The sequence below is a fragment of the Lactuca serriola genome, chromosome 5 (assembly GCF_051521515.1).
Source record: "Lactuca serriola cultivar US96UC23 chromosome 5, Lser_US96UC23_V15, whole genome shotgun sequence".
Classification (NCBI taxonomy): Eukaryota; Viridiplantae; Streptophyta; class Magnoliopsida; order Asterales; family Asteraceae; genus Lactuca; species Lactuca serriola.
This window is the reverse complement of record NC_136412.1, coordinates 224,002,420-224,074,508: the sequence shown is the minus strand read 5'-3', so window position 1 is coordinate 224,074,508 and position 72,089 is coordinate 224,002,420. Positions and strand designations below refer to the sequence as shown.

Below are 72,089 nucleotides of genomic sequence, written 5' to 3'. Positions count from 1 at the left end.
ATGATTGGTAATTTTTGGATTTATTATGAAAGGATTTTTGGAGGCAGGGACTAAAAGGTAAATTCTAGACTTAAGTTGGAAAATCTTTATGGTGGAGGGACCAAAAGTGTAAACTATGATTTAAAGTTTGATAGAAGAACATGGGACTTAAACCTGTGCCTTCCTTTCCCGTTTGAGGAGGTATCATCGAGAAACCCTAACCCTAACATATTCTCTACACCCGCCGCTAACTTGGAAGCCTTCTCATCGCCGCCATCCATAACCCCGCTGCCGGACGTCGCTGGCAGCCAGAAGAGCGCCGAGACCGAAGCCTTGAGCTATGATCGGTGATTTGTAGGACATGAGCAACCAAGAAATTTCCGGTAAGCCTAACTGTCACCTCTCTCTTCACTCCGTCGTCCCTCACGGTGTTTGACATCGTACAATCCATTGCTTTCGACGGTGGCATTTGGGTTGTTGTGGTAGTCAATTTTGGCAACCTCAGCCATCTAGGAGGTGGTTGGGTGAATGTACGTTCGAAGGTATATGTTGTTTGTCGGTGGTTGTATTGTTGTATGAGCCATATTTGGTCGGAAAACCCACCACCACCTCCGTGAGGTGGTGGCTGCCACTGCTTCGCCACCACCAGCCGCCATATGGTGGTGGATGTATGTGTACGTTATGGTGTGATGAGTGTGCTTAGTAGAATGGGACTTGTTTAAGCATTTTTGGCGGAAGTATTGAAAGAGAAAACACCACCGCCACCATGAGGTGGTAGTTGCCACCGTCGACCACCACCGCCCAAGGTGGCAGTGGGTGGTGCTCAATCTAACAAAACCCTAATTGACCTAAAAACCTAATCATTGGACTAAGTGACTCGTGTTTGGGTGGAAACCCTAATTAGGGTTTAAAAAACCCTAATTTTAGAGATGTTAGTTTTGGATTTATCGGGACCCGCATTTTGGACCATTAGATTGAAGTTATGACTTAAGCCCGATTACATTGTATGTTGGCCTAGTGGAGTAGTGGACTTAATGGATTAAGTCCTTAATGGGTTATGTAAGAACACTTAACCCTAATCGTCATTTTATGTGAAAACCCTAATTTTGCTTGGGCCTTGAGTTGGGCCTTTCTGTTGGGCTTTGGTGATTGGGCTATTGATGGGCCATCCAAGAACAACTATATGAACCATAATATTTGGATGGGCTTTGGGGTAAGGCCCATGTGAGGGGTTTGGGCCCAATTTGGAAAATTAGGCCATAATTGGGCATTGGTTGTTTATTTGGTTGTTGGGCCTTCAGAGTATGAGTTTGGGTCTTGGTCTTGGACCAAGATAGGTTAGGGGTAAAATGGTCATTTTACTCCAAGTGTGGGTTTATGGTTATGCATTGAAACCCAAATGGTTAATTGGGCTTTGTTTTGATGTTGATAGTTTGGGGACCTGTCAGCCAGCAACCAGATATTTATTCGCGGGACTTCAGCAGTGTGAGGTGAGTTTCCTCCTGTATGAACGGGTCGAAGGCACCAATTTCGGCCCGTATATGTATGCTAGTATGTTCTGGTCCAAGGTCTGATGTCGGCCAATGCCCGATGTAGGTTTATATGTTTCCAGGTTTCGATCCGATGTCGGGCGGTGCCCGAGGAATGTTTGTATGCTTGATGTCTTCGTGATTTTTGCATGTGTCTATTTTGTATGTTTTCGGATCATGTTACAATGTCGGGAAATGCTCGAGGAATGTTTGTATGCTACCGGATTTCGGTTCGATGTCGGTCGGGGCCCGAGGAATGTTTATATGTTTATGTTATGTGATTATTTATGTGTATTTGGTGATATGTTTATATGTATACAGAGTTTTGCTCGATGACGGGTGTGGCCTGAGGAATGTTTATATGTTTATGTTATGTGATTATTTATGTGGATTTTTTGATATGTTTATATGTATACCGAGCTTTGCTCGATGTCGAGCGGGACCCAATGCCGGATTTCGGTCTGATGTCAGGCGGGGCCCGAGGAATGTTTCTATGTTTATGTTAGGTGATTGTTTATGTGTATTTTTTTGATATGTTTATATGTATACCGAGCTTTGCTCGATGCCGGGCGGGGCCCGATGCTGGATTTTTGTCCGATGTCGGGCAGGGCCCGATGTCGGACATTGTCCGATGTCGGGCGGGACCCGATGAAGCGGGCGGGGCCCATAATATGTTATTATGTGATTATGTGATTATGTGTATGGTATGTTGTAGTTTGGGGAGACTCACTAAGCTTCGTGCTTATAGTTTTCAATTTTGTTTTCAAGTACTTCTGGTAGTAAGGGAAGAGCTTGGGATGACTATAGTGCACACACCATTATGTTAGCCTGGGATGTTTTTACTCTGATATATTGATATGAGATTTTGCTATGATGTTTGAGATACTATGTATACATTTTGATGAGAAGATTTTGATAACTATGATTTTATTTAATAAATTAAAATGAAATTTTTGGTCTTGATTATTGGGATGTTACAAGTTGGTATCAGAGCCTTGGTATGAGGGATTCGGGCACACTCTCGGGTGTGTCTGAACTCAAACCGAGGACTTGGTATGAAAATTTTCAAAAGAAAATCATTTCTATAAAAGGGATTTCAAAAAGAGAAAAGGGTGTGGTGCATGCAATCATCCCAACTCAAGTAAGTTCTCCCAAATTAACCATACACGTTTGTTATGATATGATATGATTATGAGAACTGCATGCTAGATTTGGGCTAAGGATCTAGGAATGATGTCTTGAATGCCCATTGTACGAGCTTATTGAACTGCATGCTAGTACTGATTAGTTAGTGATATGATGGCATGATTAAGATATGATGGGTTTGGGTTACTCAATGCTCGGATACTGCTTGCTTTGTACTTTTAGGAGTTCTAGATATCTTTAACTAACTAGTAAACGAATATGATAAGTTACATATTATGAGGACTAAATAATTTCAGAAGGTTAGGTTTAGCCCTATTTGGTAACTCTCGTTTGAGTCTAACCGTTGTAGGTAGAGACCTCTCATTCAAAGAATTATTTGGTCTTAGTAATATGTAATGGTATTCGCGAGCTAGTTAGGGAAAGGTATCAAGGACTTTTTACGCAGCTGATGGTGGAGAGTGGGACGAAGATTACCCTAAGGAAAGCCTATGATGAGATTAGCGCGGAAAGCAGTAGTAGTGAAAGGGACTTGGTGGAGTCAAGGCAGTTCTTGAGGAAATTACGGATAGATGTGGAAGGTAGTATAGGCCCATACTACTGAAAGCAGAGGATCCATACCCGAATCAAGGAAGGTTGAGATAAACCCATAGAACTTGTAGTGCGTGAGATCCATTGAGTTATGATGAGTATTTTGATGGTTGTTGTGGTATATTTCTGAGTATGGTGACGCTACGTGGTAGACCATATGGTAGTTCTGGTGCCGGCGAGGGATCAGGCTCGGACTCTAGAGCCGGGCAGCCTAATGGTTAGCAGGTTAGATGAGGGAATCCACCTCATCTGAGATTACGCACAATATCATTGACAAGAATCCTGTGATCTTCGATACAGTCAAGGAGGGCATTTTGGAGATTTGTGATGAGAGGTTGGGTGCATTATGCACCGAAATGGTGACCATGATGGGGAGGTCTATGTTGACGTTTCAGGAGTTCAGAGCTTGTGGAGCTCCAGATTATCATGGGGCTAAGGACCCCATTGCTAGTAGCAGATGGTTAGCAAATGTTGCCAACGCTTTTTGTACCAGTCGTAGTCCCGAAGGGGACAAGGTCCAACTTGCTTCCTGCCTCCTGAAGGACAGGGCAAGTGATTGGTGGGAAGAGGTTGGTAGTGAGTTGGGTGATGAAGAAGTTAATGCTATGTCATGGGATGACTTTCCGACCAGATTTCGGGCGAAGTTGCCCCTGCGAGTGAGGCGCAAGAGTTGTTGGATCTCCGTCAAACTACTGAGGCTGTGGCAGAGATTAATGCCAAGCCTCAAGAGAGAGCTTATTTGGTATCGCGGTATGTAGCAAATGAGGAAATGAAGAAGGTAATGTATTATGATATACAACGGAATGATGTCAGGGAGATCGCGAGTATCTCGGGGTGCGAGACCCTAAATGATATGATTTCTAGAGCCCGAGAGTGAGAGATTGATTTGGAGAAGATTGGGAAGAGGAGACTAGATCAAGTGCATATTTGGAAGGTCCCGGGAAGAGATCCAAGATTTCAGATCAACTTTTGAGAGGCCAGTAGGGCCGGATTTAGTGCAACACTTGCGGGAAACTACACGATGGAGTTTTTCGTTCCAAGGGATGGGTAAGTGTATCCCTGGGTTTGTTTCTCTACTTGTGTTTGGGTTATGTATTCAAGTGATGTCATATGCCATTTGCATGCCGTGAATTATTAGTGGTTAGAGAAAGGTTATTTCCCTATTTGCGGGTTGGGAGTGTTCAGTATTATCTTAGTGTATGGTCGAGATCGGTTCAGGGGTATTATGTGGAAGGTCTATGATCAGGGTTCCGCGGGATGGTTATTCAACATCGTTTGAATTCGTTGGTTTTAGTAACTGTTATTGATTATCTAATAGAAGTGCCAAGGGAAGTGGCTCGTTGCGGAGGTATTGGTTGGAGCATCTGTCTTTTGGTCTTCAAGATTCCAGTGTGGTATCATTTCAAGCATCAAGGGCTATCAGTTTCGCTGGGATTTGGGAAGTGTTCATCTAGTATTCAGAAGTTGTGTGGTCTTTTAGGGATTTGCTAGTAATGGAGCACTAGTTGGTAAGACCTGGTTATCATCGGATCGATCGTTGGAAAGTGAGAAGGATTTGGAAATTTTCAATTTTCACGTATTGTGAAGACTTAGTTAAATCTACATGGGGGAGAATCGTCCAAGGATTTAGAAGCATAAGCAATTTTGAAACTGGGATAAGTTTCACATCCTTGTCAAGAAGGAAGACAGCCCAATCGGCTATATGGATTAAGGATACTATGAGTTGGAAGTTCGGAAAACTTGCCAATAATGAGATCACGCTCTCAGAATGTTTGATACTAGGCTTTAGGGAATCAGGTTAGGGATTCCAGTCAGGACATGAGTTCAGTTTAGGATGTTAGATCGTGTGTGTGCTCGATGTTGGATGTGTTCGGATTGGTATTACGATCAGCGATTGAGACAGCGTGGAAAATGTTGTAAGATTGTGGGATAGCCGTGGCATTCACTAGCAGCCAGATAGTGTGGGAAGTGATGTAAGACTGCAGGATAGTCGTAGCATTCTTCATGTGGTCAGATAGTGTGAGAAAGTGTTGTTAGACTACGGAATAAGCCGTAAGAATTCATATGTTCATTCAGATAAGTTAGGCTCAGGTAGGTCAGTTCGTAGGATCATGGAAGAGCCCAGCACCCAGATATGCTCGATAGTATCCAGTTGAAATAGACCGAAGGGGAGGCCAGCACCCAGATATGCTCGACAGTATCCAGTTGAAATAGACTGAAGGGCAGGCCAACACCCATATATGCTTGGCAGTATCCAGTTGAAATAGACCGAAAGGGAAGGCCACCACCCAGATATGCTTGGCAGTATTGGTTTTTAGGATTTCAGGTATGGATGGGTAACTGATTGCTTGGGTAATGCTAAGTCACTCACAGCGGGATTGAATAATCTCATAGTAATTGATTTCACCCTGTTGTACAGCTCTCGTCTGAGTCTAACCGTTGCAGGGATGAGTCTCCTACTCAAAGGATTATCTGAGCCTACTGTCAAGTATAAGTGTTCTGCAAGGATTCAACAATAATGATTATATATGTGCGGTCTGTCAGGGATTCGTCCAAGGATTCTTCAATTTTCACGTATTGTGAAGACTTAGTCGAATCTAAGTGGGGGAGAATCGTCCAGGGATTCAAAAGTAGGAGCAGTTTTGAAACTGGGATAAATTTCGCATCCTTGTTAGGAAGGAAGACAGCCCAAGTGGCTGTATGGATTGAGGATAGTGTGAGTTGGAATTTCGGAAAACTTGCCAATAATGAGATCAGTGTTCTGTAGGGATTCAACAATAATGACTATATATGGGCGATCTGTCAGGGAGTCAGACCATATCGAGACTTTGGATTTCAAATTGGGTAAATGTGATCATGATGCAAGGAATTAATTCATATTCGGGTTTTAGAACCCTGTAAAGGTTGGTTTCGGTCACTTTGTGAAGGCTGTGGTATGCTCGGGATTGTGGCCATGTCGCTCAAGTTGTTTGGCGTGACAGGAATGGTAAGGAATGATTTCAAGGGCGAAATCTAATTTAAGTGGGGGAGAATTGTAACATTTTTTTATTAAATAAATAAAATTAATACATGAATAGTAGCCCTAAATTCAGAACAATTTAGCAAGACGTTGGTTTCAGGGGTTAAATGATATAATTTGGACTTTGGGGGTTAACAGAGTAATTTTCGAACTAGTCTGTAAAGAATTTTAAAGGTTGAGGGCGGTTTGGTAAATTATGGATTTAATTTGAAAAGGATTTTAGAAGTCAGGGCATGATTGGTAATTTTTGGACTTATTATGAAAGGATTTTTGGAAGCAGGGACTAAAGGGTAAATTCTAGACTTAAGTTGGAAAATCTTTATGGTGGAGGGACCAAAAGTGTAAAATATGAGTTAAAGTTTGATAGAAGAACATAGGACTTAAACTCGTTCCTTCCCTTCCCGTTTGAAGAGGTATCATCGAGAAACCCTAACCCTAGCGTATTCTCTACACCCGTCACCACCTTGGAAGCCTTCTCAGCGCCGCCTACAAGCCGAGTCCGAGCACCACCATGTTTGCTGCTACCTCGTCGTCGAGCGCTGCCATCCATAACCCCGCTGCCGGACGTCACTGGCAGTCGGAAGAGCACCAAGACCGAAGCCTTGAGCTATGATCGGCAAGTTGTAGGACATGAGCAACCAAGAAATTTTCAGTAAGCCTAACCGCCACCTCTCTCTTCTCTCTGTCGTCCCTCTCGGTGTTTGACGTCTTGTATGCCATTGCTGGCGCCGGTGGCATTTGGGTTGTTGTGGTAGTCAATTCTGGCGACCTCAACCTTCTACGAGGTGGCTGGGTGAATGTACATTCGAATGTATATGTTGCTATCAGTGGTTGTGTTGTTGTATGAGCCATATTTGGCCGGAAAACCCACCACCACCGTCGTGAGGTGGTGGCTGCCACCACTTCGTCACCACCAGTCGTCGTATGGTGGTGGTTGTGTATGTTATGGTGTTGTGAGTGTGTTTAGTAGAATGGGACTTGTTTAAGAATTTTTGGTGGAAGGATTGAAGGAAAAACCAACACCGCCGCCGTGAGGTGGTGGCTGCCGCCGTGTTCCGCCGTCGACCACCACCACCCGAGGTGGCAGTGGGTGGTGCTCGACCTAATGAAACCCTAATGGACCTAAAAACCTAATCATTGGACTAATTGACTTGTGTTTGGGTGGAAACCCTAATTAGGGTTTAGAAAACCCTAATTTTGGAGATGTTAGTTTTGGATTTGTCAGGACCCGTGTTTTGGACCATTGGATTGAAGTTATGAATTAAGCCTGATTACATTGTATGTTGGCCTAGTAGAGTAATGGACTTAATGGATTAATTCCTTAATGGTTAAGTAAGAACACTTAACCCAAATCGTCATTTTATGTGAAAACCCTAATTTTGCTTGGGCCTTTCTGTTGGGCTTTGGTGATTGGGTTATTGATGGGCCATCCAAGAACAAGTATATGGACTAGAATATTTGGATGGGCTTTGGGGTAAGGCCCATGTGAGGGGTTTGGGCCTAATTTGGAAAATTGGGCCATAATTGGGCCTTGGTTGTTTATTTGGTTGTTGGGCCTTCAGAGTATGAGGTTGGGCCTTGGTCTTGGACCAAGCTAGGTTAGGGGTAAAATGATCCTTTTACCTCAAGTGTGGGTCTATGGTTATGCATTGAAACCCAAATGGTTAATTGGGTATTGTTTTGATGTTGACAGTTAGGGGATCTGTCAGCCAGCAACCAGATATTTATTCGCGGGACTTCAACAGTGTGAGGAGAGTTTCCTCCTATATAACGGGCCGAAGGCACCAATTTCGGCCCGTATATGTATGCTAGTATGTTCCGGGCTAAGGTCCGATGTCGGGCAATGTCCGATGTAGGTTTATATGTTTCCGGTAGGGATGTTAACGGGGACAAACAGGACGGGGAGTGCAATCCCCGCCCCCGAATCCCCTTTATTACCCCCGCCCCCTATTGATTTTAGGCTTCCTTTTTTTGGGCTAAAAGAAATTTTTATTTAGGCTAAAAGAAGCTATTTTTTAGGTAACGAATAATTATTTATAGCAAAATTTTACATGTTAAAAATAAAAAAGTTATGACATCTTAGAATCAATATACTAACAACTTAAAAACATGTTTTTTTGATGAATTTTGGAAGCTCAAAATCATGTTATTGTTTATTATATTTATATAATTAATATATGTAAATATATATGTGTAATTTATTAACGGGGTCCCCATGGGGGTTTCGGGACGGGATTGCCTACCCCCGCTCCCGCCCCCGAAATTAAAATGGGGGTTAACCTTGCCTCCGACCCCATCTCCGCCCTTAATTTTTTTAAAAAATTCCCCCAAACAGGACGGGGGTCCCACGGGACTTTTTGACATCCCTGGTTTCTAGGTTTCGATCCGACGTCAGGCGGTGCCCGAGGAATGTTTGTATGCTTGATTTCTTCGTGATTCTTGCATGTGTCTATTTTGTATGTTTCCGGATCACGGTCCGATGTTGGGCAATGCCCAAGGAATGTTTGTATGCTTCCGGATTTCGGTTCGATGTCGGGCAGGGTCCGAGGAATGTTTATATGTTTATGTTATGTGATTATTTATGTGTATTTGTTGATATGTTTATATGTATACCGAGCTTTGCTCGGTGCCGGGCGGGGCACGATTAATGTTTATATGTTTATGTTAGGTGATTATTTATGTGTATTTGTTAATATGTTTATATGTATACCGAGCTTTTCTTGATGCCGGGCGGGGCTCGATGAAGCGGTTGGGGCTTATGATATGTTATTATGTGATTATGTGTGTGGTATGTGGTAGTTTGGGGAGACTCACTAAGCTTCGTGCTTACAGTTTTGAGTTTTGGTTTCAGGTACTTCCGGTAGCAAAGAGAAGAGTTCGGGATAACTATAGTGCAGACACCATTATGTTAGACTGAGATGTTTTTACTCTGATATATTGATATGAGTTTTTGATATGATGTTTGAGATACTATGATATACATTTTGATGAGAAGATTTTGATAACTATGGTTCTATTTAATAAATTAAAATGAAAATTTTGGTCTTGATCATTGGGATTTTACAAGCCGCGATGATTATTCTTCACCAATCATTTCGACAAGTGCACAAACGTCAAACTCATTTACTTGGTCGTGATGTGTTTGCACGCAACGCATGTCCATGGAACGTAATACGACTTTGAGGGAATAATCACGTGCGGCGAACGTCTATGGAACATCATTTAAATAAGTTTTATTATTTATTTTCGTTTTTTTGGTTTTTATTTATTTATTTATTTTAGTTTAGTTTTAATTTTTCGATATTTTTTTTCAAAAAGACAAACATATATATGCTCGGTTTTAAAGTTTTTATTTTTTTTCGTTTTTTTTTAACCTTTTTTGTTTTTTTAAGTAAATTTTTTTATTTTTTAATATCTTTAGTTAAATATACTAGTGTTTTTCTTTCTTTCTTTCTTTTTTTTCCATTTTTTGCTTTTATTATTTTTTTGATTTTCAATTTTTTTTAAAAGCTTTTTTTGATCCATATATACTCGGTTTTTCAGTTTTCTATTTTTTGTTTCTTTTTTTCTTTTTTTTTTTCTTTTACTTTTTATTTTTTAGTTTCTTTTTATTTTTTGAATTAAATATCGGTTGGATTTTGTGATCTTTAACCATTATAAAAAGTTTCAAATCTTAATGATATTATGCATCATATATTTTTGGATCATATTAATTTAATTTGTACCATATCATTTGGAATCATAGAATTTTAGATCATATCATTTTGAATCATAGTAATTTAGATCATATCATTTTGAATCATAGTAATTTAGATCATATCATTTATGAATGAATGATATGACTTTGGGTCACAATATATTGAATTAAATAAAAAATTTGTTCAATACAACATTTGGATCATTATTATTTGTGAATTACTTAATTTAGAATCATAAAAAAATATAATAATTAATGACCATTAAATATTTGAATATACATATTTTTAGATTATAGCAAGGTAAGGATCACAAACGTATTGAATCATAATATTTTTGAATCATAAATATTTTGGATCATCTTTATTTTAATCATATTATGTTCAATATTTTTTTAAAAAACTTTTAATCTTTTAAAATAAAGTTTGGTATCGAAAACACCTTATTTTTAAATTTTTTTTATAAAGTCATTTGAATTATTGGTAGAAGTATTCCTTAAATTTGTATAATTTTTGAAGATTTTTTTTCTGAGTTTTTTATAAATATAAAAAATTAAAAAAGTATTTTTTTTTTTCAAATTTTCATGATTATGTTTATTTTATAAAGAAATAAAATTTAAGAACTTTTTCAAAGAAAAAAATTATTGACAAAAACCAAAATAAAAAAAAAAAAAAAACCAGTTGTTTGCCACATGTGTCTTGCAGTTGGGAAGGTTTAGACGCGATGATTCTCCTGAGGATAACATTCCAATTTAATTCAAGTTACCATATTGCCCTTCAGCTTTTATCCAATAGCCCTCAAACTTTTTATTACTTACATAAATAACCCTCATATTTATAAAGATTAATCAATTTTTTCACATTGGATCTAAACCATCCAAGTAAATTAACAAAATCCTAGATGAACCAATATATATATATATATATATATATATATATATATATATATATATATATATATATATATATATATATTAGACAATCATTTTTGTAAGACATGTGGACACAATCATAACTATTCATTTTGGAGATCAAAAAATATTTTTAAATTGCAAAATAAATGAAAATTTTCATTTTTTTAATAATATTTTTTTCATTTAGATTATCCAAAAAAAAAATACTATTTTTTAAGTATATGTGAAATATTTTAATAAAATATTTCACTGTAAATATTCAAATCGAATTTTACAATGTTAGAATATTCTACTAGAATAATAAACTATAAATATTCAAACAATTTTAATAGAATAGTATACTATTATAACAAATCTAGGTATTCTAATAGAATATTAGAATATTTTAACATATCTAACAATTTTAGTAGAATAATAGAATGTTCTAACATTTTAAAATTTTGATTCGAATACTGACAGTGTGATATATCATTAGAATATTTCACATATATTTTGAAAAAAACAATATTTTTTTTAAAAAAAAATTGTATAAATTAAATGACGAAAATAATATTTAAAAAAGAATTTTCGGATTTTCCTTTTATTTTGCATTAATTTTTTTATTTTTTGATATTCGAGATGAGTGATTATGATTGCGTCCCATGTTTTTACAAAATTAGCATGGTCTCAAATGACCTTATATATATATATATATATATATATATATATATATATATATATATATATATATATATATATATATATATATATATATATATATAGGGAGAGGATCAAATGAGAGCGCTTAAAAGGTTGAGAACGCGAGAACAGTTCTGGACTAGTCATTTTATAAGGGTATATTAGTAACTTTATATAAATATTAATTAATGATTTCCTAAAATCTAGGGCTAATGATTTTAATTACCTAACAAAATTAATATTTCTTTTTAGTTAATGAAATATATATAAATATTTTTGTATGATTTTTCCCAAAAGTTATTTATGACCGTTTCAAAAAAATTATCTAAAAAAATTAATATTTCCTTTTATTTTAAATCTGAAAAGAAAATCTTAAAAAATATTATTTTCTACTATTTCACGTTTTTGTTTTTCAAAAAAAAAAATGAATAGAAATTCAATCCCAAATCAATACACTTCCAATCATAAATGAAAACACATCAAATTACAAATAATTCAATGCATTTTTCATAAACTAGAAATAAAAAATAGTGTAAAAATTATCATTTTTTCATAAAATGAATACCTCTAATCATAAATGTATACACCCATTCACATGGATACACTACTATTCATAAATAAATACAATCATTCACATACGAATACATTGCAATTCACAAATGAATACACTGTTATTTATAAATTAATACACATTCTATCATAAATGAATACACATGCTATTCATAAACGAATACAATCATTCACACATAACTGCAATGTTATTCATAAATGAATACACGTGCTATTCATAAATAAATACAACCATTCACGCACCCCCTTCAAGAAATTATTACCAAAAATTTCGAAAATTAGGATTGTGTTTCTTTCTTTGCCTCTGTTCTTTAGAAAATTTTCCAGTTGGTCCTCTCATTGCAACCATTCTACCTCCTGAACACTCAGGCAAAGATTAACACTCAAGCAAATCAACACTCCACGGTAAAATCAAAATATGTATAATTATAAAATCTTTTTGTGAGATATGGATGATCAAGAAACAAAAACCCACTGGTTCGCTGTAAAACATCAACACCCAAATATTCATACCTTCATCAGTTTCTATCAAAACAAACAAAGAAAAAGGAATTTCTGTTGTTCTTCTTTTCATCTCTATCAATTTATGTCAAACAACCAAACCCAAACACCCATCTAAACCTATTTATTAAACTTCATTGATTTACAGTCAAAATAACAAGAAAAGAGAAGAGAATCATTACCGATCGAAGCAACTGCCCCATCGAGACCCCTTCCCTCATTCCAGTCGAGTCAGAAGAAGCGCCCTCCAGCCGCCATTGTTGTTTTCATTTTCTCCTATGCGAAACAATGAAGCACCGGAGGTGCTTCTGCCACCCAATGATTGATCGCCTCCCCTTCTTGTGGCTGCGTGGCCACCGAACAGCCCATCTGCCCATCTTTTATCGACTGGAGCAAAGCACCCACCAAGACCGACGACTCACTCCTCACAGCCGGAAGAGATGAGCAAAACTTTGCTGCTTCTTCGCGCCCAGCGGTGGCTGGAATGAGAGGAAGGCCTAAGGTTGTGAAAAATGCAGAAGCAAGGATATAGAGGGAGAGATACGAGAGAGAGAGAGAGAGAGAGAGATTGTAGGAATTGCTAAACATAGGTAAACAATCAATTACCATTTTACCCTTATGACAGTTTTAAAGTTACACTTTAATTCCTGTAATTTTATGAATTTACATAAATGGCCCATTCGATAATAGCCTTAGATTTAGTTTTTTAAATGGTTCAGATGTGTTCTCGCGTTTTCAACCTTTTAGGTGTTCTCATTTGAATATATATATATATATATATATATATATATATATATATATATATATATATATATATATATATATATCCAACTGATTTAGATAAGGGTTGAAATGATTTAAATAAGTAGTTAAAATGATCTTTTTCAATAAATAAAAATAATAATAATAACAATAATAATAATATTAACACTACCTCAATATACATTTTTTTCTAAAAGTTTATTATTTATTTTATTTAACCTGAAGAGCGTTAAAAATAAACCTAGCGAAAAATGCAAAGACATAAAGTTTTATAACAAAAGTGGTTTTTTTTATTAGAATACAGATAGATCCTTAAAAGAAATGACTTAACAAGTGAAAGAGATGAGCAAAACCTTTGTTTCGTTGGAAACAATGTCATTGCATCAATCAGTTTGGGTTGTGGTGACCTGGTAAAGCATCGAAAGATATATTAGATAAGATATTGATCCATGTTAAAATCTTGACACTACTCAGCTCCTGTGGCCATAAGGTTTGTCTGTAGTGACTCTAAAGCATGAGACATAACCTCATGTTTGCAGCGGAGATTAATCAGTGTGCGAAAACTGGTCCAAAACGGTATTCTAACTAGAACTGAACTAGCTAAAACGGACTTAGGCACTGTATCTAGTTAGAATATATAATAGTAAAATAAGTCAGGTGTCGATCACAAGGAACAATATTCCAACTAGAAAGTAACTACTATTAATTAAACCAAAGAAAAACAATTAATATCACAATTTAGTAAAAAATGAGATTTTTTATAAATTTTAAATCATTTTGTTTTTAATTAATTTATTTATTTTTCATAGTATGGAAATATAGCCACAGCCCACAAATCTGCAACATGGACACGTCAAGAATTTGGCCCAATAGTCTACTGGAACCTCATAAATACTTATTAAATTAGGGGTTTTCTGGAGCACCTTAGCAGATATCAAAAACCGATCGATAGGAATTGCGAACGCGAAGGGTTTTGAGGCACAAGTTTAAGGTTAGTAATCTTTATTAAGCATCAAATTACAGCGTAATTGGTCAATATGTATGACTTATGATCACTCTCGCAGTGTAGTTTGACACGTCGCAAACACTTGAACTATTTAGCGATCATTTAGGGTTTGGGGTGTTTTGTATGCTCTTCTAGGTTCTTACCCCTTCGAATTTTTTTATATTTGTGTTTATTGATGCACATTTGTATGTATCATTGTGTGCACCTGTGTATTGATTGGTAGAATGCTTATGTTATTTTTTTCGTTTAAATTCAATGAAATTTTGTTAGTTTGGAAGTAAGAGAGTGTCGTCAGTGAGGTTTGAGGTTTGAACTGTGGAAACTGACTCATAGATTAAAGCCCTAATTATGGCGAATTTAAGGTTCTAATGAAAGTCTGATGGATAAAGAGGCTTATACTGGTTGAAGAATCAGAAATGGAGTAAAATTTTGGTGTTCTTTTTTTTGCTTGGTTTGACTTGAGGCTGGAAGGCTCAAGAAACATTTATTATGTATGTATATGTGTCTGTATGCGTTTTAGAAATATGTGATAAAGACTTAGTACACTCTGTGTATGTGTTTCAAGTCTTTCATAAAAGTTTAGGCATATGGTTAAAAATGGAAAGGTAGCAAAGTATGGGTGGAAAAGAGAGCTTAATGTTATATAGGTTATTAACTTCAAATATGTGATCAAGCCTTAATACCACATTATGATGCTACTTTCTGCCTAAAAACGTGAAAAGAGACCTAGGGCCTCATCTATAAAGTATAAACACACTCCTTATTTGCATCGGAATGCATCATGCTTTTTAAAACCATGTTTCTAACTTACATTTACATCTTAATCCTTTACATGACATCTTATGTATAGTCATACTCATACATACATATTATGCCAGATTGTATATCCCAATTCCCAACATATGTAGTCATCATAATGACCTATTTCATACTTTACATAACATCTTATCTGACCTTGCTTTACATAGATATGTAGGCATATCATGTGTACGCATGCATGTATATAATATGTAGGCATATCATGTATACACATACATGTTCTTAACAATCTAACTTCATTTGATCATCACCCCAATTACATGAACACTGAACATCAATTTTAAGAGAAAAATGATATTATATACCTCTTATTTGTAGTGGAAATCTCTTCAAATGTTGTTAGAATTGTTGGATAACAGCTTTAGTCACTAAAAGATTGCCAATTACTTACCATCATAATCCATTTAACCAATGTGCTTTCACTTATGTATTTTCTTTGTATTCTAACACTTTTCTTATTCATAATGCCATGTCATTTATAAGAAGTTTTTGATCATTAACATCTTCTTACATTTAGAATCATGAATCAATGAATGACAATGTTGATTTATTTACGTTTACAATGTTTTTGTGAAATATCAAAATTGGCTTGGTTGTGTGTATATGGTGTATAACTTAAAACATGTGTAATTAGTTTTTTACTGATTACTTTTTTCTATATATTTCTGCAGGCTCTTTGTGGTGGAGTTAGCTATACACACCTTATTGTCACAAAACTACAGTAAACATCTTACCACTAGTGGCATTTTGTGAGGAAAAAAACAAAGAAGCAAACTTTCAAAATCTTAACCTTTTGTAACAACGAATCAAGAGAGGGATTATAATAGAGGAACTAATTCAACTTGATGACTAACAGAAGTTCTTGAGAAATTGGTATGCCTTTCAACTAATTCTTTTCAAAAGAGAATTTATTTAGAAAATTTGGCTTCTTTTATTAACATCTGTTTTCTAAGTAATTAGGGGGTGTTTGAGTATGATTTTTTTTGGGCTTAAGCTTATGAGCTTAAGAGCTTATAAGATAAAAAAGTGTTTGGATTAGCTTATGACTTATTAGCTAATAAGCTCTTTTAAAAATAGCGTGTGGATTATTAGCTTTTTTTTGTAAAATAACTAAAAAGGAGAATCATGTAGTGTTGTGAAAAGAAGAATTATTTAGGGTTGAGGGTAAATAGATAGGTAAATATGATATTTGGCTTATTTTTAGATAAAATAAGCTCATAAGCTTAAGCTAGTAAAGCTAACTCAGACACTATTTTATCATAAGCCCAAAAAATAATGTTATAAGCTAAAAAGCCTGAAAAATAAGCGAAAACAAACACCCCCTTAGTCTGGTTTATAAAACTTTGTAGGAATATATTTCTTTTCTTTAGGCCTCATTTGCTTGAATCACTCACTCTACCTTTTCACATAGGACAAATTACAGCAAATAGCAACATACTTTACCCTCTTTTACCCATAATAGCAACCAAGTTACATATTTTTACCAATATAGGTAATATGTATCTTGAAACCTATAAAAAATAAGCTGGCTTATATTTCAACTTATTGCAGTCTAGTGTTTGGTGGGACCACCAAGGTAATTGAGATAAGCTAATGGGCCTTTTTACACAAGTTTTCCAAATATACCCTTGTTATTATTGGCTTTATGAGTTTTGGATTTCAGGCTGGAAAAATGGTGTTGTGGGCGGATTTGGTCTGCATAAGAAAGTAAAAAAGATATAATTATAACAATGAATTAAATTTTAAAACTAAATGATATTACCAACATGACAATCATGGGGCAGCTGAGCCAATAATAACATGCCACATCAGCATTTCCGGACATAGAAACTAGTAAGTGTAGCAAAGTACATTGCTACAATAAGCTGTGCTACAACCTGACAACCTTGGACTTGGAAGTATATTCAGCATAAACCATCTTATTTACAAAAATTCCAACAATTATAATTTCTTACAATTTTTGACATCTGAAAAGTCCTTGTTTATCACTATACATCTGCATAGGTAGTGGTAGGTGATAGATTCCCTAGGTGTTTATCGATATTATTTAGGTGTATCTACAGTATGCATCCAATTGGCATAAGTTTTAAGCATCTGAATCATAGAAAGCAAGTGATTTACACAATTAAAATGAATAAAATAATGAACTGTGACACCACACATTCAACAGAAAGCATTTGCAAGACAGGAAAGAAGGAAGAAATGCACATCAATGAAAAAAATAAATAAATTCTATTTTAGATTGATCGAGGTCTATGGAAAAGATGCTGATGTGGCAAATAATCATTTTAAACATGGTTAATCACTCCAAGTTCATAGTTCAACGTTGGGTTCATCTGAATTCTGATCTACATGTACTGAATTTTATATGGGTTCATAAGGAAGAGCAACAATTACTTGGAAATAGATGCCAATTAAATTCTAACCATATGATATAGTTCATGGTTTTGAATCAGATCACTAGATTTATTGCTAATCATTTCATAAAAATGAAAATTGAGTCAATCTCATCAATATGCTTAGTGAAACAAACGGATCCATTGCATAAAATATGAAAATTTCATTAACTTTTCATAAAGCAAAAGCCAAAGAATACAATGGAAGGAAGGAAAATGAGTAATTATCACCTCAATTAGTTGTTTGGTATGATTCTTTGTTTTTAAAAGATGAGTAAATTGCAAAATTGGTCTCCATGGTATTCCAAAAATTGCAGTTTGAGTTTATTTATTTTTTCATTCGCGTGGTCAGCTCCAAAATTGAAAATTTCTTGTAGATTTGGTACCTGTCATATCCCAAAAAGTGCAAATTTGGTCCCTATGATATCTAAAAAGTGCAGTTTGATTTCTGCTTATTAAGCCAGTTAACACGAAGTACCAAATCTACATAAAAATTTCAATTTTAGACCGATCATGTAAATGAAAAACATGGATTCAAACAACATTTTTTGGGATACAATATTGACCAATTTTGCAATTTACTCTTAAAAGATTTCAAATTACAAATGAAAAAAAAAATGAAAAATAACAGAAGGGAGAATGTTGAGGGGGTGTAATTTTTCAAGGATAGAGGAACCTAAAATAAGTCATTTAGCTGAAAAGGACTTTACATCTCCTAGTCATCTTCAATCAAGGAAAAAACCCAAAATGCTAAAAATGTACTAATTTTAAAATTTTAGTAAATCAGTTTGTGTCTGTGTGTTCAAGCTCAAGCACTAAGGTCTATGGAAAACTCATCTTATGAAAAAGTTTCAAATTAATGAAATGGAAATGTCTTTAAATAGTAACCAAGTTTGACTTGTTACCTGTTGGAGTGGTGACATGGACATGGCAACATATTTGGATTTCAATCAATCAAATAGTAAAACTTGTCATATTTAATAAAATTAATAAAATTTTATTATATTTGTCATCATTAAAAAATAATAGGAAAATGGGTAGGAGGAAAAAATAGGAGGATATTTGATTTATCTTTGTTCTAATGTTTTGAAAATGGTGATCCATTTATTAGAGGGTTTACACCATTCATTTCTTGTGTATGTACCAAAACGCATGTTTAGTCCCTATTTTTAAAAATTAATTTGGATCGTTTCTCATTTGTTTAAAATTTGCACATTTCATCCCTCCGAACGTAAAAAAGACTATTTTACCCTTAACAATTTCTTTTTTAATTTTCTTTTATTTTTTTATCATTTTTAAATTATAAAAAAAAAATAAAAAGAAAATATATCCGGCTACCCACCCTCCCCATTCCATTTCCCAATGTCCTTTCCTCTCAATAATCAATAGAAAGCTCCACATCTCCGATCAAAATCCTCAGGCAAATCATCACCGATGACTTTTCCACCTCCACTTCATTTTGTTTCCAAACTCGTCTCATCACCTCCGATTCTCCACCTCTTGACTCAACTAAAAACAAATCTCACAAAGACCATGTACAACCTCTTGAAACGACCAGTCAAACTCCAACTTTGGTGGCAACACATGACAAAAGAAGAGATTACCGGTGGTGGTGATGGTGATGGTGATGCTCGATCTGAAGCCCTTAAAGTGAAATCCGTCATGAACACCCGAAAGTCCTCGATCTAAAACCACACATTCCTTATATATGAATCTGAAACCCTAGGTGGTGGTTTTGAAACCCTCGGCGACGACATGACTCTTATTCTCCATCTCTGATGGCGTCGATGATGCACATGTGAACAAGGAGATCATCAATCTCTAAACCCTAGCTGATGGTGTTCGTCTAGGTTTTAAATAACGTAAAGCGTCTCAAAGCGTTTTGGGCTTTGGGAGTAAAAGTGCTAAGCGCTAAGCGAAAGCGCCCGCTTAGAGCACACGAAGCGCCCTTTATTAAAAAAAATAAATATAGAAATTATATATAAATACTTAAAAAAACATATCCTGCATATTGCATAAGGCATCAATTTCACAAGTCAAAAGTTAAAAGTAGCATCAGACATGGTGATAAAAAAAAGGCTCCACAATCACTTCCAATATCCTCTTCCACCTCTTCAGAGGAGAGAGGAGGGCAGGAGGCCGAAGATGAATATGGAGAAGAAGAAACGTTTTCCCGCCTACTGAAGTTGTCTTTGTGTTGCGACGTACGAATTCTCATTTTAATAATCCTACATCCTACGTATCTAATTAAAAAATACACTAAACCTGGCCCAGCTAATTAAATAAGCCCAGCATACCAAAAGCACTATTAAGCGCCGCTTTACCAAATCGGAAAAAGCGGCAAAAGCGCCGACTTAAGCGGTGAGTAAAGGAATCTGAGCGCATTACTAATTCAAAAGCGATTTTTATTTTCATATGAGCGCCTAGCGCTTTAAGCGGTCCAAAGCACCGCTTTTTAAAACCAAGGTGTTCGTGAAACCCTAAGCGGCGATTTGAAACCTTGTGGCCTGTGTTGTTGGTCGTTGAAGGTGGTCGACAGGACAAGAGCTGTGCTCAATGGTTGAAGGTGGCTCACGGTGAAGATGATGACCGATGGAGGAGATTACAAGATGGTGATTAGAGAAGAAGGGGTATCCGATCGAAAAATGAGGAGGAAAGAGAGGCTGTGGTGGCGGGTAGTTCTTCGGCGATGGTGGTTCGCCGGTGGTTGAAAGGCAACGGTTGTGTTTGTGATTTTTTTTTGTGAGGGTGAGGTTGGTTGTTCATAATGAGAGACTAATGAATAAGGGGATGGACCTTTTTTTTCCTAAATATAATTAATAACAATAAATAAATAAAAAATAAATAAAAAAAAAGGGACTAATGAATAAGGGGATGGTCATTTTCTGAACTAAATTCGCAATAAAACCACATACATGGACGAAGTGTGTAAGTTTTAAACAAACAAGGGACGGTCCGAGTTAATTTTTAAAAATAAAGACTGAATGTGCATTTTAGCACCTACATGAATCAACTAACCTATTGGTCATTTGTGGACTTTACTGTGAATTTCCACCCAATTGAGTAATTCCCATGTGAAAAACATTGCAAAATGTAAGTTAAAAGAGTTTGAGTTACCTTAATGGAACAATTGTGAAAATTTGGTTACTATTTAAATATTTAATAAAATTAGTAACACTTGATTACGAAATGTGGACTTTTTAAATTATATATCACTGGACACTGCTCCTAACTAAATGCACTATTCACTTAATAGAGAAAGAAAATCAGGGATCATATTCTCAAATACTTTTTCAACCGCTTATCCATAGACAACATTCAGAAAAAAGAGAAACAGAGCCTAAGACATAAATTCAATGAAAATCAAAACTCACGTAATCTGTAATCACCTAGTTTGACGGGAACTGGTTATCTTACATAATATGAATACAATAAAATAATCTTCCTGCTTTAAAACCTTGTTTTCTACTTATATTTATACTTTCTTGAATTGATCAAAGTTTCATTCTCTATTTCAGTTTGTGGGTGAAATTAGAAATCAATTATCTTAGGGTTATGTTGAAAGATAATTGGGAAGAGAAACATGGTACTCATGTGGGCAATATGAATATGATGCTTCAATCTCTTGAAGGATTTTCTGATAACCAACCATCTTCTATAATAGAAGCAGTGAGCTTCAAGCATCACCAGAATCATAATGTATCAGAAACCCGACCAGTAGTAGATAATGGTTTTAGCCAAAGTGAAGCTCATAAATCTTTGCCCCCCATGGAAGCTTCTAAAACAGATGCAGAAAAATCTGTACTTGGTTCTACTTCTAATATGCAAGAATTGATAAAGTTTCTATCTACCAATTATGGACCTTTGAAAACGCCTCTTGAGATGGGAACTCCTGAATATTTGAGACTTGTTGAGATCTTGCAACAGAGTGATTCTTATTCAAAAGTTGGAGGACTTGATAATAATAATAATAATAATGCTACAAGCGTAGTAGGGATGTCAGAGCAAAATGAAATACTAAGCATAAATAATGATGATGAAGAGAAAGTAGTTGGGTATGACAAGAAAAATGATTCAAAGAAGCTGTGGGAGGGATCTCTTCAACTAAGTTCTTCTGTCACTTTATCCGCAGCTGCCTTCTTTAGAAGGTCTTTTCATGTTTTACCTTTAACCTATCATGTGCAAACTACAAATATTAATTAGTTCAAATGGGATTTAACTTTTTCCTTGAATCTAAGATCTTGTAAACATCAAGAAATGATTACATATGGAGTTTGTGAAGATATTATTTAGTGTTAGGGTTTGATCGTATCTTATGTGTGATTGTTTGTTTGTATTATGTAGTGGTGAGAAATTGGTTTGTGACAAGTGGCCTGAATCCATACAAGTGAAAGGAAAAGTAAGATTAGAGGCTTTTGAGAAATATGTTAAAGATCTTCCTCGCTCACGCAACCGTGGATTAATGGTAACATGTCATCTTGCTTTCATTTTTTAGTCTACTTACTTATGATCATCACAACAACACATATATTCCATAATGTATTACTTCTCTCTTAAAGTTTTGATATAATGATGTGTAGGTTATCTCAGTATGCTGGAAGGAAGGATCTTCCAACACTGGGCTAACAGGCATGAAAGAGGTAAGTTTCACTTTCATATATATGGACCACAAATTTCTCCCAAAATAACCATATATTCATGACTTATAATTTTTTTAGGTAGCGAAAGGATACAAGAAAAGTTCAAGGGTTGGATTTGCGCAAGTTTTATCAGGAATAGATCTTTACATATGTCCACGCAGCGACCCCATCATCACAATTCTAGCCAAATACGGTTTCTTCAAAGGCATGTCGGTCCTTGATGACAAGCAACAGGATTCCATGATCGGTTGTGTTGTATGGCGTAAAAACCGTCCTCTAAATCCTGTAAATACCAAAAATGCCCCTGATTCAAATCATCCAATACAACCTCCAAATTCCCCACCCTCTTTACCTGAAGAACCTCCTCTGACTTCCAACACTGAAACTGCTACTGATGTTGACCATAATTCAGCCTCTAATTCTACTCCTGATACTTGTAATTTGGTCGTTCAAAAAAGGGCGTTTCAGGATGATGTTGATGATCTTCCTGAGTTTGACTTTGGTTCAAGACTGGCGGCGGCAGTGGTGGTGGTCAACTGTCAAAAGATGGATAATTCTGTAGAGCAGTTGTCGAAAAAGACTAAACTTTTTGATGATAATGATGATGACATGCCTGAATGGTGCCCACCCATGCCGCCATCCAACTTCCACAATTTACCATTATGCCCTCCACGACCGCCACCCCTTCCTATCCTGCCACCGCCACCGCCACGACCCGACACCCGTCCGTCATTCTCTTATCAACCGTTTCGACCTTCCATTACTTCTCCACCACCAACTTTCATGGCAGCTCCACTTCCACCACCGCCGCCACTGCCACTGCCGCCACCACCACCACCACTAGGCAGGTTCAATTCTAATCAAGGTATGTGGCATAGGCCGGGTTTGTCTAATGGTAATCCTTTGTTTAACAGAAGACCTCCACAGCAGTGAAATGAAGAAGGATCTGTAATAACAGGATTGGTAGGAAGTTTGTACATATGTTGTTGGTTTTTTTTTAATGAAATAGGTAGAAGGTGTTTTGCATGGGTTTCATGTTGTAGTCTATGTTCATCTTTTTGAATACCTGGAAACACATGTTAAATCTTTTCTTTGTTTTTTGTTCAAAAAATCGTGTTAAATAGCAACTAACTGTGTTTTATTGTTTTTAACAGATTAGTTTTTTTTTACCCACAATAACAACCAACTTGTATTTTTAGAGATTTAAAAGCTGGAGTATATTATAAACTAAAACTTGTAAAATCATGATGTGGCACCCGTTAATGTCTACATCATCCATGTCTTAGAAAAAATGACATGGAATTTTCTTAATTTAAATTTGGTTTTTATCTCAACAGAATATAGAACATGAAATAAGTAGCTAGTCTGAATCACAAAATGGCCTTATTCACAAAACCGATACTTTTTGCCTAGCAATTTGTGAAACATGAGCTCTTACATTCTGCTGGCCACCCTAATGATCAACAAGTATCGATTGACAAAAAACAACCATCAAATTTAGGAATACAACCCGTTACTCTATTATTCAAAGCTTTTTATACTTAAATATTTTTGTTGTCAGTTTTTATTTAATATTATGGCACTTATATTGGAAAGAAAAACATTTTGCTCCACAAATTAAGTTTATTAAAATAAACATGTATAATACTTTGTTACAAATATGGGGTATTTCGATTGCTTGGATTCACTGAAAGTCATGATTGCATTATCAAGTTGAAGTATTTCGATGATACTCTCGAAATCTCAATTAGATAAATTTCAGTGATGTTTCAAAACAGAGAATGTAAGAAGTTATTATCTTGATGTACCAAATTAATGACTAAAATCGGGTATAACACCATTGTCTGAAAACTAAAATCGGGTATATTCATCAAGATTGTATTGGTCAACAAATTAATCCTCTTACACTTAAATAATATTAGTCATACAAATCACGAATAAATTTAGTCTTCAAAAAAAAAAAAAATATAAATAATTACAACACTCAATCCCAAACACCAATACAAAATAAAACAAAAGTGTAAATATAGAAGAATAAAGATTAATGGAGAGATAAGTAAATTGATCACATGAATTCATAGTAGTTCACCTCAAGGCTAAATGATCCTTTTTTATACAACATGAAAAAACACGATGATGAAAAGAATCGTGATTACTCACTACATTACCACCCACTATCTAATGCAATAATGCACAAACACACATAACAATAAAAAAAATTTACAACCTTATACACTATGTATGTTAGTATTTTGCTCCTTCATTTATAATTATATTTGACGAAAAAAATTGAGCTAGAATCATCAAGTATATCAAGACTTTCCCTTTTCCTTCCATTCGGTTTAAGATTATAAGACTTAGGCTGTGTTTGGCGCGCCACAGCTAGCTGATAAGCTAGCTTATTTTTCGAGCTTTTTATGTTGTCGTATTTGGTAAACCAAAAAATAGCTTATAAGCTAGCTTTTTGAAAAACTACTTACACTAGCTTTTTAGGAGTTTTTTTAAAAATTTCCAGATACACCCCTTAATTAATTATAGAAACACATACTTTCACATATCCTTTTATGTAATTTTATATATTTCAGCTAGCTTTTCAGCTAGTTTTACCAAATGCCATTTTTTATTAGCTAGCTTTTCAGCTATCAGCTAGCTTTTTAGCTAACAGCTAGCTTTTCAGCTAGTACGCCAAACATAGCGTTAACAATTCTGCTACATGTTACAAACGTTCACACGCACACACTCTTGAGTAAAACATGTGACCTTGTTAGCATCAACAACAACGTTTTATTTACACACAAATACATTAATTAACCTACCGAATTATCAGATTCCATAAAACCAATCAACATTTACAATGTAGACACCCCTTTAGAAAAACATGTAATTCCCCAAAATGGAAAGAAACAATTAGGTAAGATTTAAGGAAGATAAAAGTGTTGTTCTAAAGATCAACATCCCCTACAGCTTGCCAATCACTTGATTCTTCACTTTCTGAATAATGCCTTGACTGGTTTGTTTTTCTTTCATTAAGACGAACCCAATCACTTGCTTCACTAGCTGAAGAAACCCTGCTACTTTCTCTTTGTCTAATACCAGATAATCTACCAGAAAGATCATTATCTTCATCCTCTAGATCACTGAAAGAAACATCATCTTCATGGTGTTCACTCTTAGTACTCTTGTTGGCTTGTTCACTGCTATTTACCTCACTACCCTTTTCAGATAAACTTGTATTTCCTTTGGTATCCTCTGATAACTCCATGGATGTATTATTCTTGCTTCTCAGTTTTTGCAGAAGCACCTCGCGTATTTCCACAATCTATATGGAAAACAACACTTGAGATATGTTTTTATCTCATTGTTGTGATAATTAATACGAAGTTATGGACTTATGGTTACCTCTGGGGTTGATAGAAGCATATAATCATCCTCTTTCAATCTTGGAAGCAACAGAATGAAATAAATCATCCAAAAGTGTTGTTCACTCATGTGATTGTGAATTTTATGCCTCAAAGTGGTCAAACGTGGTACTAGTTGTTGTATGACAGATGTGTGGTCTTTCTGAATGTCGGATAGATCAAAATCTGTTTTTTTGATGGAATTACGTTAAATTTTCCATAGTATTAGCTATTAACATGACTACACAAGATTAGAATAATCTTTTAATCCCTTTTTGACATCTTAAATCAGCATCTAGCTATCTCAATTTAACTTACGATCATAATACAAACATACAAATTTAATTTAATCCAATAAGTTTTGACATTCATTAATTAGTTATAAGAACTTTTATATCAGTCAGCATCTACAATCAACATTCAACAAAATGCTAAATCAAAGAAAAGGGAGGTACGCCCAAAAAAGAACTCCATGTATTTTGGTACCTAATTATCTTGTTAGGTTTTCATAAACCAATTCATAATGATCATACCCGGTTATTAAATTGCCAAAAAAGGGGGAAGAAATCACACCTTGGTTTTGTAGAGATAAAGGGAAATCGATCCAACATTCAGGGCGAATAGAGATTTCTTGAACGAAATTGATAACATCATCGGTAACCCCAACAGGGTCAATCTCTTCAAGATCATGATCATCCCCTTGATCAAACTGAAGTAAATTGGAAGCGAATTTAGAAATTTCACTCACTGCTTTATTGGATGAGAGCAGAGAGAGGCCTGTTTTGAAGCTACCACCAATTTCAGCAAGATCGTTCTTTATGCCTGTGTAAGAGGAAGTAGACGACGGTGAAGCCTCGCCAGAATCATCGGACTGCAGTGGCGGGGTTGAAGAAGAAGGTTGTTGTGGTGGTGGAGCAAGAAAGGAAGCAACGTTGTGAAGTTGACGACCGATGGTTTGTGTGATGATGGAAAAGCCTGGTTTGGCGGTGGCGGTGGCGGTGGGGGACTGGGGAGGAGATTTTTCTTCGTCGGAGTTGAAGGGGTTGGGAAGAGGAAGAGAAAACCACGACGAGGACATAGTTTTGTGGTTAGGCTTCTTGGAATTTAGGAGAAAGATGAGAGGGACGCGGACGCCATTAAAGGAGGAGGTGTGAGTTTGGGGATGACGACAAAGACGATGATGGATGCTTTATCTGCGCGCCGTCAGCTTTGTATTATGTAATGTCTCCAGAAAAGGCTTGCAAATATATTAAAATATAAAGTAGTAAGTTAGTATCTTTACGGGATCGATCTTACATACGAAAGTGTATCCAATAATGTAAAGCTGTTTACAATTATGTTTTGTCATTTCAAAAAAAAAAAACCTAACAAACCTAATCTCTTGTCTAAAAAATTCAACTAATTTATATTTTTGTTCGATTCTCATTAGGGTTGAAAGTCAACAAATGACATGGCTTATGACGTAGAATTAAATATCGAGAAAATGACTTGTAAGACCAACGGAGTTTCAAACCGTTCAAAAAACATCAATCATGTTTTGTCTCTTCCAAACTCAATAAACTTAACCTTTTGTCTAAAAAACCCAACGAACTTACATTTTCGTTTAATTCTCATTAGAGTCAACCATATTTATTAGGTATAAAATTAGTTGCAAATGACATGACTAATATCTAATGACATGGAATAAACATATTAGAATTGCCCTTTATATATCGATTTAAGGCTTGAAGAAAAGAAAAACGAATGACGTCTGTGTTCGATCTCTTGTAATGATTATTTCTTTTTCTTCCTCTCAGCCGTTGATGTTTAACTCAAGATCTACAAAAGAAGATATTTGATGATATAAATCCTTGTGGATGTGGATGTCCTTCTCGATTTTGGACATCTAGAACGGAGAATCATCCAAAGTAAAAGTTTAGGGCTTGTCCGAACAGATAGGTAAATGTCATTGAAAGCTTTATCATGTCTATCTTCTATCGATTTGGTTGATTACCTCAATAACTTTTTGTTTTTGAAGGAACCAAACAAATAGTTCTTATTTTTTAAGGAATATATAGGATGTCTCCTTGTGGCGATTTTAGTATGATCCCTAGGCCAGTTCCCCTTTGGTTTGATGCTCCATCTGTGAAGAGAGTCCATTTTCCTTGATCTTCTACTTCTAGAAGTTGTCGGGTCTCTAGTTCTACTTCTGGCTATAGATCATCACTAAAGTAAGCCACAAAGTCTGCTAATGCTTATGACTTTATCGCCGATCTTGGTTCATACTTGATGTCATATGTTCTTAGCTTCATAGACCATTTTGCCATCTTTCCTGACATTTCTAGTTTTCTCATAACATTCTTAAGAGGATAATTAGTTCTTACATGTATAGGATGCGTTTCGAAATAATGTCTTAATTTTGTGGAAGTTGTTTAATGCGAGTATTAGTTTTTCGAGGTGATAATACCTAGTCTCAGGATGCAAGAGACTTTTACTTACATAGTAGATAAGATGTTGTTCACTGTCAAGATCCTTGGCCAGAACAATACTTACATCATTCGAAGATACTAAAAGATATAGGATAAATGGTTCCCTATTCGAAGATCCTTAGACAAGACTCGCTTCTATTCCCCTCTTGGTAACCATGTAACCAAGGAATTTTCCTGCCTTCATTCCCAAGTGACATTTGGACAGGTTCAACTTCATGTTGCATTCATCTAATATATCGAAAGCTTCTTCAAGATCCCCGAGGTGATCTTCAGCTCTGACCACCATGTCATCAATGTAGACATCCATGGTTCCCCCAGTTTGTCTTTAAACATTCAATTTACCAATCTTTGATACGTTGCACCTGTATTTTTTAGACTGAAGGGCACAACAATATAACTATATATACATGTGGGGGTTATGAAGGCAGTATCTTCTTGATCAGATGGTTCTATTTGTATTTGTTGGAATCCAATTGAGGCATTCATGAATGTTAGTAATTTATGGCTTGCTTTGGCATCTATCATAGAGTCAATGTGTGGCAAACGCAAAGTATCCTTAGGGAAATCCTTATTAAGATCTATGTAGTCCACACTTACTCTCCCTTTTTTGTTCTTCTTTTGTACCACCACTACGTTGGCTAACCACCTTGGAAACTTTACCTCTTTAACAATTCCTGTCTTAAGAAAATTTTCAACTTCCTCTTGGATGATTTGGTTTCTCTTGGGTGCAAACTTCATATAGGCCTCAAAAAAGGATTTATTGAGTTTGTGATTTATAATTTTTTTATCTATACCTGTCATATCTTCGTGTTTCCATGCGACAGTCATTATTCTATATTTTAGGAACTTTATTAGGTCATGCTCGATTTACTTTGGTATTGAAGATCCTATGAGTAATTTAGTGTCAAGATCCTCAAGTTTTAATGACACTTCTTTTGGATCTTGTTCTTCAGCTTCTATTACGTCGTGTGCTCTTTGCTTTAGCTGTTATGCTTTTCTTGGTATTGTGGAAGGCTTCATCAAGGTCTTGTAGCATTCTTTGGATTCTTATTGATCTCTGATGATCTTCACTGTCCCCCAAGGGGTAGGCATCTTGACGCATTAATGGTACATCGATGGAACTGTTTCCATGTCATTACAATTTAATATGAGAAATTCTATATGTACCCCCTAAAATGTTTTTTTTGTACCCCTTGTAAGTAGAATAATGTCTGCATATCCCCCATAATTTAACAATTTATGTGAGTGAGAGAGTATATATAACAAGATCCTTTAATATCTATATAATATGATTTCTTTTGGATTTGTAATTCTATAAAAATTAAAGGTGATTTTTTATTTAAGAAAATGACCATAATAGCAATTTTTTCATCAAAATGAAAAATACAAAAATAACCATAATTTTCATAGGCGGACCACATGCAAATATGTAGATTTTTGTAGTTGTTTGCGTTTTATTTTATTTATTTATTTATATATTGCAAATTTCAAACCTAATAACTCTATAATATGAACTACATTTAAGTTGATTTGTTTTTACATTTAAGTTGATTTGTCTTTGAACATTCGATTTACCAATCTTTGATACGTTGCACCTGTATTTTATTAGACTGAAGGGCATAACAATATAACAGTATATACCTGTGGGGGTTATGAAGGTAGTATCTTGATCAGATGGTTCTATTTGTATTTTTTGGAATCCAGTTAAGGCATCCATGAATGTTAGTAATTTATGGCCTGCTTTGGCATCTATCATAGAGTCAATGTGTGACATCCCCAAAATCACGGCCAGAAAAGACCGATTTTCATTTATGCTTTTAAAATAATTTCAGAGTAAATCCTTTTGATTTGAAAGAGTTGCGGAATTTGTTCCCAAAACAAAACATGATAAAATAATATTTATCAAAGCATTTCATCAAGAGATGCATTTTCATTATATAATCAAAACTCGGGATGTCATGTTCCGATACAGACCATAAAGCATAAACGATAACATTACAAGTCATTTAACAAATATATACATATACATACTTGTAAACAAAACAACTCGATGATTCATCCATCTTATGCCCTTGCGCCACTTCCTGTAATACAAATAAAACTGAGTGGGTCAGGCTTGGGAGCCTGGTGAGCATATAGGGTTTTCAACCCACAATAAATAAATTATATTTAATTTCTCCAACCAATCACTATCCCGATTACCCATTCCCGTTATCCTCACTTTACGTCCCTAAAACAACATCTATCTCAAGGGACCTAATCTAGGATTTTCATCGGGACGGACATTACTGCTATGGGGTTTCCTCAACAATAGATGTCCTAAAGGCAACCATGAGGGGGGATAGAGTACACCGGTGAACACATCATTCACAACACCTACAGGTTATGAACCTGCTAGCGTTCCACTGGACTGTCTAGAAAGAGTCCGTGGTCGTTATCCATACTCCGCTGAATAACTAGATCAACAACAACAACATCGAGGCCTCTCATCTGTTTATTACACACCAACTATCTACCCATGTTCTACCCAACATATTAGTAGATAAAAATATATATTTTTATACATAGTTTAAAACTTGTATAGCATGTTCAATCAATATATATATTCCACATAACAGATGAGGCACACCCACATAACATATATTTCATAGAAAGTAATTCAGATATATGAGATAGAAGAGAGTGAATATACATTCACACACATAACAACAAAATTATACACATAACACGTATTTCGTATAAAATACTTCATAATTATGCGTTAGAAGAAAGTAACTACACACTCACTTGATCAGAAGATGATCGGACAGCACTACGGCTTGCAGAAGTAGTAATCCTCAGCAGATATGGAAGATCTCCACAAAAATCGAACTTCTCGCTGGCAGAGCTTCGGCTCGGGAATCGCACTTCTCGGGATCTTCAGGGCTTCGAAACTTGCTTCGGGGCTCGGGAATAATACCGGGGCTTTGGGGTACTTCTGGCACGCAAAACGATGCAAAACGGGAGAGAGAAGAGTGAAAAAGAGCAAATGAGCCGGCTGCCCTCGCATCCTATTTATAGGAGGCTGGAGCCTCGGAGTACGCTGGGCGTACAGCAGTACGCGGGGCGTACGCGTCCGAATCGTCATGACATGCGTCATCCGAAGAACTCGAGTGCGAGGGACGTCACGCTTCGCTAGGGGTGCAAACGAGCCGAGCCGAGCTCGAGCCTGGTTAGGCTCGGCTCGAGCTCGTTTAAGTTATACGAGGCTCGAGCTCGAGCTCGTAAATAATTCTACAAGCTCGACTTGGGCTCGGGCTCAGCTCGTTTTTTGTCGGACTTGCCTAAATAAGCTTAAGTTCGGCTCGAGCTCGTTAAGAAGCTCGTTTACTAATATCCTAAATCCCTAATCCCCAAATATGTTTTTATTTTAATATATAAATATAATAATAAATTATTTTATATAAAGGCTCGTTTAGGCTCGTGAGCCTAATCAAGCTTAGTGACATAGGCTCGAGCTCGAGCTCGTTTAATAAACGAGCTTAATATTAAGCTCGAGCTCGGCTCGGGCTCGTTTAAAATCGGTTTCGATTCGAGCTTTTAACGATCCGATCTCGAGTAGCTCGCGAGTAGCTTGACTCGTTTGCACCCCTACGCTTCGTTGTACGCTGGGCGTACTTCGGATGAGTCCGATGACTCCCCTTCGGATAATACCGGACTTTATAATTAATTTTAAATATTAATTATTTAATAAACTTTGAAAATTCATATTTTCTTCATACGAACTCCGTTTTTGACGTTCTTTATATCCACCCGTAGGTGAGACTATGTTCTACAACTTTCGTTTAGACTCCGTCGGCTAATTTTGACTTTATTTTTATTAATTATCTTTAGTAGGCCGGCACAGAAAAACTTCGTTATAAATTCATAACTTCTTCGTTTGACGTCCGTTCTCGCCTAACTTTTCATCGTTTCGATACCAACAACGAGATCTTCGATTCTCGTTTAGATTGATTTGGCTAAAAACCGCTTGATCTCAAATCGAGTATTTCGGGCTGCATACCGCTAAGTCGAAACTTCAATAAATCATAACTTCCTCATACGAAGTCAGATTTGGGCGTTCTATATATATTCGGAAACCTCGTTTCAACTACTACAACATTATCCAAAGATAACGAGTTTATTTTACACTTAAATTTTGACGCTTATTTTTATTTTTAATTAATCAAACCACATAATTAAGCAATTAAGCACAAAACACATAATACTCAAATAATACACTTTTATTATTTCAAAACGGGTTACAAAGGTTAACCTAGACCATTATATCAATATTAATGACAGGCCCAGAAACACAGGCGTTACACAATGTGTGGCAAACGCAAAGGATCCTTAGGGAAATCCTTATTAAGATCTATGTAGTCCACACTCACTCTCCATTTTTTGTTCTTCTTTTGTACCACCACTACATTAGCTAACTACCTTGGAAACTTTACCTCTTTAACAATTCCTGTCTTAAGAAGGTTTTCAACTTCCTTTGGATGATTTGGTTTCTCTCGGGTGCAAACTCCATTCTTTTTTGATTTATAGGCCTTAAAAAAGGATTTATATTGAGTTTGTGAGTTATAATTTTTTTTATCTATACCTGTTATATCTTTGTGTTTCCATACGACAATCTTTTTTCTATACTTTAGGAACTTTATTAGGTCATGCTCGATTTCCTTTGGTATTGAAGATCCTATGAGTACTTTAGCGTCAAGATCCTCAAGTTTTAATGACACTTCTTTTAGATTTTGTTCTTCAACTTCTATTATGTCTTGTGCTCTTTGCTTTAGTTGTTATGCTTTTCTTGGTATTGTGGAAGGCTTCATCAAGGCCTTGTAGTATTCTTTGGATTCTTATTGATTTCCGATGATCTTCACTGTCCCCCAAGGGGTAGACATCTTGACGCATTAATGGTACGTCGATGGAACTGTTTCCATGTCATTGCAATTTAATATGAGAAATATAAGAAATTCTATATGTACCCCCTAAAATGTTTTTTTGTACCCCTTGTAAGTAGAATAATGTCTGCATATCCCCCATAATTTGACAATTTATGTGAGTGGGAGAGTACATATAACAAAATCCTTTAATATTTATATAATATGATTTCTTTTGGATTTGTAATCCTATAAAAATTAAAGGTGATTTTTTATTTAAGAAAATGACCATAATAGTAATTTTTCATCAAAATGAAAAATACAAAAATAACCATAATTTTCGCAGGCGGACCACATGCAAATCTGTAGATTTTTGTAGTTGTTTGCGGTTTATTTTATTTATTTTTTTTTTGCAAATTTCAAACCTAATAACTCTATAATATGAACTACATTTAAGTTGATTTGTTTTTACAATGTGTTCTTTGTAAGAAGGGTTTTCCATTAATATATTACACTCCAAATTTGAATGTCAGAAAATCATAATTTTTAGCTCCAAAGTAGGTCAGTCGGTGAAAAATATGAAAAACAACTCAACTTTGATCCTTTATAAATTCCGAATACGAATTCTTTTTGAGCTGTTTTTTTTCAATATGTTCTTTGTAACAATGAATTTCTGTAGACTAATTAAACTTTCAATTTGGATGTCGGAAAATCATACTTTTTTAGCTTCAAAGTAAGCTATTCAGTGAAAATTATGAAGAAAAAAACTTCATAGCTACACGAATTTCATAACAATCATCATACCATTTATGTTCTCCAATCACAAAGGTGAAATTCAAAAATTTGAAGAAAAAAAACTTTTTTCGAAGGCCATCTAGATTTTCGCAAATGGTTGACTGCGACAATAATGGTTATTTGGTTGTTTTTCAATTGTTTCTTTATTTTTTGGTAGAAAGTTTACAAAATTGGTTATTATGGTCATTTTTTTAATTAAAGAATTTATTTATGTTGGCTACAACAACCTTACATAATCTAATTTATCTATATAAAATGAGAAATTAAATAGTCTTCTACTTTTTGTTCCTAATATCCTCCTACCTATTTTAAATGGTGACAAGTGTCAATAAATTTAATTTAAATTTGATTGAAATTTTGAATTTGTACAATTGTCATCATCTTAAATAGATAGGAACAAAAGTAGAAACAAAAGGTAAGATGATATTTAATTTCTCATATAAAATGTATATTTTAATGATTTGTTATTAGCCGGAAATACATTATATCTTATGTGGATAAATTAACTTCAATTTATGAACTTGATTAATCCATATAAAATTGATTAATCCATATAAAATATATGTTTCTATTAAGTTGTTATTAGCTATAAAAAATTGGTTAATCTAAATATAAGATATAATGCCTTTACAAATAAATAAAATATATATTTGATGTTGATAAATCAAAATGAAGGAATTACTTCCCATAAAAATATGATGTTTTCAAATTGATGTACGATTTTGATGTATTAGATGTCGGCAACCTTCGGTTCACATTTACATATCATCGAAAACTATGTATTTTTTGAAATACTTGACCTAAAGTAGTGAAATGAAACAAGAAAGAATGTTTTATCAAATTTAATAGCAAAGGACATTGTAAGCGGATAAAAAATATAAAAGAAAAATAAAATATACCCCTTTCGTTTTTTTTTTTCTTTTTCTTCGAGAGGTCGATTAAATTAACCATTTAAAAAAATATCGATTAAATTAATCAACTATTTATCAATGTTGTTTAAAATGTAGCATTCATTTATTTCTTGACGTAAAGGTTTGGCAGTTTATTAATGGTGGTGATTTTGATTGGCAGTTTATTAGTGGTCGTGATTTTAGAAGATAAAAATGGTAGTCGGTGTCCAGTTTAAATGATGGTAATCAATGTTTTTTGTGTTATTTTATTTTTATTAAAATTTAAAAAATATTAATATAATATAGATGATCGACATATTAAAAAGGCTAAGTACTTATTTGTACACATTTAGTTGATTAGTTTTTTTTTCTATATTTTTCCATTGAATTTGTTTGAATTGTTCAAAAATAATCTTTATGATCTGCTATCGAATGTTTAACTGGTTTCCTACGCATTTGACAACTCCAGCGAGACTCCGATCATCTTCTCCGGTGATTATGATTTTTCCGGTGATTGTTCGTAGAGAAAATGGGTAAGAAATAGATTGTTGGAGAGGGAAATGGGAGAGATTGAAACAGGGGAGGAATCGAAGATCTAAAAAGAAGGAAGCGTTGTGGTTTGTGGTGGTAAAGGTCTAAATTGTAATGGTGACTTAAAGGTTAAAGATGATGAACAATGAACGGTTTTAATGGTGGCCGGAGAAGATGACCAAAAATATCACTGGAAAAAGCATTTTTGGTCAAAGACTATTGTTGGAGCTGCCAAATATGCCAAAAACCTACTATAGCAGGTCATAAAGATGATTTTTGAACAGTTGAAACAAGTTCAATTGGAAAATGTGAACAAAAAAAAACTCAGTTACTAAATCAAATGTGTACAAATAAAAAAAATGGGTTACCCTTTTAAATCATTATCCCTATTAAAAACTATTAACGATAACTATCATATCAGATTAGGATTACAATCGTATTTGAATGTATTTCAAATTAGTCTATCCTTATCTAGTGGTAGGATAATTATTGTATACATAATCGTTGATGATTAATGAGGAAGGCAGTGAAGCGAATTACCTTTATGGTATTAGAGCCTTGATTCTTCTTAATTATACTCATCTTCCTCTTGTTCTTTATCCACTTTCTAAATACCAGTCGACACCATGGTTGCACCAGGAGATACTTTCCCAACCCAAAGAAAACCCCAAACAGTTCTTTCACCCTGCTTTTGCTGTTACAAACATAAAAAACGTTATACCTATAATTCTTGATCAATCTGATGATCGCTTTGCTTCATGGGTAGAACTCTTCACCATTGTTGCCTGTGCTAATGACATTCTTGATCACATCAGTACAAAAACTCCTCGATCTCCTTCCATTGACGATACCACATGGAACCAACTGGACGCCCTCATCAAACAGTGGATTTACTCTACTATAACCCTAGAACTACTTCAAGCGATCATGCTACCAGGAGCCACCGCACAATAGCTGTGGGACCGCTTGCAGGAAATTTTTCAAGATAATAGGGAAACGAGAGCAGTTTACCTCGATGAGCAATTCGACACAACTAGATTGGATTCGTTCTTCAATGTCACTGATTACTGTGCACGCCGGAAGACTCTCTCCGACCAACTTGCAAATGTCGGCAACATCGTATCTGAAACAAAAATGGTGTTATAGTTGGTTTCTGGCCTGACCCGTGGCGAGTTGACACCATTGCAACCTTGATTCAACAGTCGGATCCTCTTCCTCCTTTCAACAAGGCTCGATCGCAACTGCTTCTTGAAGAGACGCAACAGAACAAACAAGATCATTCCTCTTCTCAAGCCCTAATTTCAAAGAGTTCTGAAAATCAGACTGCTTCAACCATTTCTGATTCGACCACTACTTGTGAAAAAGACTCCACCAGACGAGGTTATCGCGGCGGTGGCAGGGGATGACGAGGAAGCACTCGTGGCGCCGCTCGAGGCAGAGGAAGAGGTCGCGGTGGTCGTGGTCAACAACAACAAACAAATTGGAATGGCGCTTCCTGGTATCCGCAACTAATGTGGGCACCTCCTCCCTGCCCGTACCCGACATCCAACACAATTGGGCTTTTTGGTCCACGACCCACTGCTCAACAATACCCACAAGCCCAGTTCGGAAATCAGCAACAACAACAAGCCCACTAGAAGGCTAACGTAACTTCTGGTCCTTCTCATGGCCAAGGACTCATGACCCCTGTGACAACTCGAAATTTCCATCTTATAACAATCCATGCATTCAATCAAAGTCAAACCCTCAATTTCTAAATTTTAGCAGTTTTGGAGTCAGTTTGAGTGTTCTAAAGCCTAATACTTCAAGAGATAATAGGAGAGAGGATGCCCTAAGGTTTATTGTGCAACAATAAGGTCTCAAAACTCCAAGAGTTTGGAGTTTACGGCCTAAACATGGTGTTTACGGCCGTAAACCCCAAGGGGTATAAATATGACACTTAGTCATATTTATCACTTTTTCTCACTTTCAAGAACTAGAACATCAAAATCCTCTCAAGTATCATCACTAGATCTTCAAACTTAGTAAGTTTTCCTTCCTTAATTAGTTGATTTACTTCATTATCTAGTGTTTGTGAATGATTTCATCCATGAAATCTCTTCATTTGATAGATAATCAAGTGTTCTTCAAGAACACCAAGAACACACACTAGTGTTCTTGGACCTTAAACACCCAATCAAGCTTCTATCTTGTAAGTACACTTTCCCTAGCTTCTTGTGTGCTTAATATGAACTTGATAACACTTGAAAATCATCAAGAATCATAAGAACAAAGGAGTTTACGGCCAAGGATGTTCTTGGGCCGTAAACCCTTCTTAAGGTGGTTAAATGGACCCAAGTCCCTTCCTAAGCCTTGGATGCCAACCTTGATCCTTCCTAGAAGTGTTTAAGACCTTAAACAACAATCAAAACAAGTCCCCATAAGAGTTTACGGCCGTAAACACAAAAGGATATGGTCCTTAGGCCGTAAACTCTACAAAGTAGTCTTATTGTGCCCCTAATGCTTTCCTAAGGCTTGGACTTGATCATCGGATGCTCAATCATGACTTATAAGACCTCAAAACACCAAATGGCACTTAGTACCATGATTTTACAGCCATAAACTCATGGGGGAAATGACCATGGGGCGTAAACTCCATAAGGAGTGGTCCTTGGGCCATAAACTCCAATGTCATGCCATACAACCCTTAGATGTAACCCTTCGATACCTATATCACTTGAATCAAAGTGTTTCCATGTCCTAGGATGTCTTAACTTGGTTAATTAGTTTTAAAATGACTAATTAGATACATATGTGTTTCATTATATGTTAACTAGGACCATTGTGTGTGTTCAAGTCTCCACTTGACACCTAGCACCTTGTCCAACACTTCCGTACAATCCACTCACAACAGGTGAGTTCATACCCCGTAATTAACCTTTTAAATGTTTTTAAATGTTTATAAATGCTTTTAAGGGGGGGATACAAGTTGAATCATGCTAGTTATCATATCAATCACATGTGATTAATGACTAACATACAAACGGATTTACTGCACTTTTAGCTGTTTTACCAAACATATTACTTCAAATGACTTTCTCAAACGTTTTTACCTGTTAAAACTCTTTATCAAACTGTCTTACATACTGTATGTTTCCTTTCAAACTCTGTTACAATTATGTTTCAAACAAAGGTTTTTCTTATACTTAAAACCGTCTTATCAAACAAACTACTTTCAAATCGTTTTATAAACTGACATCAAGTCATCAATTCTTACTTATTAAACTTTTCAAAGGTTTTACAAAACTTCTTTTATACTTTTATATTGTCAAATGCATGTATAGTTATATAAGTAATGTTTAAAGGAATTAAAGCGAGCTAGCCGTCCTAAGTTATATATCATGTATACATATATAGACATAAAAGTTCCATTAGTCAGTTCAGTACCTTTGGGTAGCAAAGGCATACTTTCGGTTATACACGTACATTACTAGTAACTATAATAGGTATAGTTAGGAGATACTACTTACTATTCCAAGTACAAGGAATCACACAAGAGTCAGTTCATTCATGAGTCTATACTAATACATTACTAGTAACTATAATAGGTATAGTTAGGAGAAGACTATTTACTATTCCTAGTACAATTGTTAAAAGCATGTCTATATATGTATAGTTATATAAATAATGTTTGAAGGACTTAGAACTGCTAACTCGCCTTGTTCCCTTTTCCTCGTTTGGATGTGTACTTAAGGTATCGGTTAGTTGTCCGAAGGTCGTCTAAATCTTACTTATATATTATGTAGACATATGTAGATATAAAGGTTCTAATCAGTCAGTTTAGTACCTTTGGGTAGCAAATGTATACGTTCATATATTTTTGGTAAGCTATTATAGGTATAGTTTTGGGTATATATATAATTACGTAAAATAAATGTGGATTTCGACCTAGCGATTCGTTGCGGAAGTCACCGTTAGTTTCCCAGAATCTCCTCTAAGGAGAGCTTTTAGTATGGGGACTATCAATCACATTATTACTTACTTTCAGCGGGTCTCGTGAGAAGACTATTTACTTACTTACTTACAGCGGGTCTCGTGAGAAGACTACTTACTTACTTTTAGCGAGTCTCGTTAGAAGACTATTTACTTATTTTCATTTGGGTCTTGATAGAAGACTACTTTCTATACTAGTAGGAAATATGGGATTTTCTAGGGTTTTCATACTTATACAATCTTTTCCTCAAAACAATTTCAAGTCTTTTATTACAAGTTTTATTTACAAATAATGACATTAAATACTTATGAATTCACCAGCTTTATGCTGATACTTGCTTTCAAAATAACTTGTATTCTCAAGTCACCAATAGACAGGTACGATGACCAGGTTTTGTGAAGACGGAGCAGTCAAGACCCGTCTTTTATTTTGAATATTCATTATATTGTTATTCTATGAAAGAACACACTTGTATTTAAAATTATACTAGTAATGCAATGGATAATGTTGTTGTTTGTTTACTACTTTGCATTGTTGTGATACTTTACATGACATCCTCCGCCGCAGAACGTTTCCGCCATTCTTGGTTTTGGGGAGTGACAACCCCCACCGAACTTGATAGTGCGTTCCACACCATGCATATTCAACCTCCGAATGGCTTATGGTACATGGATACGGGTCTACCTCACACGTCACTAATGACTCTGGGTAAAATTTTCAACTATTCTCCTTTAAGTAAACATAAGTATATTTATGTAGGCAATGGACATCGATTACCAATTACCGGTTATGGAACAACCTCTTCTCCGTCCCCATATTTTCCTTTTAACCTCATCAATAAGTCTCTCGTTCCCTCTATAATTAAGAATCTTGTTTCCGTACGTAAATTCACTCGTGATAATCTTGTTGCCATAGAATTTGACCCTTATGGTTTTTCTGTGAAGGATCTCATTACGGGAAGCTCATCACACGATGCAATAGCTCGGGCGACCTCTATCCCATCACTCATGATTTGAACATCAAGTCTTTACCAACCGCCCTTCATACTGCGTCTTCCTCAACTTGGCACAATCGTTTAGGACATCCAAATATTTCCGTTTTTAATTCCTTATGTAATCGTCAATTTATTCCTAGCTTTAAACTTAATAAAGATTATGTTTGTCATGCTTGTTCCTTAGGGAAACATGTTCGATTACCATTTACTTCCTCCACATCTGCTACATATAAACCATTTGATATTATACATGCTGATTTATGGACATCACCAATTGCTAGTAAACTCAAACACAAATACTACCTAGTTTTCCTCGACGATTTCTCACATTTTATTTGGACTTTCCCTCTAAAATCCAAGTCTCAAGTCTATTCTATATTTATACAATTCCAAACTTACATAAAAACTCAATTCCAATTACCAATCAAAACATTCCAATGTGACAATGGCCGTGAATTCTACAATTCTTCTTTTCACAACTATGCTAAAACCCATGGCACGACTTTTCGGTTTACGTGTCCTTATACATACTCTCAAAAGGGTAATGCAGAACGAATCATACAAACGATAAATAATATGATTCGCACCCATCTTCTTCAAGCATCACTTCCACCATCATTATGGAATTATGCACTTGATGTATCTACCTATCTTTTAAATACACCCACTACTACCATCCAAAATTTCACTCCCATTGAAATTAGTTATGTTCGAAAGCCTTCCTTCTCTTACCTCCGCACCTTCGGTTTCTTATGTTACCCTAACCTCACCTCCACAACAAAACACAAGCTTGACCCTCGTAGCACTCCCTGTGTCTTTCTTGGTTATCCCTCCAATCATCGTGGATACATATGCTTACCTCTAAACTCATCCATACCTATTATATCCCAACATGTCATCTTCAAAGAAAATATTTTTCCCTATTCCAATTTATCTCCATACCGCAATCACTCGTATACGTTTCTTGAACCTGCTGAACCCTCCCCTATCTCACTCATTACCAACGATCCCTTCAAAATCCTAATCCCACCAACACAACTATCACACCCGTCGATGTCACCTCCAACGTGCTCCTCCCACCGCTACCTCCGATGCTAGTAATCTACCAACCCACTCCACATAACTACCATCCCATCACTTAAGCCCATCATCGGATATCTCTAACCTTCCTACCAATCCCCAAATGGTTGTTTCTCCTCCATCCGATTTCCTCACACCCCCATCTTCCCCTCTTACAGCTCATACTATGCAAACAAGAGCCAAGAGTGGTATTTTTAAACCTAACCCCAGATACTCCTTCCATACTCATGACATTTCTCCCATTCCTACAAACCCAAAACTTGCTCTACTTGACAAAAATTGGAAAGATGTCATGCTTACTGAATATAATGCTTTACTTAAATAGAATACTTGGGAACTTGTCCCTAAACCACAAGATGCAAATATTATACGATGTCATTGGCTGTTTCGACATAAATATCGTTCAGATGGATCTCTTGAACGATACAAAGCGAGATTAGTTGTTAATGGGAAATCTCAAGAATTCGGGGTTGATTGTCATGAAACTTTTAGTCCTGTGGTTAAACCTGCAACAATTCGCACGGTACTTAGCTTGGCACTCACTCGTAATTGGGAGTTACATCAACTGGACATCAAAAATGCTTTTTTACATGGCTCTCTAAACGAAACAGTATTTATGCACCAGTCCCTCGGTTTTCATCATCCTTCTTATCCTAACTATGTGTGCAGGTTACGTAAGTCTTTATATGGACTTAAGCAAGCTCCTAGGGCCTGATACCAACGGTTTGCTACATATCTCTTGCAACTTGGTTTTACGTGTAGTAAATGTGATTCATCGTTGTTCATTTACACCAATGGTTCTAGTTAGGCCTACCTGTTACTCTATGTGGATGATATTGTTCTCACCACTTCCTCCACCCACCTTAAGAACAAACTCATCCGGAAGCTTACTCAGGAATTTGAAATGACCGACTTGGGTCCACTTACATACTTCCTTGGCATTCATGTTACTCGCACTAAAAATCACATGTTCCTTCACTAACGCAAGTACACAAAAGAAATTATCAAGCGAGCTATGTTACCACTCCCATGGAATGAGCATTTATAGGGCCAGGGGGGCTGTCCCCCCCCCCCCCTATTTTTTTTTTATATATATAGTCCATAAGTATTGAAAATGTTACATATTATGCCCAAAACTATAAAATTTGACTTTGGCCCCCTTGTTCTTCAATCTTTATACGTACTTTATTTTCGGGCCCCCCAAATCATAACTTCAAGCTCCGTCACTGACCACTCCGGTTGATACTCATTCCAAACTTAGCCTCATGATTGGTGATCCGGTTGATGACCCCTCTTTGTATCGAAGTTTAGCTGGTGCACTTCAATACCTTACGTTTACAAGGCCTGACATCTCCTATGCGGTTCAATAGGTGTGTCTTTTCACGCATGCACCACGAGTTCCTCATTTTAATGCTCTCAAACGTATTCTTAGTTTGCGTCTTTATTCGTCCCGACCGACTCAACTTATCACTTACACAGATGCTCACTGGGCTGGTTGCCCTAATACTCGACGATCCACATCTGGTTATTGTGTTTTTTCTCGGGGATAACCTTATATCATGGTCCGCTGACAACCTACATGATCTCGCTCCAGTACCGAAGCAGAATATTGTGCAGTCGCAAATGTAGTTGCCGAAACATGTTGGCTCCGTAACCTTCTTTGTGAACTTCATGTCCCACTCCTACGTGCTTCACTTGTTTATTGCGGCAACGTTTCTACGGTCTGCCTTTCTGGTAATCCCGTTCAACATTAACGTACCAAGCACATCGAACTTGACATTCATTTTGTTCGAGAAAAGGTAGCACTCTGATATGTTCATGTTCTTCATGTACCGTCTGCTTATCAGTACACTGATATCTTCACCAAAGGCCTTCCTCGTTAGTTGTTTCTAGATTTCAGATCTAATCTTCGCATCCCGCTACGACTACGGGGGAGTATTAACGATAGCTATCATATCAGATTAGGATTACAGTTGTATTTGAATGTATTTCGAATCAGTCTATCCTTATCCTTATCTGGTGGTAGGATAATTGCTGTATATATAATCGTTGATGATTAATGAGGAAGGCAGTCACATAGTTGTAGTCCGAATAGTTGTAGTCCGATACATGTCCCACAGTACACCACCCAATCGTTATACATTTTATACAAGAATCTACAAAAGAAAAACAAATCTTTCTAGTTCTATCATGTGAAATGTAAATCAAGTACATAATAGAAACCAATATTCTTCAACCTTAAAAGATATCTATTCGATTCTACAGTATAGTCTGTGTATACCAAGATATATATATATCAATCACCTACACTTCCAACTCCTTTTTCTGTAAAAATAATAACTAATTCTAAATAAGCCCATTATATTGATCATAGGGTCGAACCGGGTTGCAGGGATACGGGTTCCCAAACGGGTTTGAACCGTGTTGTGGCATCATCATTTGTTGTTGCTGAGCCATGGCTGCCATCTGTACATTGTGTGGTGCAGCCATCATGGTCGAACCATAAAATGGGTCCGGTCCAGTCTGTGGTGCCATCATGGAACCTTGTGGGCCCCACGGGTTGTAACTTGCTGGGGTCTGGATCTGGTTTTGGTTGCTTCTTCTCATTGCATCATCGTACAGGCTGTCAAGTGTAAGTTTATCCAGCCCTCCACCCTAATTTTATCAAAACAGCGTAATTTAATTATATATATATATATATATATATATATATATATATATATATATATATATATATATATATATATATAAGTGTTTTAAAATATAAAGTCATGGATATTCATACCAGTTTGATTGAAGATGCAGTGGTTTCGTTAGTTACAAGGGCTAATTCCCATCCTGCACTTCCATTAAATGAAATTGGAGCACCACACCCTTGTTCATCAGCTGCAATACTATATATGATTAGTAATGAATATTTGGATATTTGTTTTTTGTTTTTTGGAATGTAAGAGGGTAAAATGGTCATTTAGTCTCGTTCAGATGGTTTATTCAGTCGAGTATCAAATTACTTACACATTGGAACAATAGCTAAAGCCATAGCATTCTTCTGGTCTAATTCAGAGACTTCTTGAAGAGTATCATTCAGACCCTACAAAAAAAAAAATCAAAAATAAAATATACTCCACTTTAATACCAATTATTAACCAAATTACCAGTAAATCCAGTGTTGCTTCAGCAACATGAGCTTCCACTTTAACTGGCTTTGGTTCAGGCTCAGGCTCCGGTAGTGGTTCTGCTGGCGGTGATGGCGGCAGTTTGGCCAGAACCTCCACCTCCACCTCCGCTTCCGCCACTTTTTTGTGTTCTATGGCGAGAATTCCTTTTGGTTTTCTGTCAACTGATGAAGCACGAGGAGCTTCTTTTACAAATTCTTCCATAGCTTGTGTGAATGATGATGGTGGCTTCACAATCATGAATAAAAAAAATGGAAATTAAAAAAAAAAAAAAATTAAAAACTTGTTATACAAGAAGGTAAATCATACCTGTTCAATCTTAATAAACGTCTCACCACGTCCCATGTCAAGACTTTTACATATTTCATAAAACTCAGACAATCTCTCTGCCTGGAAACAAGGAAGGGTATTTCAGGAATTTACAAAAAAACTTGGAAATTGTTGTTTGTTTCTTGGATTTAGCCCTAAATATACCTGCTGGCCAGCCCTTCTATATATATCCAAAGCTTTAAGAGCATCATGTCTTTGCATCTCAAAAAACTGTTCACATAAACTCCACCAATTTAGATATTTAATTATTCAGAAAATGAAGTTTGAAATTTTATACCCAAAATTAACACCTTACTTTATCAACCAAATTAAGTGAACCTTCATTAATTGCCTTGTATACTTTGACACTTTCGGAAGCCACCTGATCAAGTAAATAAAATATGGTCAGACTCCTGAGTCAGGACATGACAGATCAGGTTGTACTGTGTTTGTGTGCATTGTACAAAAGACATGAATACCCTTCTCATGATAGATGTTACTAACCATAGAAAGTGCCAAACGAATCACAAAGTTATCAACTGCTGCTCCTTGTGGCTGCATAGAAGAAAATGATTTTCACCAGGGTTAAATGAAATAAATAGCAAAATATAATTTCAATTCATTTAGTCCAAAAAAAGACAAGTATAGATGATACCTGACAACCTAACACACGGTATAGAAGTTGTTGCAAAGCTGGTAATTGTTGAAGCAACTCTGGAGTATCTAAATCTCTTGTTCTCTGGATCAAAATTCGTAAGCAAGAGTTATTTAACTTTTATAAAAATTGGTGTTTAATCAAATGATAACTTGATAAATTATTATCTTACAAGACGTTCTGTTTCAACATCATACTTTAAGACACGGAAACACTCCAGTCTCTCCTCCAAAAACAAAGCATAAGTCCGAACCCAGGAAGAATAATCCCATGCTGGTCAAAAAGTCAACATAAATTCCATTAAACATTAATTGATCAGTTCTATTATATATACAGCTTAGTTAAGGTAAGGTACCATTTGGACTAGAATCATCTTTGAAGTGAGATAAGTTGAGCAAATGGTTACTAGTCCTTCCATAGTTAAGAAGCTCTTCTTGAAATGTGGGGTCTACCTCCCTTAAGGCTCGGTGAATAATAATTAGAGTTTTCAAAGCAACCTGAAAAAAGATGAAGCTTTCTATGAGAAATGTTAGTTAAACTAAAGAGATTCAATAATAGGGTAGGGAATAGGGATACATACTGCCCAATTGTGTGTCTTTGACAATCTTCTTGCAAGAGCATGGATGCAATATGCAACATCAGCTCTAGGTCTTGTAGCAGAGATGGCTGCAAATATAGCTGCAATAATGGATCCAGGATTAGGGAAATATCAGGTCTCCCTTCTGTTAATAGACCACAAAGAGAGAGTTTTATAGAAACAAAGTTAACACACCTCGCATGTGTTTCTCTTTTGCAGGGTGCTCAACATGATTAGTGGCCTTAACAATATTTACATCCAATTCCTACAAAATTGAAACAAACAGGGGATATTAAAGTAACAATCATACATAAAAACATTCAAAATGTTTCATTACCTTATAATCACTATTGACTTTGGCCAAATTGAGAGTGGTGCTGTCCTTAATGGCTCCAAGAGCTTTTCTCAAACTCGTTTGAGATCCCCCACCCGACATCTAAATCAATCTGCATTATGTCGCAGTTCCATTAAAGTAGGAACAGAACAATCCGAGTGATACTCATCAGTAAAACCTATTGTTTCCTTGAATTTTAACATCTAGATGCTCACTCAAGTGGAGATTATAAATGATCGAAATCGAAATCAAACATAGATAGTTTCCATACGGATGTAAGAAACATAGATATTAATACGAAATAAAATAAAATTCTACTTATACATCGAAATTGCATATTTAAAAGGATTCCATTTCAAGTAAAATCTCAAACCTAGGTCATGCACAAGATAAAAAGTGGAAAAAAAGTTGCGAACACAGTATCATGACACAAACGGAGAGAATAAGGAGCATATAAAAGGATTTGCTGGTATCAGCTTTGAAGAAACAGAACTAGAGTTCAAATTTCAATTCAAAGTCAAAGAGTAAACTGAAAATCCAGTGACTAGCCTCATGATTCTAACACTCTTTACTGAATCCACAGAATTACAGAACAAACAAAAATCAACGATGAGCTCCATTGTTAAAGCTCAAGGACTGAGATGGATCAAAAGGAAGAAATGGACTGACCTGAATCGTGAGAGAGAGAGAGAGAGAGAGAGAGAGAGAGAGAGAGTCGGAGAGGGGTCTGTCGTATTTGTGTGTCCGCACCGAGTAAAAGTCTTTACACAGAAAAACTCATAGTTGCTGGCCGTCGGCGTCATATATACATATGTAATTCTGTATGTATAATATTAATTATATTTCTTTTTTTCATGACCTCATGTGGTAAAAGTTTATCCATTTTTTTTATTATCTCAATGTAAATGTAATAAAACTTAAAATGTACTTTTAAAATAGGGAAATCGAGTAACCTAAACATTTTTTTGGAATTTTTTTTTAATATAATTTTTTTTCCACAAAATAACCACATATTCCAGAATGGGTAATTTCATTGGTTGGATGTAGTGAAGGACTACTACGATTGTGAGATCTTGTATAACCCAGACATGGCTAATGTGGTGGCCGATGCCTTGAGCCGGAGGGTCGTGAGTACCCCGATGCGAGATGTATGTATGAGGATGACAGTGATGACTCCAGTTTTGGAGATCATCAATGAAGCACACAGAGGCCATAAAAGAAGAAAACAGTAAGAGTGAGCGGGTGATCAGTCAGGTTTCGGCATTCGATATGGACAGTAGAGGGTTTTTGACTCTCCATTGGCGAATATGGGTGCCGTATATGAGTGGGGCCCGACAGATTTTGATGGAGGAAGCCCACAGGTCGAGGTTTTCTATCTACCCGGGGGCCACAAAGATGTATCTTGATCTAAAGCATAATTATTGGTGGTCATGTATGAAGAGAGATGTGTCATGGTTTGTGGAGAGATGTTTGACTTGTCGAAAGGTCAAAGCGGAACATCAACGCCCTCATGGCAAGTTGCAGCCTCTGGAGGTTCCCTTATGGAAGTGGGAATAGATTACTATGGATTTGATTACTAAGTTACCGAGGACTACGAGGGACGTTGACATTATTTGGGTGATAATGGATCGTTTGATGAAGAGTGCTCATTTCTTAGCTATAAGTAACAACCCTTCTACAGAGAAGTTGGCCGAGATTTATGTTTGTGAGGTGGTGGCTCGACATGAGGTGCCGACATCTATTGTGTCTGACCAAGATGTGCGTTTTACTTCCAGATTTTGGAAGATGTTCCATGAGGAGTTAGGTACCCGACTACATTTTAGCACCGCGTACCATCCGCAGACGGATGGGAAGAGCGAGCGGACGATTCCGACGCTCGAGGATATGCTGCGTGCGTTATTGATTTTAGTGGGAGTTGGGACTCCTATCTTCCTTTGGCTGAATTCTCTTATAATAACAACCATCATGCCAGTATCTGTATGCCCCGTTCGAGCTCCTTTATGGTCGGAGGTGCCGAACTCCTATTTGCTGGGGCGAAGTAGGGTAGAGGGTCATGAGGAGCACGAAAGTCGTGCTCAAGACGACAGAGCTTATACAACAAGTTCGGCAAAGGTTTTTGACTGTGTAGAGCCGTCAAAAGAGTTATGCAGATTGGAGGCGCTCTAAGTTAGAGTTTTGGGTGAGGGATTTTGTACTCCTGAAGGTGTTACCCTAGAAGGTGTTATCCGCTTCAGGAAGTGTGGCAAGCTGGGTCGCAGATTTATTGGTCCTTTTCGAGTTTTGTCCTGTGTGGGCAAGGTAGCTTACCGGTTGGAGCTACCGGAGGAGTTGAGTCAGATCCATGATACCTTCCATGTATCCCAGCTGAGGAAATGTACAGCCGATGAGGCGGCTGTGGTTCCCTTAGAGGACATTCAGGTCGATGATCGCCTGAATTTTATAGAGAAGCCTGTGGCTATCTTAGTCAAAGTTCAATGGCAGCAACATAGAGGGTCATAATGGACATAGGAATCGGAGTCTGAGATGCTTGAGCAGTATCCTAAGCCGTTTCCGGAGGAGGACTTCCAGGGCTAAGTCTGATTCTAGTGGGGGAGAATTGTAACATCCCAAAATGAGGTACAATTATCATTCTTGAATCTTTCCTTTTTAAGTCAAAATCAGTCCCTTAATATGATAAGTTGGCAAGTCAGTACGCAGGGCATACACATGAGTACGCGCACCGTACTCATGCACCATGCAGATCGCGGAGGTCACCTAATACGTTGGGCGTACTAGTCTCAGATGCAAAACCCTAATATTTCTTTGGTCCCTATATAAAGAACATTATGGTCTCATTTCTAGTCATCCTTATCAGCCTCCAACCCTCTGTAAACCCTAATTTCATGTGTGTAGCTTTAGTGTGTTTTTTCAAGTTTTGAGTGGTTCTTGACTCTTGTAGAAGAAGAAGGTTATAGAAGAAGAAGAAGAAGAAGAAGGTGTCATCCAGCTTAGAGATCCAGAAACTCCCCACCTTTATGCATCATTTTCAGGTATAAAGCTTATACCTTGGCTAGTGTTCTTCTAGATCTCTTTAGTTTAAGATTCATGAGTTTAAGTCCCCAAGTTTGGAACTTTTGAGTATTGAGACTCTCCGTAGAGTTTAAGTTGTCCTTTCATGTATATTAAGGCACACAGGTTGATAAAAATGCTTGCTTAATCTTTCTTTTGACCTTATACACAAGTAAAGTACTTTAAAATGTGTGAAATGGTGTTTTAGTCTCTCTTAGCCATGCAAAGGCTGAAAGACCACGACTTTATGGATTAAGAGGTCATAAATTCATTAGATCTATAGATGAAATGGTTGTCTTAATGGATTAAGACCCCAAAAGTGAGGAAATGGAAATCTGTGGAGTACGTCGTGCGTACTAACAGCTACGCACAACGTAGCCTGATGGATCCCCGTCGATTGCTTAATCTGATAGTACGCCGAACGTTAGGGGTTGTACGCCCAACATACTCGCTGGGTGTTGACTGTGACATCCCCAAAATCTCGGCCAGAAAAGACCAGTTTCATTCATGCTTTTTAAACATTTTCAGAGTAAATCCTTTTGATTTTAAAAGAGGTGCGGAATTTGTTCCCAAAAACAAAACATGATAAAATAGATTTTTATCAAAACATTTCATAAAGAAATATAATTTCATTTCATAATCAAAAATCGGGATGTCATGTTCCGATACAGACCATAAAGCATAAACGATAACATTACAAGTCATTCAACAAATAAATACATATATAGACTTGTAAACAAAACAACTTGATGATTCATCCATCTTATGCCCTTGCGCCACTTCCTGCAATACAAATAAACTGAGTGGATCAGGCTTGGGGGCCTGGTGAGCATATAGGGTTTTCAACCCACAATAAATAGTTATATTTAATTCAACAATCAACAATAACCCGATTACCCATTCCTGTTATCCTCACTTTACGTCCCTAAAATAACATCTATCTCAAGGGACCTAACCTAGGATTTTCATCGGGACTGACATTACTGCGGAGGGGCTTCCTCAACAATAAGTGTCCTAAAGGCAACCATGTGGGGGATAGAGTACACCAGTGAACACATCATTCACAACACCTACAGGTTATGAGCCTACTAGTGTTCCATAGGACTGTCTAAAAGAGTCTGTGGTCATCATCCATACTCTGCCGAATGACTAGAATAACACCAACAACGAGGCCTCTCATCAATTTATTTCATTGCACACCAACTGTCTACCCATGTTCTACCCAAGATATTAGTAGATAAAAATATACATGTTTTATACATAATAATAATAATAATAATAAATTTGTATAGCATGCTCGTTCAATATTCCATCCAAATAGCAAGTAATACGTAACCACATAATAAGAAATTTCAAAGAGAGTCATATAAGTCTATGTGTTAAAAGGTAATAATAATACCCTCACACAACCCGTATTCTTAAATACATTCAACGATTACTTGTATAATATCGTGTATTAGAAGGGACTATACACTCACTTGATCAGAAGATGATCGGACAACACTACGACTTGTAGAAGTAGTGTTTCTTCAGTAGATCTGGAAGATCTTCACAAAAACCGGGCTCCTCGCGGGCAGGGCTTCGACTCAGGAATCTTACTTCTCTGGATCCTTGGGGCTTCGGAACTTGCTTCGGGGCTCTGGAATGATACCAGGGCTTCGGGATATAATTGGCACGCAAAACGATGCAAAAACTTAGAGAGAAAGGAAGAAAATGGCAAAAGAATCGGCTGCCCTCGCATGCCCTTTTATAGGGGCTGAGCTTCGGGGTTATGCTGGGCGTAACTTCGGAGTACGTTGGGCGTACGCGACCCAAAAACGTCACTGCTTACGTCTTCGGAGTACTCGAGTGCGAGGCTGGTCACGGTTCGCTGTACGCTGGGCGTAACCCGGATACGTCCGGTGACTCCTCTCCGGATAATATCGGGTTTAATAATTAAATTTATATTTTAATTATTTAATAAACTTCAAAAATTCATATCTTCTTTATATGAACGCCGTTTTCGACGTTCTTTATATCCACGCGAAGGTGAGACTACGCTCTACAACTTTCGTTTAGACTCTGTCGGCTAATTTTGACTTTTATTTTTATTATTTATTTTTAGTAGGTATGGACAGGAAAACTCCGTCATAAATTCATAACTTCTTCATCAGATGTCCGTTCTCGTCTGTCTTTTTATTGTTGGACTATTATCAACGAGATCTTCGATTCTCATTTAGATTGTTTCGGCTAAAAACCGCTTGATCTCAAATCGAGTATTCGGGCTGCATACTGCTAAGTCGAAACTTCGGAAAATCATAACTTCCTCATACAAAGTCTGATTTGGGCATTCTTTTTATGCACGCTCTCGGTTCAACATTATCTACGCCTTTCGTGTTGATCACTAAGGCCAAATATCACTCCTTCATAAATTCACTATTTACGTCACGCTGTGCCACACCGGTTTTGTCGCGAAACTTCGACAGGTCATAAATTCTTTGTTATAACTTGGATTTCAACATTCTTTATATTTTTGGAAACCTTGTCTTAACTACTACAACATTAACCATTAGATATCAGCTTATCTCATACTTTAATTTTGACGCTTATTTTATTCTTTATTCTTAATTAAATTAAGACACACAATTAAGCACAAAACACATAATACTCAAATAATGCACTTTTATTATTTCACAACGGGTTACAAAGGTTAACCTAGACTATTACATCGCTATTAATGACAAGCCCAGAAACACGGGTGTTACAATTCTCTCCACCTTAGAATGATTCCGTCCCCGGAATCACACATCAACAAACAAATGCGGGTAGCAACTCATCATGTCACTCTCCGCCTCCCAGGTGAGATTTGGCCCATTCGTGTGTTTCCATCGGACAAGCACTAACTCGACCATCTTGCGTTGCAACTTCTTAGTCTTTCGGTCAACGATTGCCTCTGGTTCTTCAATCAACCTTTTGTTCTCATCGATTCTCAACTCCGAAAGTGGAATCATGTCGGGAACTTCTCCCATGAATTTCTTCAAATAACACACATGGAAAGTGTTAAGAATTCCATTCAGTTCTTCTGGTAGTTCGAGCTTGTAAGCTTGGTTCCTAATCCTCTGAAGAACTTTAAATGGTCCAATAAACCTTGGACTTAACTTTCCCCTTTTACCAAATCTTATAAGTCCCTTCCACAGCGAGACTTTAATTAAGACCGAATCCCCAACTTCAAAAGTTATCGGTCGTCTTTTCTTGTTAGCATAGCTCTTTTGACGATCCTGAGCAGCTAACATTCTTTCCCTAATTATCTTCAACTTTTCAGCAGTTTGATGGACTATCTCCGGTCCCATAAACTGCTTTTCCCCAGCCTCAAGCCAACAAGACGGCATACGACACTTATGTCCGTACAAAGCTTGATAAGGTGCCATATTAATGCTCGAGTGGAAACTATTATTGTAGGAAAATTCTACCAAAGGTAAATGTTCATCCCAATTACCTTGGAATTCCAGGGTACATGCTCTCAGCATATCTTCCAGTGTTTGTATTGTTCTTTCGCTCTGACCATCAGTTTGTGGATGGTAAGTTGTACTTAAACACAACTTGGTACCCAATTCCTCTTGTAGACTTTTCCAAAATTGTGAGGTGAAACGGCTGTCACGATTTGACACAATCGTTAACGGAACACCGTGAAGCCTCACAATTTCCTTCACGTAAGAATTCGCAAGCTTTTCCATAGACCATTTTTCGTTGGCTGCTATGAAATGTGCACTCTTAGTGAATCGATCAACGACCACCCAAATCATGTCGTGATCATTCTTCGTTCTGGTTAGTTTAGTGACAAAATCCATAGCAATGTCTTCCCATTTACCCATAGGCACAAGTAAAGGTTCTAAACTCCCGTATGGTTTCTGATGTTGTGCCTTGACTCTCGCACAGGTCACACTCCACCATATACTTCGCAATGTCGAGCTTCATCGTCGGCTACCAGTAATAGGGTTTCAGGTCCCTATACATCTTTGTGCTACTGGGATGAATGGATTACATGGTTTTGTGAGCTTCTTCCATCAGAACATCTCTTATTCCTCCTGACTTAGGTACCCAAACCCGATCTTGGAATACCTTCAGTCCATGACCGTTTGTATCGAACACCAATGTTTTACCCAAACGTTCTTGTTTCCGGTCATTCTTTTCAGAAGCTTCGCTTTGAGCTTTCTTTATACTTTCCAAAATAGTCGAGACAACTTCTATTCTCAACGCTCTTGGCCTCTCAAGATTGACTTTCCGACCGAGAGCATCAACAACAACATTAGCTTTACCGGGATGGTAAAGTATCTCACAGTCATAGTCTTTAAGTAATTCTAGCCAACGTCGTTGTCTCATATTCAATTCCTTTTGACTAAAGAGATATTGGAGACTCTTATGATCAATGAAAAGTTTGCACTTCGTGCCATAGAGGTAATGCCTCCATATTTTTAGAGCGAAAACTACCGCTGCCAACTCCAGATCGTGAGTCGGGTAGTTCTTTTCATGCTCTTTTAGCTGTCGAAATGCATACACGATCACCTTATCTCTTTGGGTCAAAACACAACCCAATCCAACCCCAGACGCATCGCTATAAACAGCGAAGTCTTCAACTCCATCGGGTAGAGATAAAATCGGTGCCTCGCATAACTTCTTCTTTAGCTTCTCGAATGCTTCTTTATGCTTATCACTCCAAGCATAAGTAGCTCCATTGTGGGTCAAAGCTGTTAATGGACTAGCAATCGAAGAAAAGCCTTGGATAAACCTTCGGTAATATCCGGGTAATCCCAAAAAGCTTCTGATCTCCGTGGGACTCTTCGGTTGCTCCCACTTTGTCACAGCTTCAATCTTCGCCGGATCAACCATTATACCTTCTTGGTTGACCACGTGACCCAAGAATTGGACTTCTCTAATCCAAAAATCACATTTGGAGAACTTAGCATACAACTTCTCCTTCTTCAAGACTTCTAACACTTATCGTAAGTGTCTACCATGCTCCTGTTGGCTTTTCGAGTAAATCAGAATGTCATCTATGAACACTATCACAGATTTATCAAGGAACGGATTACAAACCCTGTTCATCAAATCCATGAATGCTGCTAGAGCATTGGTTAGTCCAAACGATATAACCAAAAAATCGTAGTGTCCATATCGCGTTCTGAATGCAGTCTTCTCTATATCCTGCTCTTTCACCTTTAGCTGATGATATCCTGACCTTAGGTCAATCTTTGAAAAATAACTTGAACCTTGTAGTTGATCGAATAGGTCATCAATCCTTGGCAACGGATACCTATTCTTTATTGTTGCCTTGTTCAGCTCTCTGTAATCAATACACATTCTCATACTTCCATCCTTCTTCTTTACAAATAGCATCGGAGCTCCCCAGGGTGATGAACTAGGTCCAGTGTTGTAAAACTCGCCGAGTTGGCTGATTACTCCTCCGAGTACTCGCTTCTCCCCCCTTGCCAAGGCGAGTTACATAATCTCGAGTACTCCCCGATCGGCCCTTACTGAACTGAGTAGTATTATGAAATTCGGTCACTTCGGTGATTAATATGTATAATATGCTTAATGATTTATTATTTAACACACACATGCAATTTTTACTACATATATATATATATATATATATATATATATATATATATATATATATATATATATATAAATTTTCAGTAATTATTCACGAAGTGAGACCATTATGTGTTTTTCATTTTTTGTGTATTCACATGTATCCAATTTCGTTATATATTTCAATCAACATATGAGTTTATCTTATGATTTTGACATATATAATTTCCCTAAAAATATTTTTACACAAATTTCCAAATCTGAGTCCTCCTGAGTACTCCCGAGTACTCGCTACTCGGTAGTCGGCCGAACAGGTACCGAGTAACGAGTTCTACAACCTTGACTAGGTCTAATGAAACCTTTGTCCAATAACTCCTGAAGTTGCATCATCAGCTCCTTCATCTCCGTCGGTGCTAGTCGGTAATGTGCTTTTGCTATAGGCGTCGTCCCTGGTAACAGGTCGATACAGAATTCTACTTGCCGATTAGGCGGTAATCCAGGAAGATCTTCAGGAAATACTTTCGGATAATCACATACGACAGGAATGCTCCGTATCTCCTTTCTCTCCTTCTTTACATCAATCACAAATGCCAAATATGATGTACATCATTTGGCCAAACACTTTCTGGCTTTCATTAGAGAAATGATCCCAGAACTTACTCTGCGTTTGTTCCCATACACCATAAATGACTCTTTCCTTGGCGGGTTTACCTTGACTATCTTCTTTCTGCACAATATCTCGGCGTCATTGGCGCTAAGCCAATCCATTCCTAATACGATGTCAAAACCGTTAAGTTCTATAGGCAATAATTCCTTGTGGAACTTATTCCCATTCAAGTCAATTAAGATGTTTTTCATACGATGGCTAACCGGTACAAACTTGCCACTAGCAACTTCGACTAATAAAGCATTATCTAGTCTATTGACAGGCAAAGCTAGTTTTCTACCAAATTCATGCGAAAAAAAGGAGTATTTGGCTCCAGAATCAAATAAAATTTTGGCAGACAATTTGTTTACGAGAAAGGTACCTGAAGCGACATCAGCTTCATCTTTAGCAGCTTCCAGTGTCATCTGGAAGGCTCTCGCCTTCGGCTTTGGCGGAATGTTGGGTTTTGCTGCCTCCTTCTTCGAACAATCCTTCGAGATGTGTCCCTCCTCACCGCAACCATAGCAACTTTCTTGGTGAGGGTGCATTCGTTAGCATAATGCCCTGGTTTTCCACATTTGAAGCATGTGACCACTTCCCCGTCACATTTACCATGATGCTTCTTCTTACACTTGTCGCACCATTTCGCCTCTACCTTCCTCCACTTCCTCTCGAACCAGATTTCGAGAATTTACTTTTCTTGCTAGACCCTAAAGATCCATCGATTTTCCTCTTTTCACTAACCTCTGACCTTTCCAGACCTTTTTCCCTGATCTGGGTCTCAACATTTCTAGCAGCCCAGATGGCGGCTTTCAATGTGGTTGCTTGCTTAACCATTGGACCATAGTCCCCTGGTAGTCCAAGGACAAACTTGTTGACCTTAGAGAGTTAGATTGGTACTAAATATGGGATAAGCTTCATCTTTTCTATGAAATTAGCAACGTATTCAGTAACGCTCAATTTCCCCTTCTTCAAATTCTGAAACTCATTATTGATTTCCAGAAGGTCCTGCTTAGAGCAGTATTGTAGTTTCAGTTGTTCCACAAAGTCTTCCCAAGACATTTTGCTCGCTTCTCCCTTGGGCATAGAGTTGGCCAACAACTTCCACCAACTCAACACGCCATATTTTAGCAGAGGGATCGCAAGAGCGGTCTTCTGCCTGTTGCTACATTCGCAACTTTCAAACATTTTCTCCATTTCGGAGATCCAGTCCATAACTTGCACCAGCGTCGGGCTTCCTAATAGACATGGTGGTTTGGATGCCATGAAATACTTGTACTTACACTCACTCCCATCATTTCCTCCATACTGGTTGTGTTTCTAACACCGAGTGGGTCGTCTTGACCAATGATCGCACTAAAGTTTCCTCCTTCAAACTGCCCTCCATTCTCCAAGGGCTCTTCCACTTGAATTGATGGTTCTTCACGATTTTGCCTAAGTAGACGTCTTGTTTCTTCCATCTGATGATCCAACATCATTTGAATCATCATTTGTACACCAGCCATTGTTATTGGCTCAGGTGTTGCTGCTACGACAGGTATTTGCTCAATCACTGGTGGTTGATTCCTGTTTTCATTAGCATTTTCAACTCCACTTCTCGTTCTCACCATTTTCGATCTATACACCGAATAAGGTGAAATTGGATCCTCATTCACGATAAGTATTCAAATCATCCTTATTACTCCGAAACGATTACATGTTAGTTCTAATACCGTAGATGTACGCTTAGAATCCTAAACACATAAGGTTTCCAGATCCGGTCGGCAACCGACCATAGATCCGAACAATTAATATCATATATGGCAACATATAACATTCAACACATAAAAGCATTTTAGGCAACTTTCCTAAAATAAACTAGTGCTCATGTGTGACAACCCGAAATTTTTATTTGTATAAACTCCGCATTTAAGCACTTCAAAAATTAGCCAAATTCATTTCAAAACATTTTTTGCCGGATTTAATCCTATTGGAATATTTTAAATAATATTCGTCAAGTGAACCAAAAATAAGGAAGTATAAATTTAGAGTTACCGTGTTTAACGTAAGTCGCGAATCTCCAAAAATTTGGAGTTTACGGGAGAAAAATCGGAGTTTACGACCGCAAACCCCCGAGAGTATAAATATGACACTTAGTCATTTTCTCTCATTTTTCCAACTTCCACCTCAAGAACACTCAAGAAATCCTCTCAAGTATCATGTTTCTTTTCCGTCAAATCCGCCAAAACATAAGTGCTTCTATCCTAGAGTATATTAAGGTGTGTTATACTTCCATGTATCAAGAAATCACCCATGAAACACCAAGAACAAGGTGTTTATGGTCCAAGATGTTCTTGGACCCTAAACCCTAAAAAGGGTGCCAAAGTGTGCCCTAGTTCATTCTAAGCCTTGACAACTAGCATAGATCCTTTCCTTGATAAGTTTAGCACTTGAAAACACCAAAAATCCCTCAAGAACATGAGTTTACGGTTTGGGGACCTCCCAAAACCGTAAACACCTCCCAAAGGGTGTTTTGATGCCCTTAACACCTTGTATGGCTTGTATATGTGACTAGGACTTTGCATGCTTAGCCTAGATGCACCAAAACATGAAAGGAAGGGGTAAACATGAGTTTACGACCGTAAACTCAGGTGTTTACTGCCGTAAACTCCCCAAGGAGTGGTCCAAGAACCGTAAACTCCAAAGGGAGGTCATCTTGAGCCCCAACCACTTCCTAAGCCCTTGATTCGAGTCTAGCATAATTCCTTGAGTAGTTTAAGACCTTTGAGTACCCAATGGCACCATTACCATGATTTTACGGCTGTAAACTCATGGGGGTTATGGTCCAGAAACCGTAAACACCCCTAAGGGCCATCATTTGAAGAGTAAACTCCAATGTGAGTCCATACTCTCCTTATATGCAACCCTTGGTACACCTAACACTTGTAGCAAAGTGTTTTCATGTATTAGGACATCCTTACTTGCTTAAATTAGTTATTAAATGACTAATTGGATACTTAAATGTATCACTACTTGTAAAATAATAGGATCCGAGTGTGTGTTCAAGTCCTCAATTGACACATAGCATCCTATATCGTCCGTCCATCCGGATCACCCACGTCAGGTGAGTTCATACCCCTGAATTAACCTTTTAAATGATTTTAACTGCTTTTACGGGGGGGGGGGGGGGATACAAGTTGAACTATACAATTATTAGATCAATCACATGTGATTAATAACTGTATAGCAAAATAGATTTTTGCATGTTAAATTGCTTTATCCAGCTAAAGGTTTCCAAATCATGTTTTCGAGTCTGGTTAAAGTATGAATATCCTCTTTTAGATTATTAAAGATTTTCCAAAGGTTTTCAAAGCTTGTTTTATAAAAGGACTTCAAGTTATAAATTCTTATTCATAAGTTTTCCAAAGGTTTTTACCAAATTTTCTTTTATGCTTTTATATTATAAAATGCATGCCCGTTTATGTATAGTTATATAAGTAATGTTTAAAGGACTTAGGAAGGCCAGCTCGCCCTACCTCCTTTTCCTTGTTTGGATGTGGCTCTAGGGTATCGGTTATCCGTCCGAAGGTCGTTTAAATATTAGTTATATATCATGTATACATGTATGGTCATAAAAGATCTCTCAACTAGTTCATCTCCTTTGGGTAGCAAAGGCATCCTTCCATTTTTCATATTTCTAGAACACTAGTAACTATTATAGGAATAGTTAGGAGATTCTATTTACTCTCTCACTCTCACTCTCTCACTCTCACTCTTTCTCACTCTCACTCTCTCACTCTCACACACACTCTCTCTCTAGTACGACGAATTACTCAGGAGTGAGTTCATTCGTGAGTCTATACTATTATTATAATACTTTAAATGGAATGTGACGCACTATTTCCTGATACGACGCTTCATAGCGTCATCGCCGTGTAACCAGAGTCTCCTGGAGGGAGAGCGGACATCATGTGTATAGATCTAGACGGGACAGACACTCCCGCATCCTGACTGCTAGCTACAGTCCGAGCCGGTAAGGCCCATGGGTGACATAATGTTACTAACTCTACGCGTGACCTGGAGGGTCATCAAGGATTCGATCGTCAATCAGCATGGTTACATATGAGTTCACATTCACCCCTTTTATTCTCCTTTAGACTGAGCCAGGCGTATTGTTCATTCGATACCCTCCTGTTGGGTCAAAATATGGTTTATACTTTGCTTTTCTGGGAAATTATATTTTTATGTAATATTTTATGAGCTTACAGTCTAGTTTATGGTTAGGTGGTGTTTACGGTTGAGTTTACGGCCATAAACAGGTTTACGACCGTAAACCCATTTATGGCCCATGTTCACCAAGCCCATATTCTCCAAGTATAAATATAGGTGCAAAGTGTGAGGAGTAGATTGATGAACGAGAGAAGAGAGAAACTAGAGAGGAGCTTTTGTGTGTGTGAATCTTTTATATCCGGATCTTCATTCTAGTCAATTCATACATAGATTCATCATATTCTTCTTCTTCTTTTCTTCTATTTTATCTGACATCATCCGTTTGATTGGGATTCCGCACCATCAAACAGACCTGATTTATACACAGGCAAATTAGGGACTTACAATTGATATCAGAGCCAAGTTGTATCAGTCAATTTTGTCAGATTTGGAGCATAATTTGATCTTATTTTCGAAATATTCTTGCGTTTTTGGATAGATCTCTGTAAAATAAGGGGGGGGGGGGGTTGTCCTTCTTGTTTTTCATAAAAAAAGGTTTTTGATCGAGTTTTGGAGCTTCAAAGTCGAAAAATCGTTGTTTTTTTTTCGTAATCAGCGAGGAGTTTGCGGCCGACGGCTAGGGTTTCGGAGTTCACGGCCCGGAGTTTGCGGCACAAGTTTCACGGTCCAGCAACACATCAGCCCATAGAGTGCGACCTATACTTAAAAAAAAGGGGAAGGAATTTTCGAGGCTCCAAGGATTCGAACTTAGGTCTCCTCCAAACACAGCCACACGCTTTACCAATTCCTCTAGCACCCCTGATGTTCTATTATTCCTGGATTTAATTCTTAAACACTCCCTGTCGCACCTTCTTTCGCATTTTTTACACTTTTAACCCAAAATTCAATTTCTTTTAGTTTTAAATTCTATTTTCATCCAAAATTTAAAAAAAATAAAATAAAATAATATTAATAAATAAATAAAAAATAAAATAAATTTTATTTTTTGACTTTTTATTTAAAATTTTGACTTTGACTTTCAGGTTTGACATTTGATTTTAAACTTTGACTTTCTCATTTGACTTTTAAAATTTCAAACTCAGCTTTTTCATTTGACTTTTAAGTTTAACTTTTGAGTTTAACTTTTTAAATTTGACTTTTTAAGTTTGACTTTTGAGTTTAACTTTTTAAATTTGACTTTTAAGGTTGACTTTTGAGGTTTATAATCAAAGGGTTTGACTTTTAAGTTTGATTTTGGTTTTTAATTGTGCTTTTTAATTGATTTTAAGGTCTACAAGGGAGTTGAAAACATGAAAGAGAGTCGTCAAGATATGTTAAGACAAAATTTCAACATTTTCGATTATATCCCTGGAGAAACCCTCGAAACTCAGTTGCAGCGATTTACTACACTTACTATTGAGATGAATATAGCTGGGATCTTCTTGTCTAAGTTTGAGATGAACAAAAAGCTACTGAATTCACTTTCGAAATTGTGGGATATGAACGTGGCTATCATCAAGAAGACAAAAGATCTCAATCATCTTAGTCTTGCTGATGTAATTGAAGAACTTGATGCTTTGAAGTGTGGAAATATAATGAGTTCTGCAAACATCTCGGTCAATGAAGTTTTAGGTTCTTAATCATGTGAAGTTTCATGTACACTATCTAGTGAAGATACGATTAAAATTCTTTGTGGACATAATGATTTGCTAAAAAGGGAAGTCGAGGACCTAAAATACGAAGGATATCAACTTAGGAAACGACAGAAACCCCTGAAGGCTGAATTAGAAGCAAAAACCAAGGACTTTAGGAAGCTTCAGGAAGAGTACAGTAACAAGTGTGAAAATTATGACTATATTAAGAGACAACTTGTTGCTGTAACTGAAGAGCTTGACACATTGAAAATTAAGTGTGGAAAAACAGATGTCAGTTTCAAAAATTATACTGCGTCAAGTAAGACAGTAGAGTCCTTATTTGAAACTCAATTAAAATTTAAAGATAATCAAAACAAGGATCTAGGGTATGATAGTGTTCCCCCGCCTTTCAATCATAACTACACATCCATCCCTATGACACAGGAAGAAATTTCCAGGGAGGCACATCTTCAATATGGAAAACGAGCTGGATTTGTGTCAGGAGGAGTTATTAATGTTGAAATTACTAATGTTTCTACTTCATGTGCAGGTAACGTAGCAGAAGATGAGAACAAGGAGAGCACTACTGAACAAACCAATGACTCCTTGAACTCAGAATTTGTTGCTTCGAATTTTGTTACTCCTAACAAACCTGTCGTTGAGAAATACAGGCCTCCAATCCCAACGCAACAGAGTGCTTGTTGCAAGTGTGCATGTGGGAACAACAAGAGACAAGGCAAGGATACACCACCAGGGGCAAGAAGAAACAACTTCCCAGTAAAGAAAAAGAAATGTTTTCACTGTGGAACACCTGGACACATTGCCAAAAATTGTCCTAATCGCGCATACGTTCCCTACAACGCACAAGGATGGAAAAGCGCGCCAAGTGGGAGATACATCAAAAGAAACCCTTCCAGGTCACGTTCATACAATGGTGACTGGAATGCGCAAAAGGCCAAGAATCAATCCCACAAGGCCAAGAATCTAAATCCCAAGGGAAAGAAAGGAATGTCGGCCAAGAAGTCGAATCCAAGAGATGCTCTCGTGAAGCCAAAATCAAAGTCATCTCAACGGCCGACATCAAGATCCAAAGGAAGTACTGAGCCACCCATCAAATCGAAAAAGAAATGGGTTAAACCCAACTACAAATGGGTTCTGAAGGCTCAAACTCCCAAATCTTCTAACGATTCTAATATTTCTATATCTTCTGTTTGTGATAAAGAGGACATGTCATGGGAGAAAGTACCTTGCGTTGATGACAAAGGTCGACCCGGTTTCAAAATGGACTGGGTTCCAAAGACCAACTGACCCCGCTCTGTGTCAGAGCAGCTATGGAGGCTTATCATCAGACTTCGGTTTGTTGGTAGTGGCTGTTCCTGGCACATGATAGGAGACATCTCTCAACTGTACAACACTCAAAACATTGTTTGGGAGAATGTGTCCTTTTGCGGGAAATGAAGAAAGGAAGAGATCACAAATGGGGTTAGTGATTAATGACATGAAGAATTTTCGGATCTGTTCTGAGATTACGCGTGCTATTCTCAGACCTTCTGGATGCAAATTCAATCGGTGACTTACGGTTTGAGTTTTCTTCTCTATACTCCTGAGTTTATCTTATGCTGATTCGCTTTAAAGACTAATTTTTTTAGGATAGTTTAAATTTGCGCATTTACTTTCGTTTCTCTCATATGCACAAATTTAGGGGGAGAAATAAAAACAAAACAAAAATTAGAAAATTAAAAAAAAATAGAAAATCAGAAAATCAAAAATATGTTGGTTATGAAATGTGCTTGAGGAAGATGTTTTGGGAAGTGATATGATCATGTGATAACAGGCAAACTGAGTCTGCGTAACGTACCCAAAGTTGAAGGGTCTTTGCTCTGTGTTTGATGTGCTGGTAGGCACAAAAGATTTAAAATGGACTTGACTAGGGAGAGTTGAACTTAATAAATTCAAGGACATGACAACATTGACCTAGTTAGATCCGTTTAGCCTGACAATACGATGCTCGGATAGGTTGAGCAGGGAGATATACATGAGAATCTACCGGTCACACTAATGAACCCGTATCTAGAATTGTGGATTTACTTTTCCTTGATGTGCGGATTCTGTCCTTAATTCCGGTTGGATGGGGTGACTAGGGAATTCCGATAAATTAGGTCTGTAGAAGGTTATTTTCTTTCTTTCTATCTGTTAGACATATGTTGCCTCCTTTGCGTGATCGAGAGATCCGACCTGGACTGTAACATATGCAACTCTATTTCTCTGCATATTATATCTATGAAATTCTTCTTATCTGTTAGCCATATGTTGTCTCCTTTGCGTGACTAACAATCCGACTTGGAACACAACATATGAAACCATTCTCTTCTCAATTCCTCTAAAACTTCAGTTAGTCATATGTTTCATCCTCTGTGTGATTGGAAGAGATCCGACCTGGATGTACAACATATGCATTCTAAATCTATCTTCTCTCTTAATAATTGTCTGCTCACCCGGTGCAAGGAGTATTTTGGAAGTCCTTGATGGTTGGGGCATGCCAGGAAGCGGGAAACACGTTCTAGTACAATTAAAATTGAACTCATAAAGGTTATCTGTAGATCTCGCTGCTCAATTTAGGTGGACAACAATATCTTTGGTCGTCGTCAGCTGAATGGTGATTAAGGAATATTATCTACGAACTTAGGATCACATTGTCTTGTCACTTATAGTATGTCCTAATTTTGTCGCAATCTCTCGTGTTTAAGTGGACCACAATACCGACATTGACCAGATCTATTCATGAAGGGAGAGGTACTGATAAACGGATAAAGGCTGTCTAAAAACTTTGATCCCAAATCACTCTTAAAGTTAGATATCATTTTATTTTTGTTAAACTTGTTCATAGTTTCTTTTAATTTAAATATTAGGGGGAGATTTGAAAAATAAAAAAAATAAAAAAATAAAAAATCAGAAAAATTCAAAAATCAAAGAAAAATCAGAAAATTAAAAATCCAAACATAGTTTTATTTATGTTTTAAGTTTTATTTTAGTTTTGTTTTGTCTTGAAAAGTGATTTCATGTATAGATAAGACTCATGGAGTTTGTGTCGAAGATTTCTGAACCAAAGGCTTCGTCCGTGATCATCGAAGAATTCTCATTCGAAGGAGCAAGAAATGAAGATTATTCTTTCAACATTCAATCCTTCAACCCCAGAAGCAAGGTGAAGCAGAAATTGAAGATTATGTGATGGATTGCATTGAAGCCTCCTCAATCAGTCTACTGCTATCGTTGTACCTGCTGAAGTGATCCAGAAAATTTGTTCTCTCTGATGTTCTCTCTGAAGATTCTCAAGCTGAAAGCACTATCTTTCAAGAATCAGTGTGTCAAGCCTCCTCACCCAATGTGCGTTCAATGCCAAATTCTGAAGAAAAGCTCAAGTGCTCAAGATGAAGTCATTCATTGAAGATTCATATGTTCATCCTGATGTTGTGAAGAAATCAAAGGTTAAAGCTGAAGCCAAGCTCTCATTGAAGATTGACAAGAAGAGCCATCTACTTTTTAGGGGGAGCTTGTTGGGTTAATTAAGAAAAGAAAGCTATAAACCTAGGGGGAGATTGTTGGGTCAAAATATGGTTTATACTTTGCTTTTTTGGGAAATTATGTTTTTACGTAATATTTTATGAGCTTACAGTCTAGTTTATGGTCAGGTGGTGTTTGCGGTTAAGTTTACGGCCGTAAACAGGTTTACGACCGTAACCCATTTACGGCCCATGTTCACCAAGCTCATATTCTCCAAGTATAAATATAGGTGTAAGGTGTGAGGAGTAGATTGATGAACGAGAGAAGAGAGAAACTAGAGAGGAGCTTTTGTGTGTGTGAATCTTTTATATCCGGATCTTCATTCTAGTCAATTCATACATAGATTCATCATATTCTTCTTCTTCTTTTCTTCTATTTTATCTGACATCATCCGTTTGATTGGGATTCCGCACCATCAAACGGATCTGATTTATACATAGGCAAATTAGGGACTTACACCTCCTGGAGTCTAGGCTTTACTTATTTTTAGACTTTGCTAGGCGTATTGTTTATTCGATACCCTCCTAGAGTCTAGGTTTTACTTATTTTTAGACTTTGCTAGGCGTATTGTTCATTCGATACCCTCCTGGAGTCTATGTTTTATTCTATTTTAGACTGAGCCAGGTGTATTGTTCATTCAATACCCTCCTGGAGTCTATGTATTATTCTCCTTTAGACTGGGCCAGGCGTATTGTTCATTCGATACCCTCCTGGAGTCTATGTATTATTCTCCTTTAGACTGGGCCAGGCGTATTGTCCATTCCGTACTTTCCTGGAGTCTATGTATTATTCTCCTTTAGACTGGGCCAGGCGTATTTTTCATTCGATACCCTCCTGGAGTCTATGTATTATTCTCCTTTAGATTGGGCCAGGCGTATTGTCCATTCGATACTTTCCTGGAGTCTATGTATTTATTTACCTTTTTAGACTTTGCAAGGCGTCCCGCCTGATGTCCATGATTTATTTACCTTTAAGCTTTGTGAGGCGTCCTGCCTGGAGTCTAGGTTTTATTTACCTTTAGCCAGCAGTGTTTCTGCTGACGTAAAATATTATTTTTCCTATTATTTTTACTTGTGACTTTTCTCACAATTCCTTTAAAGTAAAAACTATATTGTGATAATGATAGTACTTTTGGGGAAATTACTCCTTAAACATAACACCGTCGGGTCTTGGTAAAAGACTGCTTTTAATAAAGATACTCCTTGGTTTAAACACAAAACAATTGGGTCTTGGTAGAAGACTACTTTTATTTTGAAAATATAGGATTTTCTGGAAAGAATTCTAATACTCTGTAGATTCTAAACTACCATCTTTCATGAGGTTATTTTGAATAAAAATGTGTATTTATACTAATGTCATTAAATACTTATGAGTTCACCAGCATTATAAAAATGCTGATACTCGCTTTCAAAATAACTTGTATTCTCAGGTCATCGATAAACAGGTACATCCCGGGAGCTTTTGTGAAGTCAGCCTAGAACCAAGCTGCATCTATGTTATGTTCTATATTTACTTTGATGTTGCTATGAAATGTAACCTATGTAAAATTATTACTATTAATGCAATGGTTGTTGTACTTTGATTACTATACTGCATATGTTGTGATACTTGACATGACGTCCTCCATCCCAGAACGTATTCCACCGTTCTCGGTTTTGGGGTGTGACAGATTGGTATCAGAGCATTATTTATAGTGAGCTCAGTATATCAAAGCATAAAAGATATACAACCTATAAATACATTGGGATAAAACACTCTGACCAAGAATTATACTTTAAAATATAACCATATTTTACAAAAGTATAAGAACATCCAGAATCTAAACACCCGAACAAAGTATCACAAGAAGAACAAGAATAAAAGTCTTTGGATGTTGACCATTACCGTTAAACCTGGGCAATTATGTAATCGTAAGCTGGAATAAATATAACCAGATTAACTATATTTATTCGAGATGCGATGAACGTGTGCTTGGGAGTGATGGTGGTGTTGCAACAGGTCTGAAACTTACCAAATAGGAATGCTAGAGCCAAACATAAAGCTTAAAATACTATAGGAGTATTTTATGATACTAAAAGATTTACACTAAACCCAGAATCATATTCAGAGGATAAGAACCAAACCTATAATTAAAATACCATAGGGGTATTTTAGGAACCATAAATAACCTTGCGTGAAAACTAAAAAGATCCTTATTGATATACCTACGTTTATAGAGTGTATACTCCCAAGGTTATATATAACGAGGATCTCATAGGCTAAGAATGTGTGGTTTCGCTCTGCTTCCTTTTCCTTGTTTGGATATGGATATAGAGTAGTATCACATATTTGAAGGCCTATCAGATCTAAGTTATATATGATTTGTATACACCGTGGAATTGTAGTAGGACTCGATATGGATCACCCAGTGAAATGTTTTAATAATCTCTTAGGATTATTTAGACATTTCCATTCTCACGCAAAACCCTTTAGAAAACCTTATCCACTTTAGTGATCGGCAGGAGAGTCGATTTAGACCCAGAAGAGGTTCATTGAGAAGGTTTCCAATGTGGAAATAAATGAACAGGGTCGAGACTACTGAAGCCCCCATGTGTCTATACCTTTTAGGGACATCGGTGGGGAATTCGCCTGGATATCCGAGATTCCAGTCATCCATCATAAAGTAGTGATGCCACTCAGGGTCAGGATCAGAAGTAAAGTAGTGATGCCCCTCAGGGTCAGGATCGGATATAATGTAGTGATGCCACTCAGAGTCAGGATCAGAAGTAAGCCGGAGTAGAGATTCAGTATGTCTACAAGAGAAGAGAACCCTAGGTAAATACCCGAAGAAAACCAACGCCTATTCCAGTGAAGGATAAGAAGTGGATAGAGGGAGCCAATGCATGGAACCCAAGAAGTGTCTTTTCCTCCTTATCGTCATGCTAATAAATCCATAAAATAATACAATTTAGTGAGTTAGTGGTTATGCTACTCACACTATGTGATAGGCAACCGTTTTTCCCGTCGCCGTTAGTACGAATAGATCAGATCTCAAAACCTCGATTTAAGAGTGTTTAGCCATAAGTTTTCATGAGCCTTTTCTTCCGTGGTTTTCGTTCCGAACTTCTCTCAGATCCTTTCAAAACCGGAGAGCGAACATCTCTAGTTTAAAGATAACTTAATAGGAACGACACCCATTTTATGGCTTTCTGATGCACTTACTCCTACCTTGTTACCCAGATTGCATCATAGGGATGTAGGTCGGCGCTCAGATAACCATAATCCGAGGTGCGGAAAAATTTATGCCTATAATAGTAAGGATAGATAAGTCTAGAGTTAACCATCGCCTCTCATCAACTTGTGTTCCTTTTCGTGTAGGAAAAACCATGCCTCCGAAGAAACGTTACCAATCCGCGGGCAAGAAACCGACTCTCTTATTCGATGAAGCTACATTCCAAGCTGCAGTCTCAGCAGCCGTAGCAGCTGTCATGGCTCATCTGAATGCTAACAATGCCAATGTTAGCAGGAGCCCTATCGAGAATTCCGATCCTAGCAATGGACAGCAGAAACCAACACCTGTGTACCTAGCCACCCAAGAACCTCAACCAAATCCACCGAAGAGAAAGTTTAAGAACGAGGAAGGAAGTACCTCGACTCAAGGACCTTCCAAAGGGCAACGAGATGAGGTAGTCAATACCCCTGTCAACCTTTTCGTCCCAACTCCAAGAAGACCATACCTAGGGAACCTCCCCCGTTGCAGCAAGTGTAGCTACCATCATCATGGTATCTGTCGAGAACTCTTTTGTGTTAGGTGCAACATGAAGGGGCATACCTCTCATACCTACGGAGCCTTGGTTGAGTTCATTACATCAACCACCAATGTGGGGACCAGTCCAATGTGCCACCTATGTGGTGAAATTGGACACTTCAAAAGGGACTGCCCGTCTGAAAGAAACGACAAGGGCCCAGGAGGAGTCTAACCCTAATACCTAGGGAGAAGCATCAAGAAACCCGGTAGAATTTTTGTTCGTCTCTAAATTATAAGTAGCTAGCCGAGAACTTTAATAAGTAAATTCTAATTGTAATTACTCTCTCGTTAAGGCGAAAGTCACAGCGCTGTTGTAACACTTGAAAACCCATCAGGTAAAGCTATGATGGCTTAGTATATACGTTAAGGCCATTTATAATTAAGAATGATAGACCTCGAGTGAGTGATGCTGCCTCATCTCCTGTTCCTTGTTTAGTTGTGGATTTAGGGCGGAGTTGCTCAGTCAACAGTCCTTTTAACCTTAATTATACATGACTAGTGTATACTAGGCGATTATAGAGAGGTCTCGTGAGAAATCCATTCATGAAAAGTACTTTATTCCGAAACATCAGGACCCCCATAGAGTTCCGCGTCAATTCCATCGGTCCAAGTATCTGCGACAATGATACCATGGACGAAACCCGAGACGCCAAGAACTTTTGTGCCTGTTCAGCACATGGTCCTATCGACCTTCAGTCCATATCAGGTCGATGTATGTCAACTTCGACACATCCATCAATCATGGTTCGACTTAGTGCAACCATGTGTAAATTCCTAGTGCTGTGTAAAGAGAACTTTCACCATAGCTTATGCGTCAAATAAAGATTCTTCCGAAACTAATAAGAAAACCTAATGCGAACCGTCAGTCGCCTCTCTTATCCAAGCCTTCCGAAGTACCCAGGAAAAGGGTACCACACGCTGTTAACCAACGCCTCCTTAGACAGATAGAACCCGAAGCGAAAGGCACTACAGGTATCCCAGAAGACAATAACCGCCCGAGGCCTACTCAGTAGATCCCCCAGAAAGACCCTTGTCACCTCGCAATCAGGTTCGTGAATCAAGAGAAAGAACTCATGGGATTAACTTGCTACTACTGAGTATATGCAGAAGAGTGGTATATAATTTAGATCAAAAAGATTTAAGATGTGTGCTTCCTCCCTACTCCCTGTTCCTCGTTGGGTTGTGGGTTTGGGGTGGGGCCGCACAACTGAACATCCCGTCGATCTCAATTATATTCGTCTTGCATACACCAAGTATTAGTGATTAAGCCGAGTATGAGCTCTACCACGAACCTTGTAATAAGACCCTTCATCCTATCCCATAGAATAGGAATTGGAGTCAAGAGAACCACTGCGGGTTGAGCTACTAAAATGACCACAAAGTCGAAATTTGTTGTCATCCCGGTTAAGCCAACCTAGTAGCTAACACCCTCAGTTAGAAAAATAACTCAAGACGTAAGAGTGAAAAACATTGACTATGATCATCCATTCATGCTTAACCCCACGAATTAAGCATCTCGGCAGAGATCCTAGAAACCTGGAAGTTGTGATAGGCTAAACTCTAAGAAGGGTGGATGAGGAAAATTAGAAGTTCCAAGGGACGGAACCCTATACTCTCTAGACTTAATTTAAATTGAGGAAACTCTGAAACACCGGAAGAGTAGTTGCAAGGGATACTCACACTACTCAGGCACTCCGTCCATCCAGTTACAGACGAGTAGTGCCTAGAAATTCACCGCCTCCTCATGCGAGGAAAGTCACCATCACCCTAGAGATGAATCGACCGCATTCATCGAAGTGAATACTAGAATGCTAAGAACCACAAGATAACCTCCGCAACCAAGAATACTTGAATAAAGTAAAATAGTATGTTGCGTTAAGCCTTATAACCCAAATCATGAAGAGATTGTAGACTTGACACCAGTCTAAGTGTTAGTCGATGGGTTATACAAGAATACGCGCTTCATACAAGCTGGAGGGAGCCGACCCATCGGAGAATAGGACATGTCTTAGAGATGTGTGAGACTATTAGTTGTTCCAAAGAATACTATCTCAAACGAAATGGTAGAACCACCTCCTGAAGTAGTCCAGCACTCCAGGAAATCTGTAAGGGCTAAGTTAACCCTGATCGGAGATTGTTATCCATGAATCAGCGAAGTGAATAAGAGCATGATTCTTTCCAGTTAAGGATTGTGCTGTGAAAGCATCTAACAGATGATAACGAAAATTTAAATTTCTAAGCATCGTCTGGTAAAACCCCCCTATCTCACCGACCTCGAGAGTTTCTGTTAGAAACACCTCAAGGTTTAGAAGTGCAGGTCCATTTTGCACTAGGTCGAGATAGATGCCCTGTAGCCAATAGAGACCAGAACCTAGCCAATACATCCGATGATCCAGAAAACCTCCGAAAGACAACCATTAAGAAGTACGAATATGAAGACGATCCGAGCTTTCTAAGGACCAAACTGGAGAATACACCCCCCCTCAGTGTGAGAGAACTTTTGGAACTTCAGAATGGCGATCATGTCGAGTGATGATCTAACCATGTAAGTACATTATGTTCTGAGTACTGAAAAGCTCTATCTTTCCGAGAGCTTAGGACCATCCGAGATTCTTTATAAGAATTGGTCCAACCCTCGTCAGACCTCGACTACTTTTGGAATTCCACAAATTCCACCCTAATCTATTCACGTCGCCAATGTGGACAGAGTGCTTCTCCGACGTGACCCGTATAATCCCACTCGTCGAGATAGAAATCATTGAGAACCCCAACTTCGTAGAAGAACCTGTAGAAATCATGGACCAAGAGGCCAAGCGAACGAAACTAATCTGCATCCCGTTAGTGAAGGTTCGCTGGAACGCCAAGCGAAGACCGTAGTTCACTTGGGAGTGTGAGGACCAACCAAATAGGAAGTACCCTCATCTCTTTCCTCGATTTTTCATGCTTACTTCCTTGCCTAAACTCTAATTTCGGGACGAAATTCCCTCTAACGGGGGGATGATGTGACAACCCAAAATTTTTATTTGTATAAACTCCGCATTTAAGCACTTCAAAAATTAGCCAAATTCATTTCAAAACATTTTTGGCCAGATTTAATCCCGTTGGAATATTTTAAATAATATTCGTCAAGCGAACCAAAAATAAGGAAGTATAAATTTAGAGTTGCCGTGTTTAACGTGAGTCGCGAAACTCCAAAAATTTGGAGTTTACAGGAGAAAACTCGGAGTTTACGACCGCAAACCCCTGAGAGTATAAATATGACACTTAGTCATTTTCTCTCATTTTTCCAACTTCCACCTCAAGAACACTCAAGAAATCCTCTCAAGTATCA

General features: G+C 37.2%; 3 protein-coding genes across 4 annotated transcripts; 1 reads left to right on the top strand and 2 right to left on the bottom strand.

Annotated features, from left to right (window-relative positions):
• Positions 1-14,277: 14,277 nt before the first annotated feature.
• Positions 14,278-23,369, top strand: LOC145053652 (uncharacterized). The gene is made up of 6 exons (XM_079001727.1): positions 14,278-14,372; positions 15,878-16,079; positions 21,121-21,750; positions 21,947-22,067; positions 22,183-22,242; positions 22,321-23,369. Exons 3-6 carry the CDS (start codon positions 21,158-21,160, stop codon positions 23,173-23,175), a joined length of 1,629 nt encoding a protein of 542 aa, XP_078857853.1. The 5' UTR covers positions 14,278-14,372; positions 15,878-16,079; positions 21,121-21,157; the 3' UTR covers positions 23,176-23,369.
• Positions 23,370-24,984: 1,615 nt separating this feature from the next.
• On the bottom strand, positions 24,985-26,868 carry LOC145053651 (uncharacterized). The gene is made up of 3 exons (XM_079001726.1): positions 26,214-26,868; positions 25,642-25,826; positions 24,985-25,561 (listed from the first exon to the last, which is right to left on the bottom strand). The coding sequence occupies exons 1-3, from the start codon at positions 26,716-26,718 to the stop codon at positions 25,184-25,186; spliced, it is 1,068 nt and encodes a 355-aa protein (XP_078857852.1). The 5' UTR covers positions 26,719-26,868; the 3' UTR covers positions 24,985-25,183.
• Positions 26,869-43,435: 16,567 nt separating this feature from the next.
• Positions 43,436-47,108, bottom strand: LOC145053650 (putative clathrin assembly protein At5g35200). 2 transcript variants are annotated; one of them, XM_079001724.1, is made up of 15 exons: positions 46,993-47,108; positions 46,327-46,435; positions 46,185-46,254; positions 45,993-46,090; positions 45,768-45,909; positions 45,585-45,685; positions 45,413-45,496; positions 45,262-45,312; positions 45,074-45,139; positions 44,923-44,988; positions 44,758-44,838; positions 44,428-44,676; positions 44,288-44,363; positions 44,058-44,158; positions 43,436-43,927 (listed from the first exon to the last, which is right to left on the bottom strand). In XM_079001724.1, the coding sequence occupies exons 2-15, from the start codon at positions 46,423-46,425 to the stop codon at positions 43,619-43,621; spliced, it is 1,593 nt and encodes a 530-aa protein (XP_078857850.1). In that variant the 5' UTR covers positions 46,426-46,435; positions 46,993-47,108; the 3' UTR covers positions 43,436-43,618. The 2 variants fall into 2 exon arrangements, with proteins under 2 accessions (XP_078857850.1, XP_078857851.1); XM_079001725.1 differs by having other exon boundaries at positions 46,327-46,425.
• Between the last annotated feature and the right edge of the window lie 24,981 nt (positions 47,109-72,089).

Excerpts from the sequence above, each read along its gene's own strand:
- LOC145053652 (XM_079001727.1), top strand. The coding sequence starts at position 21,158 with ATGTTGAAAGATAATTGGGAAGAGAAACATGGTACTCATGTGGGCAAT. Across the intron at positions 21,751-21,946 it reads GCAGCTGCCTTCTTTAGAAG|TGGTGAGAAATTGGTTTGTG; the intron begins GTCTTTTCATGT and ends TGTATTATGTAG. Across the intron at positions 22,068-22,182 it reads CACGCAACCGTGGATTAATG|GTTATCTCAGTATGCTGGAA; the intron begins GTAACATGTCAT and ends AATGATGTGTAG.
- LOC145053651 (XM_079001726.1), bottom strand. The coding sequence starts at position 26,718 with ATGTCCTCGTCGTGGTTTTCTCTTCCTCTTCCCAACCCCTTCAACTCC. Across the intron at positions 25,827-26,213 it reads TTTATCTCTACAAAACCAAG|ATTTTGATCTATCCGACATT; the intron begins GTGTGATTTCTT and ends TCAAAAAAACAG. Across the intron at positions 25,562-25,641 it reads TGCTTCTATCAACCCCAGAG|ATTGTGGAAATACGCGAGGT; the intron begins GTAACCATAAGT and ends TTTTCCATATAG.
- LOC145053650 (XM_079001724.1), bottom strand. The coding sequence starts at position 46,425 with ATGTCGGGTGGGGGATCTCAAACGAGTTTGAGAAAAGCTCTTGGAGCC. Across the intron at positions 46,255-46,326 it reads AAGTCAATAGTGATTATAAG|GAATTGGATGTAAATATTGT; the intron begins GTAATGAAACAT and ends TCAATTTTGTAG. Across the intron at positions 44,159-44,287 it reads TTTAGCTATTGTTCCAATGT|CTGATGAACAAGGGTGTGGT; the intron begins GTAAGTAATTTG and ends ATAGTATTGCAG.